The sequence below is a fragment of the Nicotiana attenuata genome, chromosome 7 (genome assembly GCF_001879085.1).
Source record: "Nicotiana attenuata strain UT chromosome 7, NIATTr2, whole genome shotgun sequence".
NCBI classification, from domain to species: Eukaryota; Viridiplantae; Streptophyta; class Magnoliopsida; order Solanales; family Solanaceae; genus Nicotiana; species Nicotiana attenuata.
Genome location: NC_031995.1, coordinates 107,854,836 through 107,926,924, shown reverse-complemented (window position 1 = coordinate 107,926,924; position 72,089 = coordinate 107,854,836). Strand labels below are relative to the sequence as shown.

Below are 72,089 nucleotides of genomic sequence, written 5' to 3'. Positions count from 1 at the left end.
CAACTCAATCATTTAATGTTTCCCATATACCTATAGAGTGTGATACAACCCGTATCCAGAAATTCCCTTACTCAAGTCATCCTTGATCTCAACCTCTGTAAGCCACAACAGATTTACCAGTATACCTCAAAATAAACCCAATACAACATATAACCGTGCAATCAACCCATCAATAACAGACTCTCCCACCTAGCGCAAAGCCAAGAAATAAAGCATCTGATAACTTACAATACCCATACTCTGTTGCTGCCAAAATCCCGCACTAAAATTCAACTAAATCCTTCATAAGCTCATGCAACACAAACCATCTAATATCCCAAATCATCTACAAATTCTCATATTCACCCTTGTAACAGTCAAGCCAACTCTCATAATGATCCAAACTCAAATTGCAACACGTATAATTCAATGGTAAAAGAGAACACGCTACAAAACAACATAGGGATCACACAACCTCAGGACACCCCGCAAGAGATAACCCACCCGCTTAGCCTCAAACCGACATCTTTCCATACCCTTCCACAGTCACAAATACTATGCAATTACTTAATTTTCCTGATTCTGAACTCAACAATAAGACATGAGAATCTAATTTGTTCCACAATGAAGCAACATGAAAGATCCTCCAATATGCTCATAACTCGATACTATGCGTCATATCAAGGTAGAAATCAAGCATCCAATAGTCCATTTTATATTACAAGCAAACTCTTCTCGTCAAATTAACCCATATGAACACATCTCGCAGTCACACCATACTCATCACGTAGCCACCCAGCCACAAACTCCACTAATAGGGACACTATCGGACATATAAATCCAAAAGCACGCGTTCACACAATCAAAATCTCTAAGCTCAAGCTACAGTCAAAACCTGGCCTCAAGTCCTCCAGACTGGCCCACCATCATCACACAGAAATCACATCTCGCACCTCATCCATAGAATCACAAGCCGTCGATGCACAGCTGATATCGAGTGTTCATATGCGCATACGAATGCATGGAAGGAATTCAAGAGTTACGCTCCAAGCAGAATCAATGACGCACGATTAAGAAAGAAAGAAAGATGGGAAATTTATCCTAAATACTCGGTAGCCTCTCGAAGATAGGTATGGACGTCATCATACCGATCCGCAAGACTCTACTAGACACTTGCTCATGACTTGTAGAACCTATGAACCTAGACCTCTAATACCAACCTGTCACGACCCAAAATCCAATAGTCGTGATGGCACCTAACCCAACCCGCTAGGTAAGCCAACTAGTAACTATCCAATTCCAAAAATGTTGATAAGTTAATTAAGCAAAATAAATTATCTGGATCTATTATATTTTCTAAGGACTGGTAGTACAAATCATGAGCTTCTAAAAATAGAGTTTATAAAGCTGATATGAAGTAAATACATCTTGTGTTTGAAAAGTATGAAAACAAGTTATATAAAACTAAGGCTACAATGAACAAGAGGCAGCTACAACAGGAACGCATGTACATCTTCAAATCCAGCAACCATCAAATACAGCAACATCGGCATCCGGAATCTGCACGCAATGTGCATGAAGTAAAGTATGAGTACAACCGATCCCATGTACTCAATAATTAACAAACCCAACCTTAGGTTGAAAGAAGTGACGAGCTTGAACAAAGATCGGGTCCAACACCAATAGCCAACATCAGTTCATAACAATATAAGGCAATTAAATAAAGAAGTAACTCAGAGATAAAATGCTTATCTTTTCATAGTTTTCCGAAAATAGTTTCGCCTTTCAAGTATATCAGTGAAAACCCAACTCTTTTACCGAAAACGTCGAAATAAAAACTGTGAGTTTTCCCAAAAATCTTGACAACAGTAAATATGATGTTTCATTTTCTTTCCAGATAGCATGTGTGAAGTACCTCTTTATGCCTACATATCAATGTGTGTAAAAAGTCATGAATGACGTGATACCGTACAGCATGAGGAAAATACATCTCTATGCATGTATGTCATGTGCATGTCAAATGCGATGCGACTCAGTAATAAAACCATATGCATACTCTCAAAGTATCAATTCACTAAGTCCTCCCAGTCACTCAGTCCTCACAGTCACTCAATCCTCACAGTCACTCAGTCCTCACAGCCACCCAACCCTCACAGCCACTCAGTCCTCACAGTCACTCAGTCCTCCCAATCACTCGTCACTCGTCACTCGCACTCAGTAGGTACATGTGCTCACTGGGGTTTGTATAGACTCCTGAAGGGCTCCTTCAGCCCAAACATTATAAAAAGCCAATCATGGCATAAATCAATGAAACATGCTGCGGCGTGCAGCCCGATCCCATAAATATACTCACAATCAGGCCCTCGTCCTCACTCAGTCATCAATCTCTCCTGTCACTCGGGCTCTCAATGTCATGAAACTAGCCCGACAACAATGATATAATGTATCAATAAATAACAACTGAGACTGAGGTATGATATGAACACATGAGTATGAAATATCAATGAAATTTGTGAGGTGACAGCAAGAAACGATCACTATGGGTCCCAGCAGTATCGACATAAAGTCTAAACATGATATATAGCATGATTAATTGCTCAATTACTTTATCACAAGGTGAAAACACAGATATCAACAAACTAGGACCACTAAACAGTGCCATGAAAAAAATAAAGTCAAAATGCAAAGGGTGCACGCCCACACGCTCGTCACCTAACATGTGCGTCACCTCAATACCAATCACACAACACGTAATTTGGGGTTTCATACCCTTAGCACTAAGTTCAGAAGAGTAACTTATCTTGAACAAGCTAATTCCAATACCGAGCAAGCCAAGCGGTGCTCCAAAAATGCCATCACGCGCGTAGCGGCCTCTGATGGCTCCAAACTAGGCAAAAGCAACTCAAATATATCAGATAAAGCCCAAGGAAATAATTACAAATGATGAAGATCGAATCCTTAATCAAGACCCAAAATCGGCCAAAAATCACATTCGGGCCCACACTTCGGAATGCGCCAAAACTCACAAATCCGACAACCCATTCAATTATGAGTCCAACCATACTAGTTTCACTCAAATCCGACTCCAAATCGGTGTTCAAAACTCGATAATTCATATTATAAAACTTTAGGCCAAAACCCCAATCTCCTCTTTAAATTCATTAACCAATTGCTAATAATGAAGATGGATTCATGAAATATAATCAAAACTGAGTAGAGAACAATTACCCAATCCTTGTGATGAAATTTTCTCCATAAATCGCCTCAATCCGAGTCCCACATCTCAAAATATAAAGAAAGAACTAAAACCTCGACTTTTATAACTCTGCCCAGCTATTCCGCTTTTGTAGTTAAAATGCCGCATCTGCGGTCAAAGCTTCGCTTCTGTGACCACACTCACTGCCGACCCCTCGCACCTGCGGAACAATTTCTGCTCCTGTGCACTCGCAGGTGCGACTTTCCTCCGCATCTGCGATGACCTCCAGCCAAGCCTTCTTGCACTTCTACGATCAATTGTCCGCATCTGCGGACTCGCATCTGCGCACATACTTCCGCAGATGCGGAAACACCAGAACCAGCAATAATACACTTTAGCCAAAATTTCCAAAATGCTCCAAAATCAATTCGAGACACGCCCGAGCCCCTCTGGACCACGTCCAAACATACCAACAAGTCTCATAACATAATACGGACCAACTCGAGGCCTCAAAACACACATAATAATATCGAAACGATGAATCACACCTCGATTCAAAAATCAATGAACTTGAAACTTCAAACTTCCAAAATCGATGCTGAAACCTATCAAATCACGTCCAATTGACCTCAAATTTTGCACACAAGTTACATTTGACGTTACAGACCTGCTCCAACATCCGGAATCAAAATCCGACCCTAATATCAAAAGGTCCACTCCCAGTCAAACTCTCCAAAATTCAAACTTTCGTCATTTCAGGCCAAATTTACTATGGACCTCCAAATCACAATCCGGACGCGCTCCTAAGTCCAAAATCACTCAACGGAGCTAACGGAGCTAACGGAGCCATCAAAAATTCAATCCGAGGCCAAATAATAAAAAGTCAAACTTGCTCAAACCTTTCAAATTAAAAGCTTCTAGCTAAGAATCATTCTGTCAAATCAATTTTGAATAACCTGAAAACAAAAACTGACAATTCACATAGGCTAAAATACATCATACGGAGCTGCTCAAGCCCGTAAACTATCGAGAGAAGTGCAAATGCTCAAAACGACCGGTCGGATCGTTACATCATGTAAAAGTAACCGATTTCTTGTAGAAATAAATATACGAAAAAGGGCCAGAACTGCCTCTGAAGTATCAGAATTGGTACAAAAATGATCTTCGTCCACCTATTTGATTAAAAATATATCTACCGTTATTTTGTTGGCTCAGCATTACCCTTATTACTAACGGAAAATTTTGGAACTTTTTTTAATTAATATCCACGTGTCACCATCTCATTGGCCTAACTTAAACCCTAAGCCAAATAATAATTAAGCACAACTTTAACCCGCCCGAATATTGACCTGCCCTAATTTTAAAACATAACTCTCTCTCTCTCTCTCTCTCTCTCTCTCTCACACACACACACACACCCCTCTACCTATTCGCCATTTCGTTTAATAAGTATTTTTTTATGAGTGTATGTCTACTATTATTCATGAAGAAAATCCAAAATAGAGTTCTATATTAGAATATTTTTTTATGAAAGATAGAAGGAAGTGTCATATTATTCGTTATGCAAAAAGTTTAGATTCTTTTCGTTTATGTAATGGGTATTCTTAATTTATTTTTATTTTTTTTGAAAAAATGCATAAGTTTCCCCGGACCTATACCCGAATTTCTGACTACACAATTTACCTTTGCAGGGTTTTTGTTACCCCCTAAATTATTTTTAAGTAGAATAAATTGCACCCTTAAAACTGACGTGGCAGAGTGTGTCTATTTCACTCTCCTTGAGAGAGTGGGAAGCAAAATTATAATTATAATTTCTAGAAGAAATTTACTTTCTTAATTTTTTAAAATGAAATATATAATTTATCACTTTTCCTTTTTTTCTTTTCTTTTCCTTTGTGTTCTTCTTTTCTTTTCTCTTACAGTTCCGTCGCTGGCGACCCTTCCGACTTTTCTTCTTTCATTTATCATGCTAGTACGCTTCTTATTTCTCTTCCTTTCACACACAATAACACTTTCGAAAAGATTTATTCATATACAATGCAAAATATTCTCAAATCTGAAAAAATATCTATTATCTGAAAATCTTTTCTACGCCGGAAAAAGTGGAGGCAATGAAATTTTAACCGAAAGAATATTATTTTTAACCCAGCAACACATATATACTCAGATTATTCACCATCACTCACCTTTTAATTTGATTACGTCGCCCACAAACACCAATCACAACCACCATCCAAAACCCTCTACCACAATAGCCATTAAAGAGCTTAAGCCAAGCATAATAGCAAAAGATAATAGCAAAAAAAAATTGAAGTTACTGATTGAAGATACTAGGGTGAATCCTTGTTGTTCAGCTTTGTAAGGTGATAGAAATCAAATAGAGAAAGGAAAAAAGAAAAGAAAAAGGTACAAAAAATGAGGAAGAGAATAAGAAATAAATAAAAATTTAATGAAATACCACGTGTCAAGAGAGTGTGGTTCACCGCCTAACAGAAACCTGGTTGTGGTATTTTAAGGGTGAATTTATTCTACTTTAAAATAATTTAGGGGGTAATAAAAATCCCGCAAAGGTAAAGTATGTAGTTGAAAATCCGGGTATAGGACGGGGCGGGGGGAGGGGGTACTTATGCATTTTCTCTATTTTTTTATTTGAAAATTTTGGTGGTTTGCTTTATCATTTGTTGTCATTCCTCTATGAAAATCTGAGGATCTTTTTCAATTTTTTACTGCTTATGTTATATGTATTTCTATTTGAAATTTATTTCTCTATTTGTTCGATTAATATGTAAGCTTTTCTACTCTATGTAATGGGTATTGTGCAATTATCACATTTCATATATTCCTGTTCATATGATGTATAATAATAGTCGATAATTTTTTAGATAATTTCTCCACTAGTATTTGTTTTCTTCTTTTGAATCATTTTTGTTATCATGGATTTAATTTTTTCGAATAGATTATTGTGCTAAGTCTAGTAAAAAAAATATTCTATCCATAATTTGCAAATGAGATGGGCTGCTGTATTTATTGCTATTTTCGGCGGATCTGTCGGTGCCCAAGTAGCAGAGAGAGAGAGAGAGAGAGAGAGAGAGAGAGAGAGAGAGAGAGAGAGAGAGAGAGAGTTGGGGGGAGGGGGGAGTTGTGTTTTAAAATCGGAGCGGGTCAATATTCGGATGAGTTACATGTGAGTTTAATTATATTTTGGTTGAAGTTCAAGTTAGGCCAATGGAATGGTGACACGTGGATATTAATTAATTTTTTTCCCAGAATTTTCTGTTAGTAATAAGAGTAATGTTGAGCCAAAAAATTAACGATAGAGATATTTTTATTCAAATAGATTGTCACGACCCGGATTTCCCACCCTCGGGAGTCGTAATGGCGCCTACTAATAGGAGCTAGGCAAGCCAATTAATTTAACACTTCTCTCAACATCATTAACAGTATAAAGAAGAACGAGGCAATTAATATAAAAGCGGAAGTCTCGAAACATAAATAACTGAAACCAAGTGCGGAAATTCAAATACGCCTCTACCCAGATCTGGTGTCACTAACTCACGAACTTCTACTGAATGCTAAATACAAAGTCTGAATAAGAATACAGTACTGTCTGATCCGATACAAGGGAAATCAAACGAAAAGCAGAGATAAGAGAGACTCCGGGCCATGCGGACGCCAGCAAGCTACCTCGGAAATCTCCGGACTGAAGTAAGCTCCCAACGCTGCTACTGCTGACCAAAGGCTCCTGCTCCGGTACTATGATCTGTGCAAAAGCACAGAAGTGTAGCATCAACACAACCGACCCCATGTGCTGGTAAGTGCCTGGCCTAACCCCGGCGAAGTAGTGACGAGGCTAGACAGGACCTACCAAAAACAATTTGTGCAGATATATATATACAAAGACAACGGAAATAACAACGAAGAATATCAACTAAAAAGGGGAAGGGGGCATGCTCGGGGAAAAATACAGCGAATACAGATCAACGAACATAACGACGAAACTATCTCAATACCATAGCTCATATATAAGTGGTCGGCGCGCCACACGATCCCATTTCTTAATTCATAAGTGGACGGCGTGCCACACGATCCCATTTCATAATATATAAGTGGTCGGCGTGCCACACGATCCCATTTCATAACATATATATAAGTGGACGGCGTGCCACACGATCCCATATTATAGAATATAAGTGGACGGCGTGCCAGACGATCCCATATCATAGTTATCTGGCTTTGTAAAGAAGGCCCCATTAGGGGAATTCGACAACATAACACTTTAACCCGGCAAGGGTACAGCTAACAGCCCAAATATCCCGGCAAGGGAGAGTACATAATAATAGTCTACACGTTCCGGCAAGGGAATAATCACAACACATCCTCTTATAGATCACTTCTTTCTCAACTATCACATTCTTGTTCGAGCCAACGCTCCAAAATATACCAATCACAATTCTTCCTCAACCGTTCACATTATATGAAATTTATCAATTAAACAAGGAAATTGTGTCACATCATTCGAATTAAAAGCAATTAAGACTCACGATCATGCTAGACTCCGGTGCATAGATAACCGTCACCATGCCTATGCACCGTACTCCACATTTAGCAAGCAGCAAATAACATCCTAATCCTATTCCCTCAAGCCAAAGTTAGAACAAACACTTACCTCGGTCCAAGAATAGCAATCAACTCTCTAATACCGCCTTTCCTCTACAATCCAACTCCGAAACAATGATATCTAGGCATAATTAGTTCAATAATATCAATAAGGGCTCAAAAACATAATCCCATAGCCTAGAAATGAAATTCCTATCATTCTTCCAAAAACACCAAAATTCGACACCGGTCCCACATGGTCCAAACACGAGGCTCGGACCAAAACCCAATCACCCATAACCCCACGAGTTCAAATATATAATTTATTTTAAGATTCGACCCCAAATTGAGGTTGAATCACCTAAAATCCCCAAAGCCCTAACTCTACCCAAAACCCCTAATTTCTACTTTGATTTCAAGATTTAGGGCTAGGAATTTAGTAATTAATAGAGGAAATTGAATAAAACAAGTTGAACAATGCTTACCCAAGAAGTTTTGATGAAAGGGAGCTTCAATGGACGCCTAAGTGCTTGGAGAAGAAAGGAGTTCGTGTATTTTTATGAAAATCCCGAGCTACTGTTCTGCTTTTAACTTAAAAATTCGCTGGGCAAAATTGCCCTTCGCGTTCGCGGGAGAGGGGCCGCGTTCGCGAAGGGTAAACTGGGTAGGCTATCGCGATCGCGTGGAGAGAGATGCGAACGCGTAGAAGGAAATTGCTGGGGTCCAGGAACTGTTCTATGCGAACGCATGGGATTTCACGCGAACGCGATGAAGAAGTTCTGTAGAGCTACGCGATCGCGAGGGTACAAATGCGAACGCGAAGGGGAAAAGGAGACTCAGCCCTCAGGGTCAAATAACCTTATGCGAACGCGGGGCTGGAACGCGATCGCGAAGAAAGAGGGAGTAAGGCATCGCGAACGCGGGATGAAGAACGCGATCGCGAAGAGGAAATGGGCTCTGCAACAGCTGAAGCAAAATCTGCTATTTTTCTAAGTCTAAAAACACCCCGAACCACCTCCATTTCACTCCCGAGCCCTCGGGGCTCCTAACCAATCACACACACTAACTCAATAACATCCTACGAACTTACTCGAGCGATCAAATCGCCAAAATAACATCAAAATCATTGAATTAAGCCCCAAGATCATCATTTTCATTTCAAACTTCATAACTTCAAATTTTAGATATTTAGGTCCGAAACACGTCAAATGACATCCGATTTCGACCAAACTTTACAGAAAGCGCTTAACACATATTTAAGACTTGTACCGGGCGTCGGAACCAAAATACGAGCCCGATACCATAGTCTTTTAATCAATTTTCATTTCCATTTTTCTTAATAATTTCAGTAAAATAATTTCACAGAAAAATTCATTTCTCGGGCTCTCGACCTCGAAATTCGACTCCGGGCATATGCCCGAGTCTCATATTTTTCTACGGATCCTCCGGGACCGTCAAATCACGGGTCCGGGTCCGTTTACCAAAAATGTTGACCAAAGTCAACTTTAATCATTTTAAAGCCACCTTTTGAAATTTTTCACAGAATTTAACATATAAGCTTTCCGGCTACGCGCCCGGACTGCACACGCAAATCGAGACAAGCAGAAATGAGGTTTTTAAGGCCTCGGAAGCACGGAAAAGAGAGAAATCCGGTGATGATCCTTTGGGTCGTCACATAGATAGACGCATGGCGTTTTTGTACCAATTATGATATTTGAGGGGCACTTTTTGGCCCTTTTCCGATAAATATTTGAAAAAATTATTTGCCATTTTTTTTCCATGTAACAGATTAGATGTTCTTTTTTTCCTGTATAGTCCTTTGTTTATGAGCACTTTGACTCCACTGCTTTAAAACAATCAAACCCTACACAATAAAGTATTTATCATGGTTAGCTGCAGAAGATATCATTCAAATTTCAAGTAATAATTAAAATAGCAACTTTGCATGTTATATTTTAATGAATGAAATTGGAATTGATTTGTTAAAAGCCATTTTGGCCATACAAAATTTATAGAAGAAATATGTATTTATAAGTTGCAAAAGAACAGAACCATTTATTCTTAACCTCCAACAACAACAACAACAAAAAACCTCCAACATTATCATCAACCTTAATAAGGATGTAATCAAAATTAAATTTCTGAATCACATTCAAATAAAAGATTTCAAATTAAATCTATGTATTTCACATTTATGCCTATATCATAACTTACACACTAATACCATTGAGGAGTGTGGTAGATGCGCGGATGAGATTTCCTCTACCTTCAATAGCATGGTTCGAGGCATAGAAATGGAAAAAAAACATGTTAAGAAGTATTTTGTATTTCAGTAGGGCCTATGTGACACAAATACATATATATTATATTTTACGTTAAAAATATTAAGTATGGATGAAAGTGTTGACGAAAGGAATTAGATCCAAAATTTTTGTGGTTTAATCATCCGCTATCCAAAATTCAATGGCCCGACTAATCTGCATTTGTTTCGCATAGGCCCTACTAAAATAGAAAATGCTTCTTAACATGATTTGTTTTTTCCATTTCTATGCCTCAAACCATGCAAAAACATGCTATTGAAGGTAGAGGAAATCTCATCCGCGCATTCTACCACACTCCTAGATGGTACTAGTGTGAAAGCTATGATATAGGCATAAATGTGAAATACATAGATTTAATTTGAAATCTTTTATTTGAATGTGATTCAGAAATTAAATTTTGAATACATTCTTATTAAGGTTGATGATAATGTTGGAGGTTTTTTTTTGTTGGAGGTTAAGAATAAATGGTTCTATTCTTTTGCATCTTACAAATATATTTTTCTTCTATAAATTTTGTATGGCCAAAATGGCTTTTTAACAATTCAATTCCAATTTCATTCATTAAAATATAACATGTGACAAGTTGCTATTTTAATTATTACTTGAAATTCGAATGATATCTTCTGCGGCTAACCATGATAAATGCTTTATTGTGTAGGGTTTGATTGTTTTAAAGCAGTGGAGTCAAAGTGCTCACAAACAAAGCACTATACAGGAAAAAAGGACATCTAATCTGTTACATGGGAAAAAAAGGCAAATGATTTTTCAAATATTTATCGGAAAAGGGCCAAAAAGTGTCACGACCCGAATTTCCCACCGTCGGGATCATGATGGCGCCTAACATTGAACCCGCTAGAAAAGCCAACGTTACTGATCATTTTACCTTTTTACTTTATCCTTTAACAATTTACGAGTTATCATAAGAAAATCAGCGGAATAAATGCGAAAAAATAGAATTTAACATATTATTCTAATACAAATACGAAATCCATAATAAAACTCCACCCAGAACTACTGTCACAATTTCACAAACTGTCTACGAATACTACAAATAGTGGTCTAAACAAAGAAATACAAATCGATCTCGAAAATAGATAAAATAGAAAAGAAGCAGGATAGAAGGGGACGCCCAGGCCTGCGGACGCCTGCAAGACTACCTCGGGCCTCCACTGGACTGAAGGCAGCAACCTCGAACTACGGTCCGTATGGTCCAATATCGGGATCTGCACAAAAGTGCAGAGTGTAGCATCAGTACAACCGACCCCATGTACTGGTAAGTGTCGAGCCTAACCTCCGCGAAGTAGTGACGAGGCTAGGACACGAACAACATCATAAACCTATGCAATTAAACAGTATCTAACAGAATAAAAATAATAGAAGCTATCAGAAATTTAAGGGAAGGGGCAACATGCTATGGGGGATATCAGAATAAGGAAACACAGAAATAACAGAAATGAAACAATTAAGGCACTTGAACCGATAACAGCAAATAATCACAGAAATAGAAAAGAAATGCGCGGCATCACCCTTCGTGCTTTTACTCTCAATCCTCACCATGCAATCAATAATGGAAATGTGCACGGTATCACCCTTTGTTCTTTATCACTCTTCCTCGCCATGTGAATAATAGGAATGAGCACGGCATCACCCTTCGTGCTTTATCTCTCTTCCTCACCATATGCATCAATATAAATGTAAATGTGCACGGCATCACCCTTCGTGCTTTATCACTCTTCCCTCACCATATGCATAAGTATGAATGTGCACGACATCACCTTCGTGCTTTATCACTGTTGCCTCACCCAAACAGTAGAAACAATAACATCCCGGCAAGGGAAACAGCTATAACCAATCTTGTTCCAACAGTTATCTTCACAAAGTGAATCTCAACTTGAGCCAATACTCAACAATGGTCAAATACCAAGAAAATGTCATAAATCTTGTTCAACAGGGATAATCATCAATTTAAGCATGGATAGTACATAATAAGAATCACAACAGTCATAGTATAAGACTCACGGGCATGCTTGACACCAACGTATAGATACTCGTCACCACACTTATACGTCGTACCCAACACTAACACGTAGCAAATAAGACACAACACATATTCCCTCAAGCTAAGGTTAGGCCAAACACTTACCTCGATTCCACGGCCAAAAATCAAGCCTCAAATACCGCTTTCCCTCAAGATTTCACATCCAATTCACTTGTATCTAGTCATAATTAACTTAATAACATCAATAAATGCTAAAGAACTCAAACACAATGCCTAATTATAGTTTTCCCAACATTTTCCCCCAAAAAAGTCAAAAATTGACCCCGGGCCTACTTGGTCAAAATCCAAAGTTCGGACCAAAATCCGATTACCCATTCACTCCCGAGCCCGGATATGCAATTGGTTTTGGAATCTGACCTCAATTTGAGGTCTAAATCCCCAAATTTCACCCAAAAACACCCAATTTCCCATGAAAATTCCTAGATTTTGAGATGAAATCATGTAAAAAGATGCATCAGATTGAAGAAGATGAGTTAGAAATCACTTACCTATGATTTGGAGAAGTTTGGGTCGTTGAAAAATCGCCTAGGGATGTTTAGGGTTTGAGAGAATTTGAAAAAAGATGAAAATCCCGTCTGAAATTCCACTTAACAGGTCGCAGTTATCACATTTGCGATCAGGGGTTCGCAGTTGTGAACCCTTTGAAATTATGCTACCTTCGCATTTGCGACAGAGGGGCCTTCAGAATTCCGGCCCAGAGCTCGCATTTGCGATGAGGGCCTGCCCAGGCCTGGTTCGCATTTGCGACATATTTGTCACATTTCCCAGGCTTGTTCACTTCGCAATTGCGAAGCCTGATCTCACAATTGCGAGATCAGAGGCCTGTGCAAAAATACCAGATGCACAATTGAGCTTCCTAAGTCCAAATCACCCTGTGGCCTATCCAAAACTCATCCGAGCCCTCGGGGCTCAAAATCAAACATGCACGCAAGTCCAAAAACATCATACGGACTTGTTCGTGCGATCAAATCATCAAAATAACATCAATAACTACGAATTTAGCATCAAAATCAATGAAATTCTCAAGAACACCTAAAGTTACTATTTTCACAACCGAGGGTTTGATTTATATCAAATCAACTCCGATTTTTACCAAATTTCACAGATTCGACTTAAACATTATTTTAAATCTTTATCGGGCTCCGGAACCAAAACACAGGCCCGATACCATCAAGAACGCACTCCATTTCATTTCTAAAAGTTTTTACATTGTCCAGCAAACAATTTTTTTTAAAAATTCTTTTCTCGGGCTAGGGACCTCGGAATTCAATTCCGGGCATACGCCCGAGTCCCATATTTTCCTGCGGACCCTCCGGGACTGTTAAATCATAGGTCCGAGTCCGTTTACCCAAAATATTGACCGAAGTTAACTTAACTCAATTTTAATGGTAAAGTTTAGCATTTTCTCAATCTTTTTCACATATAGGCTTTCCGGAAGCGTGCCCAGATTGCGCACGCAAATTGAGGAGAAAGAAATGAGGTCTTGAAGGCCTCGGAACCCCGGATCGGGTTCTAGAACATGAGATGACCGTTTGCGTCATCACATTCTCCACCTCTAAAACAATCGTTCGTCCTCGAACGGACATAGAAAAGTACCTGAGTCGGTGAAAAGATGGGGATATCGGCTCCGCATATCAGACTCGAACTCCCCAGTAGCTGCCTTCACAAGCTGACCTCTCCACTGAACACGAACCGATGGATAACTTTTTGATCTCAACTAAAGAACCTGTCGATCTAGAATAGCCATCGGCTCCTCCTCATAGGTCAAGTCCTTGTCCAACTGGACAGTACTGAAGTCTAACACATGGGATGGATCACTGTGATACTTCCGAAGCATGGACACATGAAACACTGGATGCACAGCTGATAGACTCGGTGGCAACGCAAGTCTATAAGCCACCTCTCCTACTTGATCAAGGATCTCAAAAGGCCCGATGAACATAGGGCTTAGCTTGCCCTTCTTTCTAAATCTCATAACGCCCTTCATGGTCGACACCCGAAGCAACACTCGCTCTCCGACCATGAATGCCACGCCACAAACCTTATGGTCAACATAACTCTTTTTCCTGGACTGAGTTGTACGAAGCCTATCCTGAAAGATCTTGACCTTGTCCAAGGCATCCTGCACTAAATCTGTACCCAACAACCGAGCCTCTCCGGCTCAAACCACCCAACTGGCGATCGACACCGCCTACCATATAATGCCTCATAGGGAGCCATCTGGATGCTCGACTGGTAGTTGTTGTTGTAGGCGAACTCCGCTAATGGCAAGAACTGATCCCAAGACCCTCCAAAGTTAATAACACATGCTCGGAGCATATCCTCCAAAATCTGAATAGTACGCTTGGACTGTCCGTCTGTCTGGGGATGAAATGTTGTGCTCAACTCGACCCGTGTACCCAACTTATGCTGAACTGCCCTCACAAATGCGAGCTAAACTGCGTACCTCGATAATAGACACAGACACACCATGAAGTCGAACAATCTCCCGGATATAGATCTCAACTAACCTCTCTGAAGAATAGGAGACCGCCACAGGAATAAAATGCGCTGACTTAGTCAGCCTATCCACAATAACCCAACTTCGTTGAACATCCTCTGAGTCCGTGGGAGTCCAACAACGAAGTCCATAGTGATACGCTCCCATTTCCACTCAGGAATCTCAATCTTCTGAAGCAAACCACCAGGACTCTGATGCTCATACTTTACCTGCTGACAATTCAAACACCGAACTACATATGCAACAATATCCTTCTTCATCCTCCTCCACCAATAATGCTGCCGCAAGTCCTGATACATCTTAGCGGCGCCCGGATGAATAGAATACCGAGAACTATGGGCCTCCTCTAGAATCAACTCACGAAGTCCATCCATATTAGGCACACAAACTCAACCCTGCATCCGCAAAACTCCATCATCTCCAACTGTAACCTGCTTGGCACCACCGTGCCGCACTGTGTCCCTAAGGACTAGCAAATGAGGATCATCATACTGTCGATCCCTGATACATTCAAATAATGAAGACCGAGCGACTGTACAGGCTAGAACACGGCTGGGATCAGAAACATCCAACCTCACGAACTGATTGGCTAACGCCTGAACATCCAAAGCAAGCCGCCTCTCACCGACCGGAATATACGCAAGGCTGACCATGCTGGCTGACTTCCTACTCAAAGCATCGGCCACCACATTGGCCTTCCCCGGACGATACAAGATGATGATATCATAGTCTTTTAGTAGCTCCAACCACCTTCTCTGCCTCAAATTTAGCTCCTTCTGCTTGAACAAATACTATAGACTCTTATGATCTATGAACACCTCACGTGACACGCCATATAAATAATGCCTCCAGATCTTCAGCGCGTGAACAATGGCTGCCAGCTCCAAATCTTGAACTGGATAATTCTTCTCGTGAATCTTTACCTGCCGCGAAGCATATGAAATAACCTTGACATTCTACATCAACACCGCACCAAGTCCAATACGAGATGCGTCACAATATACTGTAAATGGCCTTGAACCTGTGGGAAAAACCAACACCGGCACCGTAGTCAAAGCTGTCTTGAGCTTCTGGAAGCTTGCCTCACACTCGTCCGACCACCTGAACTGGGCACCATTCTGGTCAACCTAGTCATCGGGGCTGCTACAGATGAAAACCCTCCACAAACCGACGGTAATAACCCGCCAAACCCAAAAAACTCTGGATCTCTGTAACTGATGTGGGTCTAGGCCAGTCCTTGACTGCCTCTATCTTCTTCGGATCCACCTGAATAGCCTCTGCTGATACAACATGACCCAAGAAAGCAACTGAACTCAACCAAAACTCACATTTCAGAAACTTTGCATACAACTGATTGTCCCTCAGAGTCTGAAGAATGGCTCAAAGATGTTGCTCATGCTCCTCTCGGCTGCGGGAGTAGATCAAAATATCATCAATGAAGACAATCACGAAGGAATCCAAATATGGCCTGAACACTCGGTTCATCAAATCCATAAATGTTGCTGGGGCATTTGTCAACCGAAATGACATCACCAGAAACTCGTAATGCCCGTACTGAGTACGAAAAGCTATCTTAGGGACATCGGATGCCCTAATCCCCAACTGATGGTAGCTAGATCTCAGATCAATCTTCGAAAATACCTTGGCGCCCTGAAGCTGATCAAATAAATCATCAATCCTCGACAATGGATACTTGTTCTTGATGGTGACTTTGTTCAACTGTCGATAATCTATGCACATCCTCATCGATCCATCCTTCTTCTTAACAAACAACATCGGCGCACCCCAAGGTGAGATACTAGGCCTAATAAAGCCTTTATCAAGCAAGTCTTGCAACTATTCTTTGAATTCTTTCAACTCTGGCGGGGCCATGCGATATGGCGAAATAGAAATGGGCTTAGTGCCCAGAACCAAATCAATGCAAAAGTCGATATCCATGTCGGGTGGCATCCCTGGCAGGTCTGCAGGAAATACCTCTGGAAAATCCCGAACAACTAGCATGGAATCCATAGGAGGAACCTCGGTACTAGAATCACGAACATTAGCCAAATAGGCCAAACACCCCTTTTCAACCATATGCCGAGCCTTCATATAAGAAACAACCTTACTGACAAAATGACCCGGAGTCCCTCTCCACTCCAATCGAGGCAAACCCGGCAAGGCTAAGGTCACGGTCTTGGCATGGCAGTCCAATATAGCGTGATAAGGTGATAACCAATCCATCCCAAAATGACATCGAAGTCAACCATATCGAGAAGTAGGAGGTCTACACAGGTCCCATGACACCTAATAATAACCACACACGAGCGATAGACACGATCTACAACAATAGAATCACCCACCAGTGTGGACACATATATAGGAGCACTCAAAGAATCACGAGGCACAACCAAGTACGCAGCAAAATAAGATAACACATAGGAGTATGTAGACCCTGGATCAAATAGGACTGATGCATCTCTACTGCAAACTAAAATCATACCTGTGATAACGGCATCGGATGCCTCAGCCTCAGGTCTGGCTGGGAAAGCATAACATTGGGGCTGGGCCCCACCACTCTGAACCACGTCCCTGGGACGGTCTCCTGCTGGCTGGTCTCCACCTCTAGCGGCCTGACCTCCACCTCTAACACCTCTACCTCTACCTCTAGCTGTCTGACCCCTGCCCCTAGCTGGCTGAGCAGGCGGTGGAACACCCGGTGCCTGAACCATGGTACGAGAATCCTGAGGCTAAGAATTGCTCGACGCTCGAGGGTAAAATCTAGCAATATGCCTCGGATCGCCACAAGTATAACAAGTCCTCGGCTGCTGGGACTTCTGACCCTGAAACTGACCCTGACGACCTTAGTAACCACCCTGAAAACTCTGGAGCGGAGGTGCACTAATAGGAGCTGGTGATGTACTGTAGGGTAGCTGATCAGAATACTGCATATGAGAACCACGGCCACCTAGAGTACCATGAGAATCCTGAAGTGCTAAATGGAACGGCCTGGGAGGATGGCCCCTACCAAAAGAATCCTTGTCTCCAGACGAGGCACCACTGAATCTGCCAGAATGACGAGGCCTCTTGTCAAACCCCTGATAGCTCCCCTGAGCTAGAACCATCTCAACCCGCCTGGCCACATTGGCCGCATCCTGAAAAGAAATCTTGCTCCCTGTCTCTTTAGCTATCTGCAATCTAATAGGCTGAGCGAGCCCCTCAATAAACCTCCTCACCCTCTCTCTATGTGACGGGAAGGAACTTCTGGAGAAATAGCTGGGAGAATTGGTCCCAAGTGAGAGCTGGTGACCCAGCTAGTCTGGCCAAACAATAATCTCTCTACCATTTCTTGGCGGAACCTGATAGACGAAAAGCAGCAAAGTCGACCCCATTGGTCTCCACTATCCCCATGTTTCGAAGAACCTCATGGCAGCTGTCTAAATAATCCTGAGGATCCTTTGTAGATGTACCGCCATAGGTAGTAGTGAAGAGCTTGGTAAACCTGTCCAATTTCCACAAGGCATCTTAAGACATAGCCGATATATCACCGGTCTGAGCTACAACACCCGGTGGAACTACCCTAACTGGCTGAGCTGCTGGAGTCTGAAGTTGGGGAGCCATCTGCTCCGTAGTGCGAGTAGCGGGAGTCTGTGCTCCTCCCCCAGCCTGAGAGATGGCTGGTGCTACAAGAAGTATGCATGCCTGAGTGACACTCTCCATAAGGCCCACTAGACGGACCAGAGCATCCTGGAGTACCAGGGTAGCGATGAACCCCTCTAGGACCTGAGCTAGGCCCGCTGGAACTATCTGGGATGGAACCTCATCATCAAACTCTACCTGAGGCTCCGCCGTTGGTGTTGCTGCTCTGGGCTGAGCTCTGCCCCTGCCTCGGCCTCGTCCTCTACCCCTCGTAAGAGCTGCCGCTGGGGGCTCGTGCTGCTGATCAGCTGATGAAGCGGTACGTGTTCTTGCCATCTTCAAAAGAACAGAGTAGAAGTTCAATTAGCATTGAGAAATCAATCGCACGACAGAGATGAATAGAAGTGAAATGTTCCTAACTATGTAGCCTCTAGGGGATAAGCACAGACGTCTCCGTACCGATCTCTCAGACTCTACTAAGCTTGTCCTGAGTTGTGAGACCTAAGTAACCTAGAGCTCTGATACCAACTTGTCACGACCCAAATTTCCCACCGTCGGGATCGTGATGGCTCCTCACATTGAACTCTCTAGGCAAGCCAACGTTACTGATCATTTTACCTTTTTACTTTATCCTTTAACAATTTACGAGTTATCATAAGAAAATCAGCGAAATAAATGCGGAAAAATAGAATTTAACAGATTCTCCTAATACAAATACGAAATCCATAATAAAACTCCACCCAGAACTGGTGTCACAATTTCACGGACTGTTTTCGAATACTACAAATAGTGGTATGAACAAAGAAATACAAATCTGTCTCAAAAATAGATAAAACAGAAAAGAAGCAGGATAGAAGGGGACTCCAAGGCCTGCGGATGCCTGCAGGACTACCTCGGGTTTCCACTGGACTGAAGGCAGCAACCTCGAACTACGGTCCGTATGATCCAGTATCGGGATCTGCACAAAAGTGCAGAGTGTAGCATCAGTACAACCGACCCCATGTACTGGTAAGTGTCAAGCCTAACCTTGGTGAAGTAGTGATGAGGCTAGGACACGACCAACATCATAAACTTACGCAGTTAAACAATATCTAACAGAATAACAATAATAGAAGCTATCAGAAATTTACGGGAAGGGGAAACATGCTATGGGGTATATCAGAATAAGGAAACACAGAAATAACGGAAATGAAACAATTATGGCACTTGAACTGATAACAGCAAATAATCACATCAACAGAAAATAAATGCACAGCATCACCCTTCGTGCTTTTACTCTCAATCCTCACCATGCAATCAATAATGGAAATGTGCACGGCATCACCCTTCATGCTTTATCACTCTTCCTCACCATATGAATAATAGGAATGTGCACGGCATCACCCTTCGTGCTTTATCTCTCTTCCTCACCATATGCATCAATATAAATGTAAATGTGCACGGCATCACCCTTCGTGCTTTATCACTCTTCCCTCACCATATGCATAAGTATGAATGTGCACGGCATCACCCTTCGTGCTTTATCACTCTTTCCTCACCCAAACAGTAGAAACAATAACACCCCGGCAAGGGAATCAACAATAAAAACAAATACATCCCGGCAAGGGAATCAGCTATAACCAATCTCGTTCCAACAGTTATCTTCACAAAATGAATCCAACTTGAGCCAATACTCAACAATGGTCAAATACCAAAAAAATATCATAAGTCTTGTTCAACAGGGGTAATCATACATGGATAGTACATAATAAGAATCACAACAGTCACAGTATAAGACTCACGGGCATGCTTGACACCAACGTATAGATACTCGTCACCACACCTATATGTCGTACCCAAGACCAACACGTAGCAAATAAGACACAACACTTATTCCCTCAAGCTAAGGTTAGGCCAAACACTTACCTCGATTCCACGGCCAAAAATCAAGCCTCAAATACCGCTTTCCCTCTATATTTCACCTCCAATTCACTTGTATCTAGTCATAATTAACTTATTAACATCAATAAATGCTAAAGAACTCAAACCCAATGCCTAATTATAGTTTTCCCATCATTTCTCCAAAAAAAGTCAAAAATCGACCCCGATCACGCTTGGTCAAAACCCGAAGTTCGGACCAAAATCCGATTACCCATTCACCCCCGAGCCCGGATATGAATCCGACCTCAATTTGAGGTCTAAATCCCCAAATTTCAAAATTCCCAAATTTCACCCAAAAACACCCAATTTCCCATGAAAATTCCTAGATTTTGAGATGTTATCATGTAAAAAGATGCATTAGATTGAAGAAGATGAGTTAGAAATCACTTACCTATGATTTGGAGAAGTTTGGGTCGTTGAAAAATCGCCTATGTTTAGGGTTTGAGAGAATTTGAAAAATGATGAAAATCCCGTCTGAAATCCCACTTAACAGGTCGCAGTTATTGCAATTGCGATCAGGGGTTCGCAATTGCGAACCTTTTGAAATTTTGCTACCTTCGCATTGGCGAAGAAAACGTCGCATTTGCGACAGAGGGGCCTTCGCAATTTCAGCCCAGAGTTCGCATTTGCGATGAGGGCCTGCCTAGGCCTGGTTCGCATTTGCGACATATTTGTCGCATTTCCCAGGCCTGTTCACTTCGCAATTGCGAAGCCTGATCTCGCAGTTGCGAAATCAGAGGCCTGTGCAAAAATACCAGATGCACAGCTGAGTTTCCCAAGTCCAAATCACCCTGTGGCCTATCCAAAACTCATTCGAGCCCTCGGGGCTCCAAACCAAACATGCACGCAAGTCCAAAAATATCATACGGACTTGCTCATGCGATCAAATCATCAAAATAACATCAACAACTACGAATTTAGCATCAAATTCAATGAAATTCTCAAGAACACCTAAAGTTACTATTTTCGCAACTGATCGTCCGATTTATATCAAATCAACTTCGATTCTTACCAAATTTCACATATTCGACTTAAACATTATTTTAAACATGTACCGGGCTCCAGAACCAAAATACGGGCCCGATACCATCAAGAACACACACCATTTCATTTCCGAAAGTCTTTATATTTTCCAGCAAATAATTTTATTTAAAAATTCTTTTCTTGGGCTAGGGACTCGGAATTCAATTCCGGGCATACGCCCGAGTCTCATATTTTTCTATGGACCCTCCGGGACCGTTAAATCACGGTCCGATTTCGTTTACCCAAAATGTTGACCGAAGTCAACTTAATTCAATTTTAAAGGCAAAGTTTGGCATTTTCTCAATTTTTTCACATATAGGCTTTCCGGAAGCGCGCCCGGACTGCGCACCCAAATTGAGGAGAAAGAAATAAGGTCTTGAAGGTCTCGGAACCACGGATAGGGTTCTAAAACACGTTATGACCTTTTGGTCATCACAAAAAGTGCCCCTCGAATATCAGAATTGATACAAAAATGCCATGCGTCTATCTATTTGAATATTTATATGTACGAAAAAACGTGCTAACATTTTTAATAAAATATCAAATTAGAACTCATAATTTTAAAGATCCATTGAATTCAAAGCTAAAGATCTTAAATATCGAACCTATTAAATTAAAATTATGAATTCGCCTCTGATTGTGAACAACAATGAACCAACTAGACATGCTTTCTCCATGGCCGGCAGTTGGCAAATTTCACCACTGGCGCCGGTGAATAATACTTTTCGGGCGACTGTGGATTGCTGAAAGCTCTTCTCTCCACTACATCATGTGAACTTGAACCACGCTTGTTCATTATCACCCTATATCTAAACAACAACCCTTTAAATTTCTTGATCTTTTTCTCACTAATATTCTTTTTCTCATGATAAGCAACATGACTAGTTTCTATATATTGATTTAACTCTCTTGAGATTTTTTCAATCTCATACTTATCAAGAAGGGAAATATTATTAGTACTATTACAAGTAGTACTAATTAATTGTATTGGAACAAAAATATTATTTGGTGACTCTTGTATTTCTTGAACTTCCTTAATAACTTGTAACTTGTACCTTGATAGTTCTTGTGCCTTTTTATTCTTTGAAAGACGATCCTCGAGGTCCAGTAAAAAGTCACTTCTTATCCCGATCTTATTAAAGGAGGAAGTAAACAGATCAAGGTTTTTACGTACTTCTGTTGTGGAGACTGTTCCATGTTGATACAAAGCCCATGTTGCTGCTTTTACTAGAGCTAAATCGTCCATAGGAGTACTAGATTTCGATGGTTTTGTTTTGTTGAAAGAGAAAGGAGATGAAGATGACATGTTTTTTCTTGAAAGAAGAAGAAGGGAAGAAAGAGAGTATTTTTTTTTTGTATTTGGAATACCAAAAAATTCTGTGCTTTTGTATATGAGGAAGTAGTTGGTTGCTTTCGGCTGCAGTATAAAAAATATTTGCACAATCAAGCAATGACTTACATATAAATGGTCTAGAATAAAACTATATAAATCTAGTAAAAGGTGCACTTGTCCAACGTCTACTTTGGCTTTTGAAATTAAATTTTTACATACGAGAATAGAACACTATTCTGTATTTATATCAGGAGGGTTGAAATAATTTATAAGTCATACATGAAATTCTAATGCGTACACTATGTGTATGTATGTATATATTAACTATATTTTCAATGTATCTGACCGTTCATTTAGGTGTATATATATCATTAAAAAATTTAATTGTAAAAAGTGAGATACTCAGGAGCCGATCTATGGTATTAAAAAATTTACTAAATAAAAATAAAAAAGAGTAGCCCGATGCACACGACATCCCGCATTCACGCAGGGTGCGGGAAGGGCCACACCCCAACAGGTGTGATATAGACATCCTACCCTAATGCAAGCATTAATAACTGCTTTCACGACTCGAACTCGTGACTTATAAGTCACACAAAGTCAACTTCACCGCTTCTCCCAGGCTCCCCTTCAAATCCACTAAATGTATAAGAAGTTTTAGCTCGTAACCTAATCTGCTAGTTCGGTTATTATTATTTATTAATTTTAGATTATTGTATGAACCCATAAACTTTAAATCTTAGATCCGCATCAAGAAATACTTTGAAGTATTGTCCAAAAAAAAGCCTCATGTTTCCGTTATACAGGATAGAGCTGGGGCCTGTGATATGTGTATATATTAAATTTGAGTGAATCATTTAGGGGCCCTAGAATGACTTTGTTAGGTAAGAAAGTAATGATATATTAAGGGTTCTATGAATGGTTTGAATTTTTCAGTGGCCACTCTGAATCTATTTATGAAGTTATTTAATTCTCAATGATTTTTGGTTCATGGGTTCTCAATGATTTTTGGTTTACGTTGACTTTTTACAAAAAAAAAAAAAAAAAGTTTCATCGACTCACTGTTATATGTTACTATTCCCTTTGTTTTAGAAAAGAATAAAGGAGTTTGGAGACTGAAAGTTAAACTTTCGAATTCTCGATCTCAAATCGAACATCATTTTTTTAAAGTCTTTTTAAGAATAAATTTTATTCTTTTATTTTATTTTTTAAATCCAATTCACTCCAATAGATAAGCATGGCTCTATAGTCAAAGCAACTTCGTCACTTTCGCGTATCGGGTTCCTTAGGACAGATTCAATCTGTGTAGATTGATTGAATGCAAAACCTTCTACTGGTAGGCGATCGTGGTTTTCACAGAATTTTTCGTTACTTGTGTCAGCATTCTCACTTCTGACATCTCCAGGTCTTGTCAGCAGAAACCTTCTCGATTGACAGAACGTTCCGCTACTGACACATACAGAAACCAGCTTTCAAGGTCTCGTCACTTTGGTGAATGCCACGATCCAAATTTCCCTCCATTGGGTATCGTGATGGCACCTGGTCATAGGGACTAGGTAAGCCTAACATTAAATGAAATTACAATAATATGTAAACAACATCTAACAAATTTGAAATAGAAATCTTTTTAAAATTTACAACCCCAAAACCGGTAGTACAAGTCATAAGCTCTACAGAGTTCGCTACAACTTCTAAATACAACTGGTTGGAATAAGTAAAAAAAAAAGTGTGATTACAAAATAGGAAGGTGACTCCAAAGCCTGCGAACGCAGCAGCAGGTTTAACTTGAATCTCCACAGCAACGATCCGCACATCTACTAACTACCAAGTACCTGGATCTGTACAAAAAAAATATACAGAAGTGTAGTGTGATGACCCAAAAGGTCATATTATATTTTAGAACTCGATTCTCCGCTCTTAATCCTTTAAAATCTCATTTTTACCCTCCTCGATTTGCGTGCGCAGTCCGGACATATTTCCGGAAAGCTTTTATGTTGAAAGTTGATGAAAATAAGAATACCTTAAAAGTTGACTTTAGTTGACTTCGGTCAACTTTTTGAGTAAACAGACCCGGACCCGTGTTTTGACGGTCCCGGTGGGTCCGTAATGAAACATGGGACCTGGGTGTATGTCCAGAATCGAATTCCGATGTCCCACCTCGATATATGAATTTTTGTTAAAAATTGGAAGTTTGAAAATCTAATAGTTTTAAAGAATCGATTGATGTTTGGCCTTGTTGATACCGGGTCCGTATTGTTACACCCCATGTTTTCATACGTGGAGCTACGCCACAAGTAAATTGATATAAGATCGGAAATGAATTGTTATGTCCCGCATTTTCGTACGCCGAAGTTTCATCGTAAATTAATCGACGTGACTTCGTGAATGAGATTTATTTTGGGATTATAAGTATCACGCTAGTTCAAACAAGGGATACTTAAATTCCTGAAGGTGAGAGGGTAAGCAAATCGAAAAAAATGAGTTTCTTCGAAGTTTGGCATTTCGGAAAAAAAATACGACCCGAACTAAAATACCCGATATTTATGGACTAGTATCATACAAGGTACCTTATGGCCGTGATAATATGATGTATAAAGTATATTAAAAAATGAGTAGTATTTTTAGGTAATTTGAGATAATTCTTAATTATAAATTTAGAGATAAGACTAAAAATTTTCCCCCCCCCCTCCCCCGCCCCTCCAAAACGTGGCAGCAAGAAAGCTAACTAAGCAAATGACTAAGGATCATGTTGGCTTAGGTGGCTAGGCAGGATATCAAGACTTTAACATGTAAAGTCTATACTACAAGCTTGGTTCTTAAATATGTTTTCTTCCTAATTCAAAGTATATCAAGAACCAAAGCTAAACTTTTTACATGTAAAGTCAATACTACAAGTCTTTGGTTCATTTCATTTTGGACAAAAAAAAATCAAAAACGTTCTTATGAACAGAAGCTAAACTCTTGCAACCAAACGTTCTTCAAAATTCTTCACGAACAGAAGCTAAACACAATCCAAAAAAAAGCTTTCAACGAAATTTTTGCAACCAAACATTTCCAACGAGAATTGTTAGAACCGTAGCAATGTAAAATTTAGCGGTTCTAAAGGAGTGCGGTGCAATCTTTTCCAAGAATATTATACGGAGTTTTCCCTACTCCAGGTATGTTAAGACTATCCCTTCTTTCTTTTGGCATGATCCATACGATGCAAACGAAACGTGCAAATGCACCACTTCCATAAACGACTCTATTCATAGAAATTCTAGAGATGCTTATGTTCTTGATTTTTCATGTGTCTTATTATTTTATCGTCTGTTCATGGGTCTCAGAAAAATACGTATTTGATTAAGTTTATCCGAAAGGCATATTGAGTTTTATGGCATTCCGAGAAAATCTTATTAACGTATTTCTTATGCATTTCATGCATTTATACATGTACATTGACCCATGACTCAGACGGCATTATATACGCGTATATATGTATATATATGTATATGCGATATGGGAAAAGGTTACGGCGTTATATACGCACCACCACCTGATCAGCTGGTATACGTTGATGATTTGCCTACAGTGGCCGAGATGATATGATGGGATGCCCTCAGAGGCTTGATGATGTTATGAACACATGTACCTATGCACGACATGACATTCATACGCATATGCATGACATTATAAGTATTTCATGATTTACAGAGTTATCTAGACTTACAGGTTGAGTCATGTACTCTATATTTCTTCCATGTCTGTTATGTACTTATTTATGTGCCTTATGTACTCGGTTCATTATTCGTACTGACGTCCCTTTTTGCCTGGGGATGCTGCATTTCATGCCCGCATGTCCCGATAAATAGGTCGATTGCCCTCTGAGTAGGCTATCAGCTCAACGGAAGATGTTGGTGCGCTCCATTTGCTTCGAAGTTGCTTGATTGGTTAGTATGATTTAGATGTGTATTGTTTGGTATGACGGGGCTCTGTCCTGACCTTTATGAAATTAATGTATTCTTAGAGGCTTGTAGACAGATGTCATGTACGTAAAAGATCGTATGGCCCTGTCGGACCATGTTCAGTACACGAGTGGCTATTTTGGTCTTATAGGCCTGTACTTCATATGTATATGTCTGTATTCCCTCATGCTTTACTCGGGAATGATATGAAAGATACGTTACGTTGGTACTCGGTTGAGTAAGGTACCGGGTGCCCGTCGCGGCCCATCTGTTTGGGTCGTGACAAAAGTGGTATCAAAGTAGTTCTGTCCTAGGGAGTCTACAAGCCGTGTCTAGTAGAGTCTTGTTTATGGGTGTGTTGTTCACCACACTTATAAGCAGGAGGCTACAGGGCATTTAGAACTGTCACTCTTTCTTCTTACTCTAGATCGTGTGGTAGAGCTCAGTCGTAGGAATTCAAATTCCTAAATTCTATTTTATTCATAATACGACGATGCCTACATCCAGAAAGACGCTTGTAAGAGATATAGATGTGGAAGACTTGAGTCAAAGGAACTCGATTTTTGCATCATGCTTATGGTGAGTAAATGTAAGGTCTTCAGTAGATCAAGTGTGTGTAAGCTCCTTGGTAAGGATCCCTAAGGCAAGAATACTTATCCACTCTTACAGTAAAAAGGAATAATAGAACCAGAAGGAAGATACAAGTTTCACCAAGTAAAAGAAGCAAGGTGAAGAAGGGTACAAAGTACCCAGTTAATAAAGATTATCATTATTTACCATTCAGGAAGGAGATATAAGCATTTTGAATACCTTCAATAGTAACAAAGGTATGTACAATTGGTCACACCTATTCCAGTTATGCCCTATGGGGGTTAACAGAAGTAGTATAAGAGGAGGACGGGATATCAGGATCCGGCTGGGGTTAGAGTCACCCAAAACGATGGATTGATTGTTTGCGTTAGTTGATATTTCCGAAGGATAATGTGCTAACAGATCTCCTTGTGATACACCCAGATGGTGCATTCTAAAATAGTACAGCTAGATGTGAGTACTACAAAGATAGGCATTGGAAGCCTTGAAGCGATAAATATTATCTTAGTGTGGCTCCCGTCTCTAGTAGAGCGAGAATGTTAGGCAACCCAAAGAGCCAATGGATGGAGCAAGGGGCGCTAAAAGCAAAATAATATCTTGTTCGAGTTTTTAGAATAAAGTGATAGACATAAATATTAGCGGGAAATAAGAATAGAGTCAATGAAGCATTATGAGTAAGATATGATACATGGATGACAGCGGTAGATTTGACAGTATTACAGAGTCTATACTCAAGTGAGGGAAAAGATAAGAGGTGCCAGGCTCGGAGACAACAAAGAGTATAAGCCATAAAGTCATATTTTCATTTCGAGAAATAAGTTCGCGACTCTAACGCGATTAACAGAAGGAAAAATTAGACCCCAGAGTAATAGAAAACAGTATGGATTGGTGAAAAAGATAAACTAAACATGAATTAGGGACTGAGTTGATAATAGTCGGCGTCATGAGAATTTTAGATTTTGTTCCGGCAATAGTAGAATTGACAACAGAAGAAGATTTAGGAGATTTCAGAGAATGGTCATTCAGGAAGACGCTTCCCTAAAGCAAGTAATGTGAGCAAAGTTAAGCTTAAGGGACTGTATGTACCAATTACATTATGTGTCACCCTCGCAAGTAAGGAATTTTTTTATCCTTGGTACAGAAGGGTTATCGCAAGGCGAGTAAGGGTCATCGATGATGTGAAAAGACGCCAGAGATGAAAAGGTAAAACGTCTATACGTAGATCATCATAGCACTAAATCTTAGTACTTCCCTAAAGGGAGGTATATGGAGTGATGTAGCATTAAGACAGAATTAAGTTGTTCTAGTAACTATGGAATGGTAAAAGAAGAGTGCGATAAAAATGAGAAAGGAATGAGATTGCACTTATCCGAATCCTACAGATATGTTATGATTCCAGAACATTACACGACGTCGAAGAAAGGAAGTAGGGGTTCCTGCCCGGAAGGTTATTAATAAATAAGGAGCCAGTGCAAGAGGTAAGTTAGACAAAGGAAATAACCTAAGAGAGAGTACGTGGAATATGGATATGAGAATGGGGCGAACGAGTAGTTAGTAGTTGATTTAGGAAGAGCCTAGTTATGGCTAGACAAGAAGGTACAGACAAATCAACATATCGTGCAAGATAAACATAGTGAAAGCCAATATAGTGAATTCGGCCGCGCAGTAATGTCATTGTAATACTTGACAAATATTCAGATAGGAGTTGGGGTAGTTAAAAAATACCGTATGAGTGTTACGGAAATAAAAGAGAATGTCACTGGGAAGACAATCAGAATATCAGCTCAGAAGCGACCCTACAAGCACAAGGACATGGAGGTAAGTAACTACGGATAATTATAGACGAGGAAGGATATCAAAAGGTCCGTCGAGTATACAATGTAATAAGCTCACAGCTTTACAAGAGTCAGAGGGTCCTCCCTAAGTACTACAATGAAAGACTAGCTGAGGAAGTAAGGAAGAAGGCTTCAACCTAATCTCAGTGATCTAAAGAGGAAATTGTCTTATAACAACAGTCTCACCACAACGTTATATGCACTCCATAAAAAAAGTGAAAAGCAATTGCTTACGTTTGAGGAAAGCTGAAATGGAACGAAAGGAATTATTCGATTCATGATCTAGAGTTAGTTACGTTATGAACGCACTTAAGAGTTTGGAGTTTTATACATGCAGCATATGCAGCCGTAGAAGATTTCGGTATAAGTTAAAAGAAAGAATTGAGTCCGGGTCATAGACGAAGAATTGAATTATTAAAGTACTATATCATGGATATTCCTCAGCACCCGTGAAAGGCAAGACATAATAACTAATACCATGTACCGCAGATCGGGGGGTAGCTTAAGCCTACATAAAGGCTAATCAGAAGAAGGAGGAAACTAAAGAGTTACATCAATGAAGTAAATCAGGGATCTGATTGTTGGACCTAGAAAATTAGAAACATCGTGATCGAGAACATTGCAGGATCTCCCTTAAAATCAGAGGTACAAGAGAGATAGTACAATAACCATAGTCGTTAACGGCTCTACGGTAAAGCCAGTTAAAAAAAGGGTACCAGCCTCATAAGAAGTCAGTATGAAGCTCCCACCGGATTGTATTATAATAGAGCTTCAAGTTGTGGTATGAATCATACCTATGTGGAAGGGAGGTTATGAAAGAGATAGAAGATATGATGCGAGATTTTAAGTAAGTAAGGTAAAGGTGAACAACGTACGAGATACTCAAATGCAGAAGGTTGTGAATAGTTCATACTTCGGATAGAAGGCTAAAAGCGCGGGGATTCAATAAACGGGAATGGTAGCGGCATTGTCAGCGGCATGTCTTCCAGCCTATAGTTTCTAAGTACTGAGAAGTTTAGCTAAGAGAGTAGAGGAGAGTTAGAGACGATGTGACATCTCGCTTGACGTTCCATAATAACATAAGGAATTCTATGGTGCAAGCAAGTTGAAGGAAGGTTGCGAGTAGTATAAATGGATATGTATAGGTCGCAAGCTAAAGTATGGTAGAGAGACAAAGTTTTAAGAAGACATGAGTAAGGATAAGGAAAGGAAAGTGAAAAGGTGACGAGAATGGATAAATCCTCGGGATTAAGTTCATGAAAACAAGAGAGCTAATGGTTTATCTAAGTTATAGAAAGTTCGGCATAGCCTGAACGAACTCAAAGGAGTCTAAAACTAATAGCATTTAGAAGGAATGGAATGTTGCCCTGTTAATGGAATGAGGGTGTAATTGTGATAAGTAAAGGATGACGTTTGGGCCTTCGATTGAGTAATAATTTGAAAGAAAAAAAAGAGAGAGGGGGATTTCATGAGTTGCACAGGATTAAAATACCCACGTAAGGTGAATCACATTGGGATGCTATAAAATACGATTATTGAAGTATAGTATCACCCCTAAGTGGATCGGGAAAATCACTTCAAATATTCCTCGATGCAACATAAGCCCTAGTGGCAATGTATTACGTAAGAAGTTTCAAGTTATCAATGGAAGATTATAGATCAACATTGAGGTGAATCAACAATGAAAGATACAAAGTACCAGATGAGATTAGGCCATTAGCCTTAAGATGAACAGTAATGAAGAAGCGTTAAAAGACTTAGCTTTATGCATATAGGATAAGCAACGAGAGTAATCTGGAGTTTGGTCGCAGACCTCAGTAACGATAAATCGAAGTAAGAGTTATGGTACAGTATGACCTACTTAGAGGTAGTAAAGCTAATGACGCCAAAGGAACAGCTTGACGTAATTTGGTATATGTTCACAAAGTGAGGCCTAGAGATTGGCTAAGAGCTGGAGGAAAGAGAAGAGAAGAGTCAGGCGCATATACAAAGTTAGAGTCGTAAAGGCTGCATGCTAGAAGGTAGCAACAGTTACGAGATTAGAAGGATTCCGACTACAAGTCGTGGTGTGAGAAAGAGGCTTAAAGGGGGGAATGCCCTGGCCTTTGGGATTCATTCACAGAATAATCGCCTAGATGGAAAGACGAGTACTAAAGTATTCGCAAGACCTATGGGTTATGAGAATGATAAGTGCATCAGTCAACATTTGAGGACGAATGTTCCAAAGGGGAGAATGATGTTACGCCCCATGTTTTTATACGTGGAGGTACGCCACAAGTAAATTGATACAAGATCGGAAATGAAATGTTACTTCCCGCATTTTCGTACGCTGAAGTTTCATCGTAAATTAATCGACGTGACTTCATGAATGAGATTTATTTTGGGATTATAAGTATCACGCTACTTCAACAAGGTATACGTAAATTCGTGAAGGTGAGAGGGTAAGCAAATCGAAAAAAATGAGTTTCGTCGAAGTTTGGCATTTCGGAAAAAAATACGACCCGAGCTAAAATACCCGATATTTATGGACTAGTACCATACAAGGTACCTTATGGACGTGATAGTATGATGTATAAAGTATATTAAAAATGAGTAGTATTTTTAGGTAGTTTGAGATAATTCTTAATTATACGGGTAATTGGTTAATTATCGGGTAACGGGACATTACCTAGTTATTCAATAAATTAAGAGATAAGACTAAAGTCCCCCCTTCCAAAACGTGGCAGCAAGAAAGCTAACTAAGAAAATGACTAAGGATCATGTTGGCTTAGGTGGCTAGGTAGGATATCAAGACTTTAACATGTAAAGTCTATACTACAAGCTTGGTTCTTAAATATGTTTTCTTCCCAATTCAAAGTATATCAAGAACCAAAGCTAAACTTTAACGTGTAAAGTCAATACTACAAGTCTTTGGTTCATTTCATTTTGGACAAAAAAAATCAAAAACGTTCTTATGAACAGAAGCTAAATTCTTGCAACCAAACGTTCTTCAAAATTCTTCACGAACAGATGCTAAATGCAATCCAAAAAAAAAAGCTTTCAACGAAATTCTTGCAACCAAACAATTCCAACGAGAATTGTTAGAACTGTAGGAATGAAAAAATTTGTAGTTCTAAAGGAGTGCGGTACAATCTTGTTCAAGAATATTATACGGAGTTTTCCCTACTCCAGGTATGTTAAGGCTATCCCTTCTTTCTTTTTGGCATGATCCATACGATGCAAACGAAACGTGCAAATCCGCAACTTCCATAAATGACTCTATTCATAGAAATGCTAGAGATGCTTATGTTCTTGATTCTCCATGTGTTATTATTTTATCGTCTGTTCATGGGTGTCAGAAAAATACGTATTTGATAAAGTTTATCCGAAAGGCATATTGAGTTTTATGGCGTTCCGAGAAAATCTTATTAACGTATTTCTTATGCATTTCATGCATTTATACATGTACATTGACCCATGACTCAGACGGCGTTACATACGCATATATATGTATATATATATGTATATGGGATATGGAAAAAGGTTACGGCGTTATATACGCACCACCACCTGATCAGTTAGTATACATTGATGATTTGTCCACAGTGGTTGAGATGATATGATGGGATGCCCTCAGAGGCTTGATGATGTTATGAACACATGTACCTATGCACGACATGACATTCATACGCATATGCATGACACTATAAGTATTTCATGATTTACAGAGTTATCCATACTTACAGGTTGAGTCATTTACTCTATATTTCTTTCATGTCTGTTATGTAATTATTTATGTGCCTTACATACTCGGTAAATTATTCGTACTGACGTCCCTTTTTGCCTGGGGACGCTGCGTTTTATGCCCGCATGTCCCGATAGACAGGTCGAGAGCCCTCCAAGTAGGCTATCAGCTCAACGGAAGATGTTGGTGCACTCCATTTGCTTCGGAGTTGCTTGATTGGTTAGTATGATTCAGTGTGTATTGTTTGATATGGCGGGGCTTTGTCCCGACCTTTATGAAAAATATGTATTCTTAGAGGCTTGTAGACAGATGTCATGTACGTAAAAGATTGTATGGCCCTATCGGCCCATGTTCAGTACACGAGTGGCTATTTTGGTCTTATAGGCCCGTACTTCATATGTATGAGTTTGTATTCCCTCATGCTTTACTCCGGTTCATTTACCTATTATAGAATGATATGAAAGATACGCTACGTTGGTACTCGGTTGAGTAAGGTACCGGATGCTCGTCGCGGCCCATCGATTTGGACCGTGACACGTATTTTGGTTCTGGAGCCCTGTAAATGTCCAATATAATATTTATAGCTTATCTGTGAAATTTGGTAAGAAACGAAGTTGGTTTGACGTGATTCGGACGTCCGGATGAGAAATAGGAAATTTAAAGTGTTCTTGAGAATTTCATTTGATTTGGTGCTAAATTCATAGTTCTAGGTGTTATTTTGGCGATTTGATCACGCGAGCAAGTTCGTATGATGTTTTAGGACTTGTGTTCATGTTTGGTTTGGAGTCCCAAGGGATCCGATGAGTTTCGAATTGGCTACGAGATGTTTTTGACTTAGAAAATCTGGTTTTTCTGCTATTTCAGGTGCTTTCTTGTTTCCTTCTACGCGTTCACGAAGGCACTCTCGCAAACGCGAAGTAGAAATTGGGATGGCTGGCTTTTTCTTCTTTGCGAACTCGAAGGCTTTGTCGTGAATGCGAAGCGATGGGGTCCTTACCCTTCGCGAACGCGGCCAGCTCAACGCGAACGCAAAGCATATGGGACCTGGGGGAGGGGACACTCGTCCGTCTACGCAAACGCAAGCACTAGCTCGCGAATGCGAAGGCCAGGAGGAGCAGCCTTCGCGAACGCGAAAGAGGACTCGCGAATGCGAAGAAGGCCTGACGCCCAGACCTTAAAACATTTCAAAAATGGGATTTTACCCATTTTTCATAAACTCTCCATTAGAGCTCGGCTTAGGTGCGATTTTGAAGGGAAAACTCAACACCAATTCATAGGTTTGTACTCTTTAACTCATTTTCTTCCATTTCTAACTTCACCCAATGAATTACTAGCCCTAATCTTTGTTCTTTCATGGTAGCAAAACTAGGGATTTAGGAAGAACTGGGGGGTTCTGCAAATTGGAGATTTAGACCTCGAATTGAGGTCGGATTCCAAAACCAATTATATATCCGGGCTCGATTAAATGGATTTTGGTCCGAACCTCGAGTTTTGACCAAGCGGGCCCGGGGTCGGTTTTTTTACTTTTGGGGGAAAAGTTTGGAAAATCTAAATTTATGCATTGTAATTGATTCCTTTAGCCATATTTGATGTTATTAAGTTAATTATGGCTAGATACGAGTGGTTTGGAGGTGGATTCTAGAGGAAAAGCGGTAATTGAGCATTGAGTGGCCCGTGGAGCGAGGTAAGTGTCGTGCCTAAATTTGACTCGAGGGATTAGGAACCCTTGACCTATTTGCTATATGAAGTCCATGTGAGCAGCGTATATGTGAGGTGATGAGTACTTATGCGCCGCCAAATTATCTGTTTTTGCATGTTTCTTTCCCGTTCTCATATTGTCTCTTTCCCTGTCATAACTGCTACTTGCTTTACTTGTATTTCCATGCTTAATTGCTACTTGATACACATTGTTTTTCTTTGTTGAAAGTATTAGTTACTTCGTAGCTTCGTTTCGTCCTATTATTTGCTTAAGCTGGTGATCGGTACTTTCAAGGCATATTCTGGATTGGTCTCGCTGAGTAGTATTACTTATGTAAAGTCTCATAGTGTATAAGCTTCCTAATTATTTTGGTTTGAAGTTGAGCCTTGTGAGGGGTTATGTGATTTGAATTGTGAAATTTCTGTACTTGTTGAATAACTGATACTGATATGGTGGGATCGGGTTGTGCGCCGCAACAGGTGGAATAAGGATGATATATTGAGGAGGAATAAGGGTGAAATAATATGTACGGTGGGATCAGGTTGCATGCCGCAACAAGTGTAATAAGGGTGGATTGTGGTGAAATAAGGGTAAACGTGATTGTGATTATTGTGACATGATGTGATCGGGTTGCACGCCGAAACAACCTATATGTTTATACTTTTCTTTGACTGTGTTAGCTGAATGGTAGTCTTAAATTGCACTTTAGGATTGGTAGTAGCTGAACACTGATGATACGCTTCGAGAACTGTATCCATTTCTTGCAAGTTACTGCTCTATTTTATCCTGTCTTTCTTTCTGCTTTTATTATATACTGTTTGCAGGTTATACTGTGATTTCCCCGCAGTAGCCTCGTCACTCCTTCGTCGAGGTTAGGCTCGGCACTTACCAGTACATGGGGTCGGTTGTACTGATACTGCACTCTGCACTTCCTAGCCAGATTTTGGAGCTGGTTCGAGCTGATCGAGAGGTTGGCTATAGGATTTATCAGGTAGGATACCCAAGGTAGACATGTCGGCGTCCGCAGGCCCTGGCGCCCCCTTCTATACCTCATACTTTATTGTTTTCTTTATTTCGCAAAGAGTTGTATTTTTCTTTCGGACAAATACTTGTAGTAAAATCTTACAATGTTCGTGAATTGTGACTCCGGATTCTGGGTAGTAATAGTATATGATCAAAGTTGTTATTTATGTACTTCCGCGTTCATTTCGACTTGTTTTAGCTTGCTTATGGTTAATCACTGAAACGTAAAGGAATTGGCTAATAAATCTCTAACATTGGCTTGCCTAGCAAGCGTGATATTAGGCGCCACCACGGTCCCGATGGTGGGGATTTCGGATCGTGACAAGTAGGTATCAGAACACTAGGTTGCCTAGGTCTCACGATTCACGAACAGGCTTATTAGAGTCTAGAGGATCGGTACGGAGACGTCTGTACTTATCTTCCAAAGGCTACAGAGTTTAGGAACAACGTCACTTTTATTCTCCTCTATCGTGCGATTTTTGTTCTCTCAGTGCTAATCGAACTCTTCTGCTCTTGTTCTTTCGCAGGTGGCAAGAACACGTACCTCATCTTCAGCTGAGCAGCGGCCAAAGCCCCCAGTGGCAGCTCCTACGAGGGGCAGGGGTCGTGGCTGAAGCCGTGCCAGAGGCCGAGGTAGGGGCAGGGCTCAGCCCAGAGCTCGAGCAGCAGCACCAATGGCGGAGCCTCAGGTAGTGTTTGATGAGAAGGATCCAGCCAGACCGTTCCAGCAGGGCCAACTTAGGTCCCAGAGGGGTTCATCGCCACCCCGGTACTTCAGGATGCTTTGGTCCGTCTAGTGGGCCTCATGGAGAGTGTGGCACGGGCCGGCACATTTCCTGTAGCACCAGCCACCTCTCAGGCTGGGGGAGGAGCATAGACTCCCGCTACCCACACTCCGGAGCAGATGGCTCCTCAGTTTCAGACTCCAGCAGCTCAGCCCGTTCACTTCAGCGGTGCATCTTCAGAGGATCCCCATGACTATCTGGACAGTTGTCATGAGGTGTTACGAAACATGGGGATAGTGGAGACCAATGGAGTCGACTTTGCTGCTTTTCATTTGTCGGGTTTTGCCAAGTAATGATGGAGAGATTATATATTGGCCAAACCAGCTGGGTCGCTGGCTCTGACTTGGGAACAGTTCTCTCAGCTATTTCTTGAGAAGTATCTTCCTATCACTCAGATAGAGGACTATCGGAGGCAGTTCGAGCGTCTGCAGTAGGGTTCTATGATTGTCACTTAGTATGAGACTCGATTTGTAGATCTGGCCCGTCATGCTATTCTTCTGTTTCCTACCGAGAGAGAGAGGGTAAGGAGGTTTATTGAGGGACTTGCTCAGCCTATCAGATTGCAGATGGATAAAGAGATTGGGAGTGAGATTTCTTTTCAGGCGGCAGCCAATATTGCCAGGCAAGCCGAGATGGTTTTAGCTCAGGGGAGTGGTCAGGGGTCTGACAAGAGGCTGCAACACACTGATGGATTCAGTGGGGCCTCATCTGGAGGTCGAGGTACTTTTGGTAGAGGCCATCCTCCTAGGCCGTTTCATTCAGCACTCCAGGCATCCTATGGTGCTTCAGGTGGTCGTGGTCCTCATATGCATTATTTGGATCAGCTAGCCTGCAGTGCACCACCAGCTCCTATAAGTACACCTCCTATTCAGAGTTATTACCGTGGTCAGGCGGCCCATTCGGGTCAGTCTCAGTTTCCACGGCCACATTATCAGGATGGATGTTTCGAGTGTGGTGGCTATAGGAATATCAGGAGGACCTGTCCGAGATTATTGGGCATTCCGCCACAGCAGGAAAGTTCTCATGCCATGATTCCGGCATCGGGTTCACCACCGCCCGCCAGCCAGCCAGAGGTAGGGGTCAGGCAGCTAGAGGTAGAGGTCAGGTCGCTAGAGGTGGAGGTCAGGCTATTAAAGGTGGAGGTCAGGCCACTAGAGGTGGAGTCTAGCCAGCAGGGGGCCGTCCCAAGGACATGGTTCAGAGTGGTGGGGCCCAGCCCCGATGTTATGCTTTTCCAGCCAGGCCTGAGGCCGAGTCGTCCGATTCTGTTATCATAGGTACTGTTTCAGTTTGCAGTAGAGATGCTTCAGTTCTATTTGATCCAGGGTCTACCTACTCCTATATGTCATCTTATTTTGCTTTATGTTAGGTTGTGCCCCATGACTCCTTGAGTGCCCCTATATATGTGTCCACGGCTTTGGGGGATTCTATTATTGTAGATCGTGTCTATCGTTCGTGTGTGGTTATTATTGGAGGCCTTGAGACTAGCGTAGATCTTCTACTTCTTGATATGGTTGATTTTGATATCATTTTGGGGGTGGATTGGTTGTCACCTTATCATACTATATTGGAGTGTCACGCCAAGACAGTGACCTTAGCCTTGTCGGGGTTGCCTCAATTAGAGTGGAGAGGGATTCCTGGTCATTCTACCAACAGCTCTTATATGAAGGCTCGGCGTATGGTCGAGAAGAGGTGTCTAGGTTATTTGGCTTATGTCCGCGATTCTAGTGAGGAGTTTCCTTCCATGGATTCTGTACCGGTTGTTCGAGAGTTTCGAGAGGTATTTCCTGCAGACCTGCTGGGGATTTCACCCGACAGGGATATTGACTTGGTTCCGGGCACTCAGCCCATTTCTATTCCGTCATACCGCATAGCCCCACCAGAGTTGAAAGAATTGAAAGAATAGTTGCAAGACTTGCTTGATAAGGGCTTTATTAGGCTTAATGTCTCGCCCTAGGGTTCTCCCGTGTTATTTGTAAAGAAGAAAGATGGGTCGATGAGGATGTGCATTGATTACCGGCAGTTGAACAAAGTCACACTATCAAGAACAAGTATCCATTACTGAGGATTGATGACTTATTTGATCAGCTTCAGGGTGCCAAAGTGTTTTCAAAGATAAATATGAGGTCTGGCTACCATCAGTTGAGGATTAGGGCGTCCGATGTCCCTAAGACAGCTTTTCAGACTCGATATAGGCATTATGAGTTCCTAGTGATGTCATTTGGCTTGACAAATGCCCCAGTAGCATTTATGGATTTGATGAACCGGGTGTTCAAGCCTTAGCTAGATTCCTTTGTTATTGTGTTCATTGATGATATCTTGATCTACTCCCGCGGTCGAGAGGAGCATGAGCAGCATCTTCGGATCGTACTTCAGACGCTGAGGGACAGCCAATTGTATGCTAAGTTTTTAAAATGCGAGTTTTGGTTGGACTCAGTCGCTTTCTTGGGGCATGTTGTATCAGCAAAAAGTACTCAGGTGGATCCTAAGAAGATTGAGGCCGTTCAGAATTGGCCTAGGCCTACTTCAGCCACAGAGATCCGTAGCTTCTTGGGGTTGGCAAGTAACTACCGTCGGTTTGTGGAGGGGTTCTCATCTATAGCAGTCCCGTTGACCAGGTTGACCCAGAAGGGTGCCCCATTCAGATGGTCAGACGAGTGTGAGCCGAGCTTTCAAAAGCTCAAGACAGCTTTACTACGGCGCCTGTGTTGGTGTTGTCCACAGGTTCAGGGCCTTATACAGTATATTGTGATGCATCTCGTATTGGACTTGGTGCGGTATTGATGCAGGGTGGCAAGGATATTGCATATGCTTCACGGCAGCTGAAGGTTCACGAGAAGAATTATTATGTTCATGACTTGGAGCTGGCAGCCATTGTTCATGCGCTGAAGATCTGGAGGCACTATATTTATAGCGTGTCGTGTGAGGTGTTCATGGATCATCGGAGTTTTCAGTATTTGTTCAAGCAAAAGGAGCTCAATTGAGGCAGAGGAGGTGATTGGAGCTATTGAAAGACTATGATATCACTATCTTGTATCACCCCGGGAAGGCCAATATGGTGGCCGACGCTTTGAGTAGGAAGTCAGCTAGTATCGGCAGCCTTGCGTACATTCCAGTCGGTGAGAGACCACTTGCATTAGATGTTCAGGCCTTAGCCAACCAGTTCATGAGGTTGGATGTTTCTGAGCCCAGTCGTGTCTTAGCTAGCACAGTAGCTCGGTCTTCTTTGTTTGAGCGCACCAGGGAACGACAGTATGATGATCCTCATTTGCTTTTCCTTAGGGACATAGGGTGGCATGGTGATGCCAAGCAGGTTACGGGTGGAGATGATGGAGTTTTGAGGATGCAGGGTCGTGTTTGTGTGCCTAATATGGATGGACTTCGTGAGTTAATTCCAGAGGAGGCCCACAGTTTCCGGTATTATATTCATCCGGGCACCGCTAAGATGTATCAGGACTTACGGCAGCATTATTGGTGGAGGACGATGAAGAAGGATATAGTTGCATATGTAGCTCGGTGTCTAAATTGTTAGCAAGTAAAGTACGAGCATCAGAGACCTGGTGGTTTGCTTCAGAAGATAGAGATTCCTAAGTGAAAGTGGGAGCGTATCACTATGGATTTCATTGTTGGACTCCCACGGACTCAGAGGAAGTTCGATGCAGTTTGGGTTATTGTGGATAGACTGACCAAGTCAGTGCATTTCATTCATGTGGCAGTTACCTACTTCTCCAAGCGGTTGGCAGAGATTTATATCCGCGAGATCGTTCGTCTTCACGGTGTGCCCGTGTCTATCATTTCTGATCGAGGTAAGCAGTTTACCTCGCATTTCTGGAAGGGAAGTGCAGCATGAGTTGGACACGCGGGTTGAGCTAAGCACAACATTTCATTCTCAGACGGACGGGTAGTCCGAGCACACTATTCAGATATTGGAGGATATGCTCCGCACATGTGTTATTGACTTTGGAGGTTCGTGGGATTAGTTCTTGCCGCTAGCGTAGTTTGCCTACAACAATAGCTATCAGTCGAGTATCCAGATGGTTCCCTATGAGGCATTATATGGTAGACGTATCGATCGCCGGTTAGATAGTTTGAGCCGGGGGAGTGTCCGTTATTGGGTACAGATCTGGTTCAGGATGCCTTGGATAAGGTTAAGATCATTCAGGATAGACTTCGCAAAACTCAATCCGGACAGAAGAGTTATGCCAATCGTAGGGTTCGTGATGTAGCTTTCATGGTCGGAGAGAGAGGGTTGCTTCGAGTATCACCCATGAAGGGTGTAATGAGGTTTGGAAAGAAGGGCAAGTTGAGCCCTAGGTATATCGGGCATTTTGAGATCCTTGAGCGAGTAGGAGAGGTGGCCTACAGACTTGCATTGCCACTTGGTTTATCAGCAGTCCATCCGGTGTTCCTTGTGTCTATGCTCCGGAAGTATCACGGCAATCCATCTCACGTGTTAGATTTCAGCATTGTCCAGCTGGACAAGGATTTGACCTACGAGGAGGAGCCGGTAGCTGTTCTAGACCGGCAGGTTCGTCAGTCGAGGTCGAAGAGTTATTCTTCAGTTCGAGTGTAGTGGAGAGGTCAGCCTGTTGAGGCAACTACCTGGGAGTCCGAGTCTGACACGCAGAGTAGATATCCCCATCTTTTCACCAGCTCAGGTACTTTTCTATGTCCGTTCGAGGACGAACAGTTGTTTTAGAGGTGGAGAATGTGATGATCCAAAAGGTCATCTTATGTTTTAGAACTCGGTTCTGCGCTCTTAAGCCTTAAAAATCTCATTTTTACCCTCCTCGATTTGTGTGCGCAGTCCGGACATGTTTCCGAAAAGCTTTTATGTTGAAAGTTGTTGAAAATACGGTCTCTGTGGGCCCGTAATGAAATATGCGACCTCGGCATATGCCCGGAATCGAATTCCGAGGTGCCTAGCTCGAGATATGAATTTTTGTTGAAAATTGGAAGTATGAAAATCTAATAGTTTTAAAGAATCGATTGATGTTTGGCCTTGTAGATACCGGGTTCGTATTTTGGTTCTAGAGCCTGGTACAGGTCCAATATAATATTTATAGCTTATCTACGAATTTTGGTGAGAAACGGAGTTGGTTTGACGTGATTCGGACGTCCGGTTGAGGAATAGGAAATTTAAAGTGTTCTTGAGAATTTCATTTGGTTTGGTGCTAAATTCATAGTTCTAGGTGTTATTTTGGAGATTTGATCACGCGAGCAAGTTTGTATGATATTTTACGACTTGTGTGCATGTTTATTTTGGAGCCCCGAGGGCTCGGGTGAGTTTCGGATAGGCTACGGGATGTTTTGGACTTAGAAAATCTAGTTTTTCTGTTGTTTCAGGTGCCTTCTGGTTTCTTTCTTCGCGTTCGCGAAGGCACTCTCGAGAACACGAAGTAGAAACTGGGATGGTTGGCTTTTTCTTCTCCGCAAACGCGAAGGCTTGGTCGCGAACGCAAAGCGATGAGGGCCTTACCCTTCGCGAACGTGACTAGATCAATGCAAACGCGAAGCATATGGGACCTGGGGGAGGGGACACTCATCCTTCTACGCGAACGCGAGCAGTGGCTCGCGAACGCAAAGTCCAGGGGGAGCAGCCTTCTCGAACGCGAAAGAGGACTCGCGAATGCAAAAGCCATTTGGGTTGCTGCACATCGCGCACTCAGCAGGCCCTTCGCGAACGCGAAGAAGGCCTGACGCCCAAACCTTAAAACTTTTCAAAAACGGGATTTTTACCCATTTTTCATAAACTCTCCATTAGAGCTCGGCCTAGGTGCGATTTTGAAGGGAAAACTCAACACCAATCCATAGATTTGTACTCTTTAACTCATTTTCTTCCATTTCTAACTTCACCTATTGAATTCCTAGCCCTAATCTTTGTTCTTTCATGGTAGAAAACTATGGATTTAGGAAGAATTAGGGGTTTTTGCAAATTGGGATTTAGACCTCGAATTGAGGTCGGATTCCAAAATTAATTGCATATCCGGACTTGGGGGTGAATGCGTAAATGAATTTTGGTCCGAAGCTCGGGTTTTGACCAAGCAGGCCCGGGGTCGGTGTTTGATTTTTTATGCATTGTAATTGATTCCTTTAGCAATATTTGATGTTATTAAGTTAATTGTGGCTAGGTTTGGAGGTGGATTCTAGAGGAAAAGCGGTAATTGAGCATTGAGTGGCCCGTGGAGCGAGGTAAGTATCGTGCTAACTTTGACTCGAGGGATTAGGAACCCTTGACCTGTTTTCTATATGAAGTCCATATGAGCTGCGTATATGTGAGGTGATGAGTACTTATACACCGCCAAATTATCTATTTTTGCCTGTTTCTTTCCCGTTCTTCTCATATTGTCTCTTTCCCTATCATAACTGCTACTTGCTTTACTTGTATTTCCATGCTTAATTGCTACTTGATAGACATTGTTTCTCTTTGTTGAAAGTATTAGTTACTCCGTAGCTTCGTTGCCTCCTATTATTTGCTCAAGCTGGTCATTGGTACTTTCAAGGCATATTCTGGATTGGTCTCACTGAGTAGTATTACTTGTGTAAAGTCTCATAGTGTATAAGCTTCCTAATTGTTTTGGTTTGAAGTTGAGCCTTGTGAGGGGTTATGTGATTTGAATTGTGAAATTTCTGTACTTGTTGAATAACTGATAGTGATATCGTGGGATCGGGTTGTGCGCCGCAACAGGTGGAATTAAGGATGATATATTGAGGAGGAATAAGGGTGAAATAATATATACGGTGGGATCGGGTTGCACGCCACAACAGGTGTAATAAGGGTGGATTGTGGTGAAATAAGGGTGAACAGTGATTGTGATTATTGTGACATGATGGGATCGGGTTGCACGCCGCAACAACCTATATGTTTATACTTTTCTTTAACTGTGTTAGCTGAACAGTAGTCTTAAATTGCACTTTAGGATTGGTAGTAGTTGTACACTGATGATACGCTTCGAGAACTGTATTCATTTCTTGCAAGTTACTGCTCTATTTTATCCTGTCTTTCTTTCTGCTTTTATTATATACTGTTTGCAGGTTATATTGTGATTTCCCCGCAGTAGCCTCGTCACTCCTTCGTCAAGGTTAGGCTCGGCACTTACCAGTACATGGGGTCGGTTGTACTGATACTGCACTCTGCACTTCCTAGCCAGATTTTGGAGCTGGTTCGAGCTGATCGAGAGGTTGGCTATAGGATTTATCAGGTAGGATACCCAAGGTAGACCTGTCGGCGTCCGCAGGCCCTGGCGCCCCCTTCTATACCTCATACTTTATTGTTTTCTTTATTTCGCAAAGAGTTATATTTTTCTTTCGGACAAATACTTGTAGTAAAATCTTACAATGTTCGTGAATTGTGACTCCGAATTCTGGGTAGTAATAGTATATGATCAAAGTTGTTATTTATGTACTTCCGCGTTCATTTCGACTTGTTTTAGCTTGCTTATGGTTAATCACTAAAATGTAAAGGAATTGGCTTATAAATCTCTAACATTGGCTTGCCTAGCAAGTGTGATGTTAGGCGCCATCACGGTCCCGATGGTGGGGATTCCGGGTCATTACATGCAGTATGAGCACACCACAGCGGTGCACAGTAAGTATCAAGACTAACCTCGGTGGAGTAGTGACGAGGAACAGTTAAGACATCTACTGGTCTAATACCTGAACAAGTATAAGTATAGGAACAACAGAGTATAATATCTACATAAAGACTACGCGATATGGCTAACAATACATAGAATTCAATAAGAAAGGAAACATCAAGTATCAGCGAAAATAGTATAATAATGATACGGAAGAGTGAACGGGAACACAACCTAAATCCAGAATCACAGGTAGAGCAAGGACAAGTAATAACTCAGCAACTATAACTGCTTTCACATCAGGTTTTAGTCAACAACTCCATGAAGTACCGAACCTCAGACAAATCACAACTCACGGGTATCAATACCTGAACCCTAACACTTGGCATCCCGTGCCATCATTACACCTCATAATCGCACTGACAACTCACGTGCCAAATAGAGTCGCTCTCGCATAGAAGACAAGTAAACAAGAGTGTGCATCTATACTCAACAATATCAAGAAAATCTCTTATCCGATAAGAGTGTTTATCTACGTGTATGCTTGTGCAAGTGTCCTAACATAGTTCATACCAGCTAATAAGCATAAGGAAAAGAACGGACAGCACGTAGAATGTTCTCTCACAACTTTCACAAGATAAAGCTCACACAGATAAGTGTACCACTACACAAATATCAACAATAAGAATGCCCCCAGTCTATCACAATCATCACAAATCAATCCCTCATATAGCTCACCTTGTCTCGCCACGTGTGCAATAATAAAGTAAATGCTCGCCTTGTCTCGCCACACGTGCAATATAATGTTCCCACCTTATCTCGCCACATGCGCAACCCACATATATATATCCCGCCTTGTCACGCCGCATGTGCAAATATCAACAGTAACAATAGCACGACAGAAACCTCGTGCATCACAATAACAACAATCGCACGGTAGAAACCTCGTGTATCACAATAACAATCGCACGGCAGAAACCTCGTGCATCACAACAACAAGTACAACAGCAACAATGACAATAAATACAAGAGTACGGCAAGTAATTCAACTCAAGAACCTTCGATCACAAAGAAATGATAGAACTAGAACACAAGGAATAACCACAATAGAGAATGCTAGGCGTAATAAGAACATCTCAACAAGGGAGAAAATAATATGTAACAACGATCCCACAATATACAGTTCAACAACAAGAAGAGAGCTAACACGAGTCAAATAATTCCAAATAAGGACATGTCAACTAATTCCAACGAAGGGCTACACCTTTCATTTTTGAATCATCTCAAAATTCCTTGTAGATAAAAAGATATAAGCTTCCGAAGTCGGACCAGCGAATCTGCAAATTCCTGAAGTGCGGCCGCAAGCGAAATTGTGCGGTCCGCACATTCCTCTGCGACCTGAAGTGCGGCCAAACACAAAATTGTGTGGTCCGCACATTTCCCTTGAGTTAGGCACTTTTCCTTTGCCTCAGCACTCCAAAAATGTGCAGTCCGCACTTCCAAAGACACCAGAACAACATCAGAGTGCCGAAAAGCCCGTACTCGCTCAAAACTCACCCTGGAACTCACCCGAGCCATTCGCGACCTCAACCAAAGATACCATCAAGTTCTAAAACACCATACGAACTTGATCGAGCCCTCTAATCACATCAAACAACAACAAATACATGAATCACACACCAATTCAAGCTTAATGAACTTGAATCTTCAAACTTCTACAACCGATGCCAAAACCCATCAAATCACGTCCGATTGACCATAAATTTTGCACACAAGCCATATTCAACATTACGGACATATTCCATCTTCCGGAGTCGTAAATCCGATCTCGATATCAAAAAGTCCACTTCCGGTCAAAATCTCCAAAAATTCGACTTTTACCATTTCAAGCCTAAATCAGCTACAGACCTCCAAAACACAATCTGTACACGCCCCTAAGTCCAAAATCACCCAACGGAGCTGATGAAATCATCCAAAACCTACTCCGAAACCGTTCACACAAAGTCAAAAATTTCGGTCAACTCTCGCCGCTTAAGCTTCCAAAACTAGAATCCTTCTTCCAATTTGACTCCGAATCATCCGGTAACTGAACTCGACCACGCACGCAGGTCATAACACATAATACGAAGCTGCTCAAGACCTTATGCCACTGAACGGAGCTTAAATTCTCAAAACGACCGCCCGGATCATTACAGTGAATCACTCGAGCCTTGATACATCGTCGGTGCCATGCCCTTGGTTAAATTATGAGTTGCATAAATTGTTTAAGAAATAAATCTCCATAAAATATCTGTATGAAACGGGTTTTGATATTTGTCTCACGTTCAAAGGTTCCTATCCAAATACTGCACCCGTAAATTTGAAATAAACTTCCACCTTAGAATTACTTCACTTAATTAAGTGGAATGGTGATAATCCATCGATAAGCCAACGGTATATATCTGCATTCAGAGTAATGAACTTCTCAGATGTTTTCAATCAATTTGAATATAAGAAGTTTTGTATTATTATGCATACTCTTTTAATTACGCATCAAGTTACTATTTAAACGATAGAGATGGAAATGCAAGTGTTCTTTAGAATAATGTGAACGTGAAAAGATAATTTGGTTACGGCAAGTAATGTTATTTTCCTTTGGAAAAATGAGGTCTTTATCACTTGCAATTAAGTAAAAATAAATAAATAAACTAAGACTATAAAAAGTTAAAAAATAAAATAAAGATAATTATACTTCTATATCCAATCAAACAATATGGTGTGGCCGTTGGCTGCTTTGATTAGTCTAATCACAATGTTTAAAATAAGTGTCTAAACACAACTCTTATTACACAAACGAAATACAAATTTAATAATGTATTATAATAAAATAAAACATCCACACAAAATACAACAACAACAACAACAACCCAGTGTAATCCCACAAGTGGAAGTGAGATCTGAGGAGGACAATGTATATGCAAACATTACCTCTACCCTGGGAAAGTAGAGAGGTGGTTTCCGAAAACATCGACACAAAATAAGCACCGAAAAATATAATAGATACGTGACATGTTTCAATAATATTGCTAATAGTAACTCTGTTTGCATGTATAATGTATTTAAATATAGCATTTTACACTCAAATCACAGCACACCAACTTCTCTTTCTCCTTCCTGTTTTATTTTATTTTTTTCCCTACAAATCTCAGGTATTAGAAAATAGTGTACATCCCATCTCTGCTACTGGTTTGATCAAATCTTTACATGTCATCTCCGACTGGTTTTCCACTTATTTCTTCATCTTTTATTGCACAAGCTATGGACTTATACATATAGTTGCTTACTTCTACACTCTACGTTCTTCGAGAGTTCAACTTCTACGCCCTCCTTTCTTCGAGAGTTCAACTTCTACGCGCTTAATTTCATCTTTCAACTCTTGTAAAGCAGGCTTGCTAGATCGATCAGTGCTCGAGGTCTTGTTATCACTTAATAGATCAACTAGATGCTTCAAGCACAAGAGGTACTCAGCTTTTACTCCAGGAGCATCAGACAATGACTTCTCAGTAAGAAACTACACAACAACAAAGATAAAACCATAAGACAGAATATACATCGTACATATTTCGTCAACTAAAAGTAAAAACACTTGATGAGATTCCAAAATAGTTCAACAGTAAATCAGAAAAGGCTCATGCCCCTTACCGATGTCATATTTAGATGTAGAGTAACTGGGAATAGATTTGCCCATAAGTTCAAATAAAAAGTTACTTTTGCATATTTCAAAATCTTGATTGTGGGAACCAGCTTGAGCAGAGTAATTACAATTTTGTAGTTTCTAAATATATGTTCTTCCTTTTTTTTTAAAAAACATTATACGCCCAAAAACCAAACTATGTCATGGTTTGCACAAATAAGAATTGAAATATATGCTGCCTCAATCGTGTAAGATGCTATTGTGCTATGGCGCGGACTCTCCAAAACAGCTGCCGCACCCGTGTCGGATCCTCCAAAAATACATTGTTTTTGGAGGATCCGACACACACCCATCGATATTTTTGGAGAGTCCGAGCAACATAGCTATTGTGACATCTAATTTTTCTATTGGAGAGCCTGGACAGGTCTGAAGTCCTTGTACTTTGCTTTCTCTGTCCTAAAACACAAATATACAGAACCTGTAAATTTATCATTAAAAGCACACTAGATATTACCTCAATAATATCCGGAAAGGACATAGATTTGCCTATCATAGCATGACACATAATTGATAACCAAACATTTGACATCCAAAGGAGAATTTGACTTGCTCCAAGGAAACTATATCTAGAGATAGAAACAGAAGTTCCTCAACTATACTATCCTTGGGATTTTATAATTGGTGTATTCTAAGCTTCCATGTGGTGCAAGACCCAAGAAGAAAAGGTAATAACCAGTAAAGCCACAAGATCATGATAACAAAGTTCAAATGCTGATCATTAACTAATATGCATAAATGAATTGACAAAACTATACTTATTACTGACCAATATAAAACTAAACTGCTCATACCTCCTTATATGCAGAAATGCATTGACGAAGAGCACTTTCAGCCTCAGAGCTATAAGGGTCCTGGTTCAGTAGAAGATGCAGTCAAAAATCAGTTCCATAATGTTTGAAACATCCCAGAGAAACAGAAAGGATTGTTAATGAAAGACAACCGATATAACCTAACCTTTGATTCTTCACGCTCCAGCTTTGTCATCTCCAACAACGAAAGAGTATTAAGTGATTGCAACTGCAGGCAAATCCACAATAAAACTAATTTAAAAGAGGAGTTTCTAAAAATTATTTTTGAAAAAGGGTGCTAGCAGTCAGTCAGTTAAGCCATACAAAGGCAGAAGAGATGAACACATTCACCGACTTTTAGGAATTCCATAGATGCCTGAATATTAATACTCAAAAGACCACAAGTTTCTGTTGCAGACTCTTGGTAGAGTAATGTGGACTAAGAGGTCCGCAGGACCTCATAAGTGAGGAGAATTAATTGAAATCCGCCATATAGCAGGAAACCCCAAGTAAAACTATGCATTGGCCCCTCTAGAAATTCAGAATTCAGTTAGATAGCGCTTCTAAAGCTTAAGATTCTTAATTTAAAGATTATACAAAGTCGCACTGATTACTCTTTTTGCAAATACTTTCCTTTCCTGATATGGTGAACTCCAAACGTCAAATCCCCTACCCAGGGCCCAGAAATGGCCCTTTACCATTGTTCTCCTTGGTGACTTGAACCTCACCCTAATGATTGGAGGTGAAAAGTCTTTACCACTAGGCTAAACCTACATCATGTACAAATCATATAGAATAACACCAAAAGATTTAAAATGGTCTCTTCCATATCCTCTTTTAGAGAGGGTAACAAGTTTGAAATGAAAGATGAAACTTCATTTACTTGTCAAAGAAAGGAATGCTACATTACAGTGAACATTACATACCAAACCCAATAACTAAAAGCTCCTAGCAGCACAATGGGCTCACTAACTCAAAAAAAAAGGCAAAATGTGAAAAATTCCTAAAACAACCTTTAATTGCCCACCCAAAAAGGTTTTGGAGCACCGCACTTCAGAAGGTTACCCTAGTGCCTTTTCCTCTTTTTTGTCGAATTGTTATTGTTTTAATGCTTCAATCAGTTAAAGCCCTCATTTTTTTTTCTCGGAGAGACCCAATCCTATAAACAAAGAACTGGAGTCCAGCGGTCAAAGAGGTTTGCTTATGTCCTTGAGACTTGGTGTTTGAAACGCTACTGACACATGATGTTCGCGTTGGAGACTTAGAAAACTTAAAATATTGAATATTAGACTAAGGCGGGTCTAGTGGAGTGACATGGATACTGAGGATTCATATAGCCAACCAAAAAAGCTTGAGTTGAGGCGTAGTTGTTGAATGGATGAAAAGAATATGTCAATTTATATATTTGTCCATAAATGGAATACCTAATTGGGTTTTTTCCCATATAAGAAGAAGAAACCCTAGATCGTTATTGTGCATATTTATCCAACATTGAAATCCTGAATCGCCTGAGCTACCTTGGCGCAAAAGAAAAATATTTCACTCCATCTGAGATTCGCATAATTTACCTAGACTCATGAAGCATCGGCATGAACTTTAATTATCTTTTCCCTCTAAATTGTAACTGTAAACTCAGAAGATAGTAGGAAATGAAATAAATTACAAAATTAGAAGAATTTTGAGAGGATTGAAAGACACATTCTGCTACAACCTGCTTACTACAAGACGACCCAACTGGAAAACCATGAGGCAGAGTTACTTGCAGCTCAGGCACCAACCAATGAGGCAAATTCACAATTAGAAGCGGCATCTTTGGCTAGTCTCAAACTATAGTTGTACGCTAAGTTGCTCGGACTCTTCACTTTCACTGTTGCACCCATGCCGACACGAGGTGGATGCGGGATCCGTACCGGATCTGGTCAACCAATTTTGGGTTCTTTGACCAAAATTGATGGAGAAATTTGGGACACATACAATGATTTTTGAACTCAAAACAAAAATTAGGGTGAAATTGAAGAAAACGAATACCTTGTATATAGACATTTTATGCCAGTCCTTATCCTTTTATCTCCTACTCGGATTCTCCTCTTGATCAATATTTATTCCTTCTTAGAATACCTTTAAATTTTCCGCATAATCTCATAATTTAGATACATTTTTATAACTCTAGTTTTAGATATTTAAATTATTTGTCGAATCCCCGCGCACCCGTATCCGTACCTGGATCCATACCCCTGAATCTTAAATTTTAGATCATGAAAGATCCGACCTCTAGATCTGCACCCGCATCGGACACCCGCACCCGAGTCCGATAAACTTAGGTTGTAGGCAGTGTTGTGAAAAGCGAGCGCTTCCTCGCTTAAAGCGAGAAGCGAAGCGAGGCGAGCCATCGAACGCTTCTGTTAGCTGAAGCGTAGCAGGTTTACAAAGCGAGAAGCGACAATGCGTAAGAAGCGAGCGCTTCTCTGTATTACAAGGCTGCCAACCTATTTAATTAAAAAAGCTGTTCTTTTTTTAAAACATCATCGACCAGCAGCAACAAAGAAAGAAAGAGGCGACCTAGGGTTAGATTTTCTACACTTTTCAACTTCAAGATCATCAAGTTTGGTCCAGGTATGTGATTTCTTCTTCCTCCTCCTCCTCCTCCTTTTTCTTCTTCTTCTTTTTCTTTTTCTTTCACTGTTTCAGCGTCCAAATAGCAGCGAAATGCTGGTAAATTTTTTTTTCCCTTCAGTTCTTCTTTCTCATTCTTCTCCTCTTCTTCTTTAGAAGAATAGGATGCGCATTTTGTGCTTCAATTGATGCTACTCTTTAGTTTTTACATTGAAGAATTGAACATTTGCTTACAGTTACATGTGTTGTCTATGCAATATTTATTTTAATATTTCTTTTTTAAATTCCGCTTCACTACAAAAAAGCGAGCGCTTCGCTTCTCGCTTCTCGTTTTAAGCAAAAAGGGGCTTGTCGTTTTTCCTCGCTTCACGCTCTTCACAACACTGGTTGTACGTTAGTGCATCCAAATACAGGAATACCATATACCCATTATGCCTCTACTTTACAAAAAAGAAAAACAATAAAGGATCTCACAATTTTAACATCTTAAAACAAATATTGGTTGGATTGCTTAAACAACAGAAGTTAGCAGAGAATAACATTTAACTGACTGTCTCTCTTCACAAACAATCAATCATGGGAACTGACCAGGATCATCATTGCTGATTGCCTGCTCCTTGCTGTTGTCATAGATGCTCCATAAGACTGTTTATTTCCTTTCCCTTTCATGGAAGGCACCAGATTTCCCCGAGCCACACTACAATCAACAATTAAGAAAAACAATAGACTGAAAAAAGTTGTCATGATGTCACCAATATTGATAATAGACAAGCTTGTGGGACCACTTTGCAAAGGAATGATTTTAGTTTCTCCGAGATAAGGTGAGGTATAAGTTACATAATGGCATAAATATCACTCATCAGAGAGAGATATTATCCTGAGCAAGACGAAAGACTCCTCAGGAAGGAAATCTCAATTCCTTATTCACCTGTAAACTGCATCGAGTAGCAGTTCCTTTGACACAAAAAGACACTTTAAACTCCTTGCTACCAATTACACATTTGATACAAAACTTGGTAACTTAAAGTTCGAGCAATTGTTACTAAGTTCAAATGAGTCAAAACTACCATAATTGATCAGCATACATAGCTAAACAGTCCCAGAAGAAATTGACAATTAATATGAGTTCATGCACTCAGGACACACGAAACTTTTTTAGACTTGAGGTTCAAAGAGAAACCTGCAATACTGGACAGTGGACAAATTCCAAAACCTCATCACATAATTGTACAAACTAACGAACCAAGATACAAGGCCATCTATGGTTGTCAGTGCTGAATTGCATGGAATATAGCCCCTTGATGCTTACGTGGGTAGTCACGAGAGAAGACAGTAAGCTAGCTTTTGAAGGAGTAGAATATCCTTTTGTACGAATGAGAACTAGTCTTTATCACCCTCGAAAATCTCAATGCACTCATGAGGTTACAGTTAGTAGATAATTCTGCCACTTTTGCTCTGGTGTACGTGTTCTGCCTTTTGTATTTAACTTGTATACCTAGAGATCTACAATTATTATCTTACCAAAAATATATATAGTGGTCATGCGATTCTCCTGTGATGTTTCTCAAATTGTTGGTCCCAAACCTAGATAAAGAAGGATTGCAGTATATTGACGGTCGGTGTAAAACTAGTTAATTTCGCTTGGGATTAAGGTGTAGCGTAATCGTATGATGCACTCAACGGAACTGCTGAATCTCAAAAACCAGAAAACTAAATCTAAACGGATACTAACAAAACAAGAGATATTTCAAAATTGAACGTGGACAAAAACACTTAACCTGTAAGAGATGATATTAACGTCAAAACTAGTTAAAAGACAAATGTAAGACGAAAATATAAAAGAAAACCAAAGCTAAGACTAATAAATACCTTATCGACTTGCTTAAAAGATCTTTTGCCATATCAAGCTCAGCCCTTGCTTGATAAACATTACTTTTCTGGAGCTTGTTAGAGTCGAGCATTTTCACTCTTGCAATATGTAGGAAATTCGCAGCAATCTATTAATGAAGAAGGATAAGGGAAATTACATAGAATTCATAGTATTAAATCAACAGATAATATTATCATCCTGAATTGCTAGTATATGTTGAGAATTTAGAGGAAGGAAAAACCTGAATATGGTCTTCAGGGAGTAAAGCTCTTCGGGCATCAAGACACCTGCTCAAAAAATTATATCATGTCATGCTTTATCAGTCTTAAAAGCATACACCTTACTCAGTAATTAATTAGGGTACATGATTCACCGTTCTAAAAGATCTTGAGCTTCTTTCAAGTTTCCTAGCGACTGAAGGGTCAAGGCCAGGCGTTCAGCTGCAACTACAGTCTCTAAAGAATTCCAACCCTGTAGATATGAGTAACAACAAGTGAGAAAATGACTACGGATATAGAGTAACAAGGTTTGGAAACATAGAATAATTTCAGAAGAAAAAAAACGAAAATTATCCATTAGAGTTCAATGATTTTGGTCCAACTGAACTCTAGAGGCTTTAAAAGGAAATAAACACCATATATAATCAGAATCTTGCTGGAGATCCTTTTATTTCAATTTCGTAGCATAAGCATCTTCAGACAAGAAAATTTGGAGGTAAGGTTTGGCACGAGGTAAAATTTCTTCATCAAAGTCACAGTTTTGCCCTTAAGAGAGATTAAATCAGAAAGCATTAGAATATTCTTGCATTGTGATCACGCTATTTTACTAGCTTAAGCAGCTCTGTCATATTGCTGGAAACTGAAAACTAGTGCTCTGCTTTTCCGGTAATGCTTTTCCATGGAGACACTAGCGAATGATATTGCAATGCAGGCCAGGCACCATACTATTGTCAGCCCCAAAATAAACATTCCCCTCCTTTTGCTTTCGCTAAGCTCTTGAATCAAAGATTTAAATTATTCATGTTTAATCCATTTTTCATAAATTTGAATTAAATTTAGGAAACCCTACAAAAATGTCCTTGCTTTGCCTGTTACCTTAGTCACAAAGTTATGTTTAGACTGCTACACTATCACACTGGAGCTGTAACTTCATTCGGATGTTGCGGACAACAATAAAATAGAAAAAATTGGACGGTTTCTCTTCTCTTTATCTTTTTCCTTTTTTGGTCATTGAACAGTTAAGAAAGAAGGGGAACCTTGGAGCAACAACAAAGTTGTCTCTGTGTGATCTACAAGTCACACGTTCGAGCCGTAGAAGCAGACACTAATGCTTGCATTAATGCTGTCGACATCACACCCTTTGGTGCGGCCCCTCCCCAGACGTTGCGTGAATGCGGGATGCTTTGTGCATCGGTCTACCCTTTTTAACAGTTTAGAAAGAGATCTAGAGGTAGATCTTGTTTTCCCATTGAAACTAGAAGGGAAACAAGTTTTTAAAATTGGAACACTCAATACTGATTAAAAGAAAATTGAAATTTTTATGCACAATTTTAAAATCTACAAAACAAAGTTAAATCAGTATTATGCATGTTAAACTACTAACCTAACAATGAAGATGTCAGCAATCCAAAAACGGATAAAACGAACTGGAAGTATAACTTCAGGTAATCATTTCTAGAACAGATAGAAACAATAAAAATCATCCCCTGAAAAAAAAAGAAAGGTTGGCAGACCTTTGCTAATTCCATAATATGCAGGATCTTTCTCAGCACGCTCTCAGCCTCCTCGTTTCGGTCAGATTTAATATATATCTATAAAGGAGAGTAGATTGTAAGCTAACTTTACCAAGTAATTCAGATTTTTGTGACAGACAAAGCAGGTAGATCTGTTAGAATTACATATGTTGATTTGTGCAGTAGCTCAATACTTTCAGTATAGATATCAGCAGCCTAAAAGAAAAGAACCATACGTAGATGTATTCAAGACTTCAAAGAAAATAAAATAAAAGGACTTAGAAACCCCAATTACAGCAAACCAATCTTTTGCAATGTGTTTCCCCTTACGTAGAGAATGACAGATTTCATTTCAAGAAACTTCCTTAGTGTACATGTACCATGTTTTTTTCTTTGATCCACTAAGATGCAAGTTGTTGAATTAATACGTAAAGAATGTTCACCGGTGTCATATGACATTAATTAGACAGATCAACAGTTATTCATATTGCAGAGCTAGTTAAGACCAGAGTTATTACCCAAGTATTGAAACTATAATAGGCTAATGAATCAATTAGCTATGCAAAAGCTTGGAATGTACCTTGGAAAATATCTAGCTTATTACCAGGTCATTTTGCTCTTTCTATGCTTGAACAAGTCTTTTCCAGGACAAATACATGCATAGCTGTTAGGAGGACATATTCAGATAGCAGCATTTAATTAATCTTCTGTAGTATCCTTTTGTTGGGTAACACAAAGTTTAAGTCTCAATCACACCGAATTGACCCAAAACTTTTTCAGGTAAAAGAAATAGTGCTCTGTTCAACTTTAAACTAGATCAACTGTACCCAGTGAGAGTAACCTCAATGGTTTTACTCTATGCACAATCAACATTCGCATAACCTTGGAACAAATGCAAAAAAGCCTGGAAGCACAACCTCAGCTAGCTGTCGCAGCCTCTTGATACATATCATTGATTCACCTTGACCTCCATCCTACAATGGTAAACAAAATTGTAACAACAGAAACACAGATCAGTTATAGAATACCCACAATCAGCATGTGAACAAAGTTAGGGACCTCCAAAATCCGAATAGAATCGCGAACCAGAGCCTCTGAATCCTTGTATTTTCCCTGAAGATACAGCACCTGGAAGTGGAGTGGGATTCTCTTGTCAGTCAAAGTTATTAAAGACTACACAAGAGAAGACTGCCCACCAGCAGAAGTGGTTTCAATTTTGGGAAGAGGCACTAGAAACTATATGCACCATATTTTCAAAATTTAGTTTTGCCTACATTTTCAATTTTGCCAAAAGCCAATAAATGTAGATGCTAACTACTGAACAACTAGGTGACCAAAAAGGAAAAGCTATCAAAAAAAATATTAAGTGAAAGAGAAGAAGCATAAAACATATACACAGGAAAAAACTCAACCATTAAACATAAAATATACAAGCCAAAGAGCTTTAGATACAAATTAGATCTTAACAAGAATTTGAAATTGAAGATAAAACAGAACTTGAATGAGTGAAATGCATATAGTTGCAGGAGAAGAAAAGGATAGATTAGAGATATTGCATCTATGGCAATGGAAACAATAAGAGGCAGAAACTGTAATGGAGATCTCTTACTTCAAAGTTTGACATGTCAGCTTGGCTAAGGGCATTCATTTGGTAGCCATTTTCTCCCTTGTCTTGTTGTGTTTTTGTTTTAAGAGGAGATATCTTTATTTTATTGATTTTATATCAAAACGGATAGAATGCATTATTCCAGCCATTGTGAAATAAACCCAAATCCTAACAGGAGATAGAGAGAAAGATAGTAAGTAATTAAGTCAATGAACTAAATTGTGTATCCCTCTCATTAATTGTTTATTAGCTACTGGGTAGCTCTGTATCTGGTATTCCACTTGTTTACTTGGAGTTGTAACGGCGCCCTATTCTCCATATTTGGGTTGACCTCCATTTTGGACTGGTTACAAGATGTTTGTAAATTGTAATCAATACAAAAGAATTGGCTTCTGCCCCAGACTTGGGGCATTTAACAGGAGACGAACTTTTCTACCAACCATAAGGATTATATGAACATGAAGTGGAGCAGAAACTGTGGTATTACTGTTCCCAGATGATACATGGTGTCAGCATAGTCCGGATGAGCCTCCCCTAAGACACGCCTCTTAATCTACAAGTTTAAATGGTGAAAGAAAAACATCTTTAGAAACTTAATAGCAACAGCTGAAGTAATCACAGCACAAGTCGTGGTAATAGCAACATACCTTTAAAGCACGCTGTCATGTTAATAATATGAACGAAAAAGAAAAGAAAACGATATCAGTAATTGATACACAAGAGCAGTTGAAAATCATGAAGGAAAAAAAAAAGGCAATTGTCAAATAAAAGCTACACTACAGATTAAAACCAACAATCATTCCTCAAGCATGACAAGAGACCGAAGGTGAAGGCAACATTTTATCACTCCCACCATCCAAATTAAATATATACTGTTGTATACCAAAATTATATCCACTGAGTTGAAAAGGAAGGTTCAATCATATGCTTAGCGGAAAGCTGCATAAGCACTACTCTTCCACTTCTCAAAAAACCTTTCTCTTATTTCGATTATGAAGAACCGAAAAAGTATTCAACGGCCCAAACATGTTCCCTTCACATTGGCAATCCAAATTTTCAACTCTTAACTTAATATTTGTGCCAGGTCAAAGAGCACATTCAATATGTGATAAAGGTATGCCCAACTTAAGTATAGTTTGATAAGGTTAATCAATTTCAACTATTTTCAACTGAATAAAACTTGCGCTCCATGCTCAAGTCAAGAATCAGAAGCATTTAACTTAGAGTAGGACTGTTTCCAATGCTAATACTTCAGTTTAAGGTCACATTAAATAAGCCATTCTTGAACAGTCAAAACAAAAAAACAAAAAAGAAAAAAAAAAATCATGTGCACAGGATATCATAGCAAGAAGGTGGTATAACAAAGAAAATCTAGATACGCTGATGTGACCCCAAAAAAAAAGGTCAAATGCGGCATGCTTGGATCCAACTCAAGTCCTTCAACAAATAATAATACATTATACAATGGATCAGTGTTTTAAAAAGCGATCGCTTCGTCGCTTTAAGCGAGAAGCGACGCGAAGCTACAGGCCTTCGCTTTTTTGAAGCTGAGGCGACTCGACCAGCAGAAGTGATTGCTTCAGGTGTTGAAGCGAGACGTGATGCAGAAGCGAGAAGCGCAAAAGCGATCGCTTCAGTAAACAGGGGTCAACTTTTTTTTAAAAAAAAAAAAGATTGGGTCTTTTTTTAATTATACAAAACATAGACCCCAAAGTGAACTGAAGACATTTCTTCTCTTCTTCCCTTCCATCGACCTCACTGCTGCTTCTAGGGTTCCGTCCAGCAGCCTCCGGTCCAGGTAATTTCTTCTTCTTTTCTTCTTTCTTGTTTCTTCTTTTCTTATCCATTTTTCTTCTCTTTTTTTCTCTTTCTTTCTTCTTCTTCCCGTGCGTCTGCTCACTGCTAGGGCAGGCGCGTTTTTTTCTTCTTTTTTTTTTCCTTTTATTCTTCTTATTTAGCCTTAATTTATTAATTTTTATGTGTATTTCAGTTTATAAAGTTAATTATTATTATTATTATTATTATTATTATTATTATTATTATTATTATTATTATTATATATATATATATATATATATATATATTTTATTTCATTATATTTGTTTTTCTTGTATCTTAATAGGGATTGAAAATGTCTCAAAGTTCGAAAGAGAAAGACCCGGCTTGGCGCTATGGCGATAAAGTTAATGAGAAGAATAGTACAAATGTTATATGCAAGTTTTACATTATATTTTTTAAGAATTGCGCTTCACTTCAATGAAGCGTGCGCTTCGCTTTTGAAGCGAGGCAAGCTCCATTCGCTTTTTTGCGTTTCTCACTCTCAAAAACTCTGCAATGGATTTTTGCGATGAAAAGCTACAATATGTCAGCTGAGCAGAAAATCCACAACTTCTAAGCATACCCATCCAGTGGCTATGGATAATAAACTACCAGAAAGACATACACCAGCTTAAGAAATAATACAACAATGTCATGAACATGAGTTAATGACATAAAGTTTTATGAATGAGAATAGCAAAAGAAATTAAGTGTCTGAAATGTTTGCCCATTTACCTCATAGACACCACGAGCTTGTTCCAGTTTTCTTTGCATAAGATAGAATTGTCCTAGATTGTGAAGGGCTGCCCCAACTCTATGACACAAAAGAAAGCATATAAGGGGAAGTGATACTCAACTTTCGAGCGAGAAGTCAAAGATGCAGCTAGATGGATTAACGAAGTAACTCTCACTCTATACTAAATTCGTGGCCTTGGAGATTAACTATGATATATCTTCCAACAAGACTTGTATAGAGGCAATGCATTTCCTAACCAGCACCATGATACTGACAAGAGTAGATAGATCATTATGCAACTGATGGAGCATGTTGTTTCATACGGAATGCTGAAGACATTCTACATATGGGTCGTCTTATAGACCTCTCATAATACTGTTGGCTACCCTGAGTTTCACAAATATTCCTCCAATTTTCTTACTTCGTAAGCCATCTATTCTTTAATTACCATTTTTTACCCATGGGACCATGAAAACTTTACAAATTAGGATGAAAATAAGAATCATGTACAAGCTGTTCACATAGGACAGGGAAGATATCACGCAATTTCAGGCTCTCATATTAGTTGATGATGGTTTCAGATATCTTGGGTCGGTGATTCAGGGGGACGGAGAGATCGACGGAGATGTCACTCACCGTATAAGGGCGGGGTGGTCGAAATGGAGGCTTGCATCAGGAGTCTTGTGTGACAAGAAAGTGCCACAGAAACTCAAGGGGAAGTTTTATAGAGCTGTGGTTAGACCTGCCATGTTGTATGGGGCTGAGTGTTGGGCCGGTGAAGAACTCCCATGTCCAGAGAATGAAGGTTGCGGAGATGAGGATGCTCAGGTGGATGTGCGGGCTCACCAGGTTAGATAAGATTAGGAATGAAGTTATTCGGGAGAAGGTGGGGGTGGCCCAGTAGATGAGAAGATGCGGGAAGCGAGGCTCAGGTGGTTCAGGCATGTGCGGAGGAGAAGCCCCGATGCCCCGGTGAGGAGTTGGGAGCGGCTGGCGGTGGTTGGCGCGAGTCGAGGCAGAGGGAGGCCCAAGAGGTATTAGGGAGAGGTGATTAGGCAGGACATGGCTAGAATGCGGATTTCCGAGGACATGGCCCTTGATAGGAAAGTCTGGAGGTCTAGTATCAGGATTGTAGGATAGGGCTTCTAGAATTTTTCGTACTTCTGTCCCGGGCAGGGGGGGGGGAGGGGGGAGGGTTGGTAGGCCTCTCCATAGATGATCTGTGTATTGTATTGTGCCCCCTTATGGTAGTTACTGGTCGATATTATTGCATGCCATTTTATTTATGGTTTATGTTTAGATAATTATTTATGTGATTTCTGCTGGAGTTACTAATGCTCTTTTGTTTTTGTTTTTGTTTTCCTTTTTCTGAGCCGAGGGTCGATTGGAAACAGCCTCTCTGCCCTTTCGGGTAGGGGTAAGGCCTGTGTACGTATTACCCTCCCCAGACCCCACCTTGTGGGACTATATTGGGTAGTTGTTGTTGTTGTTGTATATTAGTTGATGATGACGAGCTAAATTTATCAACCAAATCTAACTCTCTGAATTCCTGTCTGCATTCAAGATACCAACATATATAGATCCTACATTTATTTACTTGTCGTGTGGCATACTAAATGTCAACAATTTTCCCTGTCCTTGGTCTATCCTCTTGTTCTCTCGTACACCATCAGCTTTAAGCATGGTTTGAATCACTATGCCAAAAACTCTTCCATTTACTACTGATCTCCTCTTGTTCTCTTGTACACCGTTTCAGCATTCCTTTCCCTATACAAATGGGTGAGTACAGTGTAGAACAGCCGCGAGACCGCTAATGTTACATGGGGAATAAACACTGGACCTCGAATTCCTGACTGTTATATAAATGTTTAATATGGATGTGAAGTTAAAATTAGAGAAGATTAGAAATGATCACATCCAAAGAGAGTGCAAGTAGCATGAATTTAGGATAAATTAAGAGGTAACATGAGATGGTTTGGCCATGTCCTAAGTAGACCTCCAGATGAATCATTCAGAGGTGTGACAATATGATGATTAAAGGTGATAAAAAGAGACGAGGTACGCTTAAACTCACATGGAAAAAAGAAGTTTTGAAAGACCTATAAACTCTCAGAATCAATTTGGATTTACTAAGAAGAAAACACAGTGAAGCTATAGGAGTAAACAAGTGTTGGGCAGGATAATTGTGAAATCTAGAGAACTCCTTATTTGTCTAAGAAGACAAATAATTTAGTATTGAATGAAATGGACTTTAATAGAGCAAAATTTTCCACAGAAAATTCATATAACTGACCCAATACTTCAGGAGGCTTAGTTCATTGATTCACTGATTGAATATAAAATAATTGGAGACTAGCATGCAATGATTCTTTCGTATAGAAAACCATGGAAGTAGTCGGATCTGCTGATGGTTTGACCTTTTTGCAAACGTTGAGGATTCAGTATGTTTCTTCTATGCTTTTCTTTGACTCAACCTGAGTGTCAGGCTCGGACACAGCTGACCTCACTTTGGGCAGTATAAGAGAAGCAAAGTTCATATATAAGATAGCATACATATGAATGCCCCACAACCAGGTGTCTCCACAATAACAACTTATTCAAGGAAAGTTATCCCAACACCTACCGTACATCGTCTTGTCCAAATGATTCCTCGAGTATACTGATTGCTTCCAAGTACATAGGTTCTGCTTTATTAAACGCCTTTTTGACTCTATACAGCTCTGCCTGTCACAAAAAACAGAACCAATAACCTTTCTAAATAGATTAATCAGTCAAGCGGAAAATGAGTTTCATGCAAGATGGTTACTTATAATTAGAAGTACTCACTCCATTCTTCATGTGGCATATTTTTAATATAACAAATCCAAAGTAATGGTCATTTCATACACCGGTGATTATTACATTGTTATTGGATTCATCTTAAGGTTCAATGTAATACAATCTGAAAATGGAGTCTTAATAAGAAATGAGAATCAGCACGTCTCCAAAAACCTAATTTTCGTAGAGTATGTGCATTATTCATTGACTTCCTTGGCATGTACGAAATTAAATGGTCGCTCCCAAATAACAAACATGCAAAATGCAACTTGAAGACTATCACTTTCCAAATTACCAGTACTTGATGATTCAAAAATACCTAGCAGCCATAACATTAGCAATAATTTTGAAATATAATGTTAAAAGCATCAGGTTTTTTTCTTTGATAAGGTAAATAATTTTATTAATAGCCTTAAGAAGTTTTAAGAGCATGAAGGACAAAAAGCATCTTATAGGGGACCTACCAGATTGTTGTATGCAGATGCAACATGTGGATCCCTATCTCCAAAACCTTCTTTAGCTTCTTGCAGTGCAGACAGGAACAGCTTTTCAGCTTCCTCAAGTTTTCCCTGGTTGAATAGAATTACTACTGCAAGTTCAGAGAGAATGAACACCAAATTGAATTGAAAAGATAAATACAAAGTATCAGTGGTAACATAGGAGGCTTGCATGCCTGTAAAAATAAATCCCTTCCACTGTCTGTAAAAACTCTCCATTTGGATGTGTGTATATTAGATATCACAGACCCATCCTCAATTTTGCGCAGCTCGCTTATTTCAGCATCAATTCCAGTAGTTGCTGGAGGAGAAACTTCTTCTGCCAAGGCTGGAGTGACATTTACTCCAAGGATAAAAGCTGCAATAGGAGAAAACAGTTAATGCTTTATATAATAGATTTGTCGGCAATTTACATTGTACATGGCTTCAATAACGAAATTTCTGAAAACAACAACAATTTGAAAGAGATAGATCATGAAAGCACCGAAAAATCTCCATGCAAATGTATCTTGTGTCAAAAGTAAACATTCTTTCTGCTATATAAGAACAGCACTCACCTAGATCAGAACTTGAAGGGAAAATAAGAAGCATTAACAACTTCAGAACTGGCATATACTGACAACTCAAACCAACTCGATATCACTAATAAACACTTCAAATCACAAATTTGTGAACAAAATCCACTAAAGAAACAGCTAAAGACCCAAAAGTATGAAAAAGAAAAGGTCAAGAGCAAAGAACTCGGAAACATCATTCAAGCAGATACGCCCAACACACATGCATATACCAAACACTTGAATAATAGTGTCTACATATAAGGATTCTTACTTTAAGATGTTAATTTTAGAATGTTGAGTCAAAAATGAAGAAATCAATGGCCAACAAGGTGAGGCCGTCATACATGAAAAGGAAAGAAAATGATAGGAAATTCTGCAGTAGAACACACATTCTCAAAAAAAAAAAAAAAAAACTCAGAAACTCTCTTCCATCCTCAACTCTATCTCAACATATTTAAGAAAAATGCGGAAACGGGCTTCGCTCATTCAATTTAAATTGATAACTTGTAGAAAGTGAAAACAAACAATAAACTGATCTCTTTCATCTCTACAATCTTAATCTTCATAGATTATGTAGAATATGATAATTTAACATGGTATTCGAATAGGCAATACCTTAATTTCAGTTTATTGCTACAGGTAGATTTAACTAACATTGAAGATGGGAAAATACTCCCTTTTCTTCTCCCGCCTCCCAACCCAACCTAACACCTTAAATTTGCGAAATATCTACAAGTACCCTAAATTCCAAAAACTTTCATCCCCCCCCCCCCCCCCAAAATGAAAACTAAGGGTGGTACTATGAGAAGTTCTAAATGCATCATTTGTAATCCAAGTAAAGCAGACAGTATTTCTTTAATAGCAAGCTCTAATTTATGTATGTATAGATGCTTGCCAAAGTAATGAAAAATAAGGAGACGGGCAATCAGATGAGAATTTTTTTTGTCTTTCACTAACCAGTAGTCCAGTACCAAATAGGTAACAAAACCATGAACTTTGGGTAAAAAAAAACAAACAAAGACTGTAAATTTGTTTGCTTATTAGCAATTCAATATGGTTACTTATCGCTTTAAGAAATGCACTAAACTGCAGATCAAGGTTCCGATTCATGAACTTATATACCTTGAAGCACTTATCCATTCGTTTTAACTTTTATTTTAAGTGATCTTAGTACAAGTTGTGCTCGCGTCATTGGTAACTTTTTCTAAAGAAAACATTAACACCTAATAGAACGATTCCTGCTTTCTTCCCAAGAGAAAGACAAAAGGGAGAAAGTACTATAGAGGGTGGAGATAAAACCGGATACAACATCATGCCTACATATATAGAATGTCAGGACATATGGCTCTCCAAAATGATGATATATAGAGGAAGATGTTTTCTTTTACAATAGAAATGCTTTTTTCTAGGAGTTGGAAAAACCATTACAATAAAAATGAATGTTTCTTGCATATTGAAATGTATGGTCTATCGTGTTTGAGTCAAGAAACAGTTAAAGATCTATAGGACTGCACTGCAATATTACCTCTGCGAAAATGTTGGACAAATATAGACATGCAACATATTGGTAATGGATATAGCTTATATGTATTGTTCAGAAAATATTAAATATGCTACAAGCTAAAACATAGACATACAACATCAACAAATAAATGGAAAAAGTTTAAAACAACAATTCAACTTTCGGATTACCCCATAAGAGTAGTAAATACCAGCTTGTCCAAACAGAAAAATCCATTGAAACGAGTCTGAAAAGTACCCTCCAGAACCATGCTGACTTGAAAATCTACATTTTCCTGCCCAAAAGAAATCAATCAATCATTTTTACTATACCTCAATGAACTACACCTCAATACCACACATTAATCATATATCTATTACAATCATAAAAATGACACCATATATTAGAAAATTAGGATTCTTATAATCTGGGACAGAGCAGAGTACCTTGTTCTACATTGTAAAAATTCCCAAAAATTGTGATAATTGAACATAATTTAATACGAAAAAAATCAAATATGTATCCTAATGAATAGTAAAACTCAAAAATTTACCAGCATTGGATAGTAAAATTGGGGAATTTCGTTGAATTGGAGTAGCAGGAAGTGATTGAGGTGAAAAACGGAATCTTCGGAGCAAATTAGCAGATTCTTTTCGGAGAAACATCATTTGATTATATCCGAAATTGAACTACACGAATTTGAAAACTATAGAAAAACTATCAATTAATTGTTAGGTTTAAATTTACTAAACCCATAAACCCTTCAAAGGAGACGAGTCGGTTGGAGTGTCGTTAGTTTTATCTATGGCTGTCCAACGGGACGGGACGGGACGAAATTAACGGGACGGGACGACATTTAAGCGGGACGGGACGAAATGGGACGGGACAAACGGGACGAAACGATCGTCCCATCCCGTGCCGCTAACAAACGGGATGGGATGGGGCGGGAGGGGACGGGACGGGACGGGTTCGTGGGCCTTAAATATATTTATTTTTTATAAAAAAATGTCTAGTTTTTTTAAAATTACTATGTTTTTAAAGTTTGCAACGGCTAGATTTTTGACTTATTTAATAAACTTAAATGTTACTATATTAGTATGTTAAAACGAAAATTAGAAAACTAAGTAAAGAATTATAAAATATTAAAACAAAACACTTGTAATGAAATATTCTAGTAAATATAAATTTATAATAGAATTATAATTTATTTAATATAATTTTAAAGTATTAACTATTAAGTAACTAAGACAATTCATAAAAATAATTCATCGCTTAGAGCCTTTTATTTTATTAATAGAACTTTCAAATCTCAAATACAAATATAATTCTTTTGAAGAGCACTTAATCTACGCAGCCACCTTCTAGGAAGGGTTCTGTTTGAACTAGTCCTCTTAGTAGCCAATTACAAATTATCATACTAATATTTGTAAGCTCCTATATAGCTTCTTTGTAACTTATCAATAATATCTCTTGGACATTCTACTGGAATTGGCAATGTTGATTGATGTTCCATGAGCTCCATGCCGTCATCGCTCCCAGTGGTAAGTATCTCATTGTATTCTTCCTCTTCCCTAGTGGTTAGTTTTTCAAAACCAAGATTTCTTCTTTCTGAATTAATCCAATCTCTGAATAAGACGGAAATCTCTAGACTGTCCTTCGCTAATGAATGTCTATGATCTCCAATTTGAAATCTTGCCGCGCTAAAAGCACTCTCCGATGCTACTGATGATGCTTGAATAGCCAGGATATCTCGGGCCATAATTGAAAGTGTTGGAAAAGCCTTGCCACGCTCCCTCCACCATGACAAAAGTTGTTCCTTGCCTTCTTCGTCTTTAATATTTTCCAATCCTTGATTAAGATAAGAATCAAGTTCATCATCAATAGAGGAATCAATACCTGTTATATCATCCATATCTTCCCATAAAACTTCTGCTCCAGACTTAGAAGTAGAAGGAGCAGTTTCAGTACTAGTTGTATCCATAGATTTATATTTATCAAACATTGATCTAGCATAAGAATATATGCTAGCTTGGCAGTTTTCGAGAGATGGTTGTTCATTTTCTTGAATTTCTAAATTCTCATAAATTTTACGAACAAGTCCCTTTGCACCTCTTAGTTTTAAAGATGGGTTAAGTAGAGTAGAAATTAAATAAACTTCGGGAATAGGGAAAAAATACTTTCTAAATTTTAAAATCATTTCTTTAATGGCTGGTGCATAAGTTGGATTTTTTTTTATACTTACCAAATACAACAGAAATTCCACAAATATACCATAATATTTGTGTAATAGTAGGATAATATATACCAAAAAATTATTTTGTAGCATAATAAAATTTTTCTAAAAATTTAGTAAGCTCTCTGATCTCATCCCAATCAGAATCAACAATTTGATCAACAGGGTAAGCATTATGCGTATTAAATACCTTTTGGATGGGCACCCGATAGTCATAAGCAATTGTAAGCATTTCATAAGTAGAATTCCACCTAGTACAAACATCTTTTGGAACTTTTCTAAATGGAAAGTCAGCACTAGCACATTGTTGAGCAAATTCACGAATTCTACTTTGTTTATGAGCACGAAAAATATAGCCACAAGCATGTTGTATTTTACTACAAGCATCAGAAAATAAATTAAGACCATCTTTTACAACCAAGTTAAAAATATGGCATGCACATCTAACATGAAAAATTGTTGGATTAATTGGACAAAGTCTAGATTTTAAGCTATTTGCCGCAGTTGTGTTAGCAGAAGCATTATCTAAGGTGATAGTTAGAACTTTATTAACGAGTCCATAAAAATCAAGTATTTGTAGAACAGTAGTTGCAATATATGCTCCAGTGTGTTTTGAATCAACAAATTTATAACCAATAATACGTTTTTGCAAGTTCCAGTGATGATCAACCCAATGACATGTAACAGTTAAATAATCACAACCATTAGGACTACGACCTATATCAGATGTGATAGACACTTTACAATCTAAGTGAAAAAAATACACAACGAATATATTGAAGATATTCAGTTTGAAATTTAAAAATATCATTTCTAACCATGGTCTTAGGAAAATCTTGAAAAGCAGGGTTATAAGTTTCTTGTATATAATGCACAAAAGCAGGGTGAGAAGGAAAAGTAAAAGGTAAGCCACAGACAGCCACCATATTTGCTAAGTTCTCGCGATCTCTATCTTTGTTATATTTGCGTAAAACATGACCAGAAGCAGGGTCAAGTTGTTGTTGAATTTGATTAGTACCAGATCCACTAGGAGTGCCATAATTGATGGTAGGATCTATAATTTTTCCGGCTTCTATGTTAGCTTGTATCCATAAATCTTTGTGAGCACTTCTTAAGTGTCTAGTTAAATCCCCCGTCCCACCACTTACTGAGTGTGCAAATTGTTGCTTACATTTTTCACAGATAGCACGATGATTGACTTTATCATGTTTAAAAAATTTCCATACAAGTGATGTTTTGGGACGTTCAACCTTAGGCTTACCCCTTACAGGGGGTACAGGGGGGTAAAGCTCCAGACCGAGATTGACTCTGAGTTGGAGCTTGTGTTGCGGGACTAGTGGGTGTTTCATCTAATTCTTCTTCCTCATTTTCTTCATCCTCATTTTCTTCATCATTGTCAAATTGTCTTTGTAAAGTTTCATGATCTAATTGTTCTTCGACATGAACATCATAAAATGTGGGTGGTTGGAAAAATGAAGTTTCATCAATATGAGTCATTTCATCAATATGCTTTCTAACTCTAGGGGGTCTAGGAGAAGGGTTAGGATTAGGATTACTACTACTTTCACCTTTACTACTTTTTTTACTACTTTTTTTAAAAATACCAAATACATTTTTAGGTGCCATAATTTAAATACGAAACTAAATTAAAAAAGCTAACACAAATATTAAACACACAAATGAAATACGAAAATATAACACGTAAAGTAAACACAAAAATTAAGCACTAAAATGATACGCAAAAATTATATATTAAAATTAGGAGATGGAACGAGTGCACCGTGATTAAATATTGAAACTTGAAGAAATTGCCCGAAATATTGCTCCAAATACTTGACGAATTAATTTGAAGCTTGAAAGTTGCTCCAAAAAATTTGCCCAAATACTTGAAAGTTGAAACTTGAAAGATATCACTTGATACTTGATAGTAACAAAATTGAGAGAATAATATAGAATATTAGAATAATTAGAATGTAAGAGATTTGAGAGAGAAGATTGATTTTTTGTGGGAAAAAATGAAGAAGAATGGGGGGTATTTATAGTAGAAAATAGGGCCAAAGTGTAATTTAATAAACTTAGGGGGTGTTTTGGGAGTGTAGGGGCTGTTTGGACCGTTGGCAACGGCTATTTTTGCCATTTAAGCCGTTGCCCAACGGCTAGTTTTTTAAAAAAAAACTGGCGGGACGCGGGACGGGACGGGACGAAACGGGACGAAACGGGACGGGACAAACGAGACGAAATGGCCGTCCCGTCCCATCTCGTGNGGGGCTGTTTGGACCGTTGGCAACGGCTATTTTTGCCATTTAAGCCGTTGCCCAACGGCTAGTTTTTTTTTGTAAAAAAAAAAAAAAAAAAAAAAAAAAANACGCGGGACGGGACGAAACGGGACGGGACAAACGGGACGGAATGGCCGTCCCGTCCCATCCCGTGTCCCGTTTAACATTGGGCCATCCCATTTAACATGAAGCGGGACGGGACGGGACCGGGACGGGACGGGACGGGACCGGGACGGGACGCGGGACGGGACGGGCCGGCCCGTCCCGTTGGACAGCCATAGTTTTATCCGAGGTAATTTAAAATATAGCATCTTTACATAAATAGCCAGTATGTTCCGCTATTTGCTTTCCTAGCCAATATATCTATATATTATATACTACTACTAATTATGCACATACTAATTATATATGGATTAAATGTTAATTAATAAACTCATTCTACTAAATAAAATTTGGATCAAACTTTTATAATATAAAGTTATCAGAAAAATATTTGAAATTTTAGATTTTTATGAGTAATTCTGCTTGGATTAACGAGTTTAATATTTTGAATTATTTTTTACTTTCTTTCAAAAGGTTTGTAAATTTAATTTAAAAAGAATTACAAAGACAACAAAAAGTTTGTATGACCAAACGCCTAAAAAATAGCTTCTTTAAGTTGCTTTTAAATAATTCTCATAGTGTTTCTGTCACAAGTCGTATGCACAAGTGTTATGTTATGCACTCTAGTAGTGTTTTCTAGTTGAAATGTCAAATATTATGTTTAGAATTATTGATATTTACCACCGTGTGAAGGAATAGTAAATGTTGTATACCCTTAATCAAATATCTCGAATCTGAATTCAGTGAATGATCCTTTGGTTAGAGGTCTCGAATTTGAACCCTAAGAATGAAGTTTTCTAAATATGTGGCATGTGGGAGCTCTAGTCGGGTGAGTTTTTGTGGATACCGGATGCTCGAAGCTAAAGAAAAAAAAAGGCTTTTCTTTCTTCTTTTTTTTTTTGTGGCACAGTTATATATACTTTCAAGGACTAATAAAAAAAATTCATCACACTGTACCTACAAGTTTGGGTTCTAAGAAATTTTATATGTTATATGACGACGACGACAACAATAACAATCACTAGTTACATGTTCAATTTTCACTTCATAAGCCCCAAAATATGGAAAGAAAACATTTTATGTTGCAAATTCAACGCTACTTCTAAGGAATGTCTTGTACTTGAACCATTACAATATGTACTCTTTGATGAAAAATACGTACATGTTTATCTTTAACCTATATCACAACCCTCATTTTTTATCTAGCTTCCATTTGGCCATAAAATTTAGGAGCTTTTTTCAAATGTTGTTTTCAAATATTCGTTTGATTACATACTTTTACCATTTTTTTAGCTGATTTTGAAAAGAAAATCATCAAATCCCAAAAATAGGAGTGGCAATTTGAGCCCAAACCCGCCCAACTCGCCCAGAGATTAATGGGTTGGGTTACAAACATTTTAGCTCATGGGTCAATTTGGGCTCAGCCCAAATTGACCCATTATATTTTATAGCCCATTCTGACCCATTAAACAGCCCAAATTCAACCCATGAAACTCACATAAAACAAAAAGGTATCTCAACCCAACTTACATAAAAATTTATTTAGTTGCCCAATTTTACTTTTTTTTTATATTTTCAATTTTATGTTCTTTTGTTTTTCTGCACCATCCACCTTCCCACCCCCCACCCCGCGTCGCAAACCCCCCTCCCCTTAAAAAAAAATTTACTTTTTTTTTTGTATTTTTTTCTGTATCATCCACCCCCCCACCCCCACCCCCACCCCGGCAAAACCCCCCTCCCCTTAAAAAAAATCTTTTTACTTTTTTTTTGTATTTTTAATTTTCTATTTTTTTTTCTGCACCACCCACCCACCCCACCCTGCCCTCCCCCCTCCAACCCCCACCCCCAAAATTTTTTTTCAACTTACACATTTTAAGGTAAGAGGTTTTTTTTATGCAAGATGAGCATGGTTCTAAAACATGGGTCAAGTTGGGCGGGTTGGGTTATGACCCATTGTTTAGCCCATCTTGACTGTAACGACCCGACCGGTCGTTTTGAGCCCTAGCGTGCCGTTCAGCAGTTTAAGGCCATGAGCAGCTTCATTTCAGGTATTATAACTTGTACACGTGGTCGGAATTGAATTTCGGGAAGTTCGGAGTTGATTTGGAAAAAAAATTCTCAGTTTAGAAGCCTTAAGTTGAAAGAATTAGCTAAGATCGGAACTTTAAGTAAACGACCTCGGAATCAGGGTTTGAAGGTTCCAGCAAGTTCGTATGACGATTTCGGACTTGGGCGTATGCCCGGATCAGGTTTTGGATAACCCGGGAGTGTTTTGGTGCCTATTGTGGGAGTTAGCATTTTGGAAGAAATTTCATAAGTTTGGGTTGAAGAGCATTTCAGTGTTATCGATGTCCGTTTGGGATTTCGAGTCTAGGAGCAGTTCCGTATAGTGATTCTGGAGTTGGGAGCGCGATCGGAAGTGAATTCGGAGGTTCGTGGGTCATATTGGAGTCATTTGGCTAAAGACAGAAATTTGAAGGTTTTGAGAAGTTTGACCGGAAGTGGACTTTTTGATATCGGGATCGAAATCCGATTCTGAAAGTTGGAGTAGGTCCATAATGTCGAATATGACTTGCGTGCAAAATTTGCAGTCAATCGGACGTGATTTTTTGTTACGACCCGAACCGATGGGCCGCGACCGGCACCCGGTACCTTACTCAACCGAGTACGAACGTAACAGGTGCCGGTCGCGGCCCACGGTTCGGGTCGTGACAAAAGTGGTATCAGAGCTATAATAAAATATGGCTACTGTACTATCTTTCTTATACGTCTGCTACTTAAGAGTGATCCTGAGGTCTATAATTCTCTTGGTCCCTCCTGTTTAGCTTAGTCGATGTAACTCTTTTAGTCCTCTCTTCTTTCTGATCAGCCTCTATGTAGACTTAAGATATCTTCCGACCTGCGGCTCCTGGTATTAGTTATTACTTTAGCCTTTCATAGGCGTTGAGGGATATTTATGATAAAATCCTTTAACAATTCAACCCTTCATCTATGACCTGGGCTCAATTCTTTTTTTTTCTTTTCCAAATCATTATTCAAACGAAGGCCCAAACGTCATCATTTATCTATCACAATTATACCCTTATTTTACTACTAGGCCAGTATTTCATTCTTTCTAAATGCTATTATTCTTAGATTCCTTTGAGTTCATTCATTCTATACTGAAGTTTCAATAACTTAGAGAAACCATTACCTCTCTTGTTTCCATGGACTAAATCCTGAGGACTTCTCCATGCTCGTTACCTTTTCACTTGCCTTTCCTCATCCTCACTCATGTTTCCTTAAAACTTTGTTGCTCTACCATACTTTAGTTTGCGCTTCATACATATCCATTTATATACTCGCAACTTTCCTTCAACTTGCTTGCACCATAGATTTCCTTATGTTGTTCCGAAACATCAAGCGAGACATCACTGTAATATAATACTGCTGAACGTAATAGCGACGTAATATTGCGGGGCGTAACATCATTCCCGCCTTTGGAACA

At 39.5% G+C, this 72,089-nt stretch overlaps 1 protein-coding gene across 2 annotated transcripts; it reads right to left on the bottom strand.

The window, feature by feature from the left end:
• On the bottom strand, positions 46,755–64,805 carry LOC109229660 (kinesin light chain 3). 2 transcript variants are annotated; one of them, XM_019395186.1, is made up of 18 exons: positions 64,545–64,805; positions 64,183–64,286; positions 62,110–62,291; positions 61,901–62,005; positions 61,243–61,343; positions 58,619–58,697; positions 56,713–56,724; positions 56,553–56,618; positions 55,519–55,587; positions 55,377–55,433; positions 54,460–54,537; positions 53,101–53,198; positions 52,969–53,014; positions 52,727–52,854; positions 51,446–51,554; positions 48,411–48,473; positions 48,248–48,307; positions 46,755–47,273 (listed from the first exon to the last, which is right to left on the bottom strand). In XM_019395186.1, the coding sequence occupies exons 2-18, from the start codon at positions 64,226–64,228 to the stop codon at positions 47,073–47,075; spliced, it is 1,500 nt and encodes a 499-aa protein (XP_019250731.1). In that variant the 5' UTR covers positions 64,229–64,286; positions 64,545–64,805; the 3' UTR covers positions 46,755–47,072. The 2 variants fall into 2 exon arrangements, with proteins under 2 accessions (XP_019250731.1, XP_019250730.1); XM_019395185.1 differs by having other exon boundaries at positions 64,203–64,286.

What these genes read in the sequence shown, in the direction of transcription:
- LOC109229660 (XM_019395185.1), bottom strand. Translation starts at nt 64,659, where the DNA reads ATGATGTTTCTCCGAAAAGAATCTGCTAATTTGCTCCGAAGATTCCGT. An exon ending in CCATGTATCATCTGGGAACA is followed by an intron (nt 55,588 to 56,552) that starts GTAATACCACAG and finishes CTCCACTTCCAG; the next exon opens with GTGCTGTATCTTCAGGGAAA. An exon ending in CTTTTAAGCAAGTCGATAAG is followed by an intron (nt 51,555 to 52,726) that starts GTATTTATTAGT and finishes TGTTGATTGTAG; the next exon opens with TGTGGCTCGGGGAAATCTGG.